General features: G+C 49.0%; 1 protein-coding gene and 2 non-coding genes across 3 annotated transcripts; 2 read left to right on the forward strand and 1 right to left on the reverse strand.

Moving 5' to 3' along the window:
• The first annotated feature begins 2,010 nt into the window (after positions 1-2,010).
• Positions 2,011-24,421, forward strand: LOC120381412 (zinc finger protein OZF-like). The gene is made up of 5 exons (XM_039499600.1): positions 2,011-2,021; positions 5,247-5,299; positions 19,789-20,471; positions 20,543-20,677; positions 24,086-24,421. The coding sequence occupies exons 1-5, from the start codon at positions 2,011-2,013 to the stop codon at positions 24,419-24,421; spliced, it is 1,218 nt and encodes a 405-aa protein (XP_039355534.1).
• An 8,562-nt stretch (positions 24,422-32,983) lies between these two features.
• TRNAT-UGU lies at positions 32,984-33,055 on the reverse strand. The gene has a single exon. It is a non-coding gene; the product is annotated as a tRNA-Thr (tRNA).
• A 23,916-nt stretch (positions 33,056-56,971) lies between these two features.
• TRNAG-UCC lies at positions 56,972-57,043 on the forward strand. Its single transcript has one exon. It is a non-coding gene; the product is annotated as a tRNA-Gly (tRNA).
• Positions 57,044-71,547: the final 14,504 nt, after the last annotated feature.

The raw sequence follows: 71,547 nt of genomic DNA on the forward strand, positions 1-71,547 counted from the left end.
ACTTGCAATCCCTCCCAGCTTGGTATCGTCCACAAACTTGATAAGTGTAACAGAGAGAGACTGCTGCTGGGAGGGTTTCACCATGTCTCAGAGGGTTACAGCCTGGTGGGAGGGGGCTAGGCCTGAACTGGGATAAGGTCACTCTGTGCTTCACAGTGTGGCAGAACCTGGAATGTCCATTAGCAGGGAACAATGCTGGGGGGAATCGACATATGGAAAGGACAGAAACGCTGTCTGAATTCTCTCACATTGCCCTTCTCGCCCTGGCAGGCTACAGAATAACGTCCACATTTCGCCCCAAATCATCCCCTCCTCCCAGCGGGAAGGAAATGGCTGCAGTGGAGCTGGCTCAGGTAAGGGATTCTCAGGGAGCTGGTGGTGGGTTCTGCTTGGAGGGAGAGGAGCAGTAAATGTATAGGAGGGTGGGAGGCAGGAACTATCTAGGGTGCGGAATGGGAGGGGAAAGGATGTGACAAACCTGCTGAGATTTGTGTACTCTAGGGTGTGATGGGTTGTCACCCCGGGGTGCAGTCTGGGGGGCTTCTGGGAACCGCTGCACCCTCTAACCCTCAAGCTGGCCCGGCCCTTCTGTCACGGAGTGTGGGGGAGTCCGGTCCTGCACCCCTCTGCCTGGGACTCTGTGACTCTCAGCCAGCCAGTAAAACAGAAGGTTTATTGGAAAACAGGAAGGCAGGTTACAGCAGAACTTGGAGGCACAGCCAGGACCCCTCAATCAAGCCCCTCTGGGGTCCAGGAAGCTTTGTCCCCTAAATTCCAACCACCCTGCCCAAAACCGAAACTAAACTCCCCTCCCTCCAGCTGGACCCTTCCTTTGTCCACCTTCCCAGGCAAAGGTGTTGACACCCCTGCCTGCTCCCTGGCTCAGGTTACAGGCTGAGCACTTGTCTCTCACCTAAAGTAATCCCCGGCTCTCCCATCCCCCACACAGACAGCCCCTACTCCATCACAGCTCTCCCCCTTTGAGACTGAACTGAGCGGGTCACTGCCCAGTGACCTGAGGAAGTTCAGGGCCCCCTCTCCGGGACAACACTTCCGCTATCAGGTTGGCACTTCCCTTCACATGGACCCACGTCCATGTCATAGTCCTGCAGGAGCAGGCTCCACCTCAGGAGCTTGGCGATGGCTCCTTTCATCTGGTGCAGCCAGGTCGGGGGAGAGTGGTCGGTGTACACGGTGAAGTGTCGCCCAAAGAGATAGGGCTCTAGTTTCTTAAGGGCCCACACCATGGCCAGGCATTCCTTCTCGATGGCCGCGTAGTTCTGCTCCCGGGGTAGCAACTTCTTGCTCAGGTACACGATAGGGTATCTCTCCCCCTTTTCATTCTCCTGCATTAACACCGCCCCCAGTCCCGTGTCTGAGGCGTCGGTGAACACCATAAAGGGTTTGTCAAAATCTGGGTTTGCCAGAACTGGGCCACTGAGCAGAGCCTCCTTCAGTGCCCGGAGAGCCTGCTGGCACTGCTCGGTCCAGACCACCTTGTCTGGCTTCCCCTTCTTGCACAGCTCAGTGATGGGGGCGGCTAAAGTGGGGCACGAACCTATGATAGTACCCCGCCATCCCGATAAAGGCCTGGACCTGCTTTTTGGTTTGGGGAGCGGGCCAGTCTCTGATTACTTCCACCTTGGCTGGTTCTGGCTTTAGGCAGCCGCTCCCACCTGATGGCCCAGGTAAGATACTTCAGCCATCCCCACCTTGCACTTCTCAGCCCTTACGGTTAACCCAGCCTCTCGGAGTCGGTCCAGCACTCGTCTAACCTGTGACACGTGGTTCTCCCAGGTCTGGCTGAAGACGCAGATGTCGTCAATATATGCCACGGCAAAACTCTCCATCCCCCTCAGCTGATCCACCAGGTGCTGGAAGGTAGCTGGCGCTCCCTTGAGGCCGAAGGGCAGGGTCAGAAACTCGTAGAGCCCCAGAGGGGTGATAAAGGCCGATTTCAGCCTGGCATCTGCGTCCAGCGGCACTTGCCAGTAGCCCTTTGTAAGATCCATGGCGGTGAGGTACTGAGCGCCTCCCAGCTTGACTAGGAGCTCGTCAGGCCTGGGCATGGGGTAGGCATCAGATATGGTGATGGCATTGAGTTTTCGATAGTCCGCACAGAACCGGATCGACCCATTCCTTTTTGGGGACCAGCACCGGCGAGGCCCAAGGGCTGGAAGACGGCTGGATCACCCCAAAGCCAGCATGTCCCTGACCTCTCTTTGTAGGTCCTGGGCAGTTTTCCCAGTGACCCGAAAGGGGAACATCTTATAGGGGATGTGACCCAGTCTCCACCCGTTGGACAGTTAAATTAGTGCGTCCAGGCTGGTTGGAAAACAGCTGTCGGTATAGATGCAGCACCCTCTGATCTCAGCATGCTGGGCCAGGGTCAGCTGATCAGAGAGGGAATTGCCTCCCGGTGGGGAACCAGCTTTTGTCCCAGGGAATAGATCCACTAAAGGGTCATCTCCCTGCTCCTCCCAATGTCCACACACGGCCAACACCACATTCCCCCTGTCATAGTATGGCTTCATCATATTCACATGGTACACCCAGCGGTGGTGCGCCCGGTTCAACAGCTCCACCACATAGTTTACCTCATTTAGTTGCTTGACAACCTTGAAGGGCCCTTCCCAGGCAGCCTGGAGTTTGTTTTTCCTCATGGGGATGAGAACCATCACTTGATCCCCAGTGGCGAAGGCACGGTCCCACGCCGTGCGATCATACCAGACCTTCTGCTTCCTCTGGGCTCTGGCCAGATTCTCCCTGGCCAGGCCCAGGAGCTCGGCCAGTCTTTCCCGGAAGGTCAGGACATACTCCACCACTGACTCTCCATCGGGGCGGCCTTCCTCCCATTCGTCTCTCATCAGGTCCAGGGGCCCCCTCACCCGCCTTCCATATAACAGTTTGAAAGGCGAGAACCCAGTAGATTCCTGGGGTACCTCCCTGTACGCGAACAGCAGGTGAGGTAAGTACTTGTCCCAGTCCTGTGGGTGCTGGTGCATAAAGGTTTTTAGCATCATCTTTAGCGTCCCATTGAACCTTTCCACCAGCCCGTTGGTCTGGGGGTGATACGCTGAGGCCCAGTTGTGCCGGACCCCACATTTCTCCCACAAGCACCGGAGCAGGGCTGACATGAAGTTGGACCCCTGGTCCGTTAAGATTTCCTTGGGGAACCCCACCCGGCTGAAAATGGTCAGCAGCGCATCTGTCACGGTGTCGGCTTTGATACAGGACAAGGCCACCGCCTCAGGATAGCGAGTGGCGAAGTCTACTACCACCAGAATGTATTTCTTCCCCGACCGGGTCGGCTTGCTGAGAGGTCCCACTATGTCCATGGCCACCTTCTGGAAAGGTTCTTCTATGAAGGGTAAAGGCCTCAAAGCTGCTTTCCCCTTGTCTCGGGCCTTCCCCACCCGCTGGCAGGGGTCACAGGATCGGCAGTACTGTCGGACATGGGTAAAGACCCCAGGCCAGTAAAAGTTCTGTCGCAGCCTCTGCCTGGTGCGTTGAATTCCCTGGTGCCCTGCGAGGGGGATGTCATGGGCCAGGTACAGCAGCTTGTGGCGAAACTTCTGGGGAACCACCAGCTGCCTCCTGATCCCCCATGACTCTACTTCCCCTGGGGGAGCCCATTCTCGGTACAGGAACCCCTTCTCCCACAGGAACCTCTCCTTGCACCCTCTCCTCATGGTCTGTACCGCACTGAGGTTAGCCCGTTCCCTGGGCTTCCGCAAGGAGGGATCCTTCTGCAACTCGGCCTGGAACTCAGCAGCTGGGACAGGGATGGGGACCTGTTCTCTCTCGCTGGCTGGGTCATGACCAGGGCACCCAGGGCGTTGCTGGGCCAGACCTCCAGGTCCCCCACCATTAACCCCTCCGTGGGCAAATATGGGTGTACCCACTTGGCCCCCCACTTCAGGTGTACCCTCGCCATGGGCACCTTGAATGGGGTCCCGCTCACACCCATCAGGTTCAAGTAGGTGTCGGGCACCATCCGATCTGAGGCCACCACCTCGGGCCGGGCCAGCGTCACCTCTGCGCCCGTGTCCCAGTACCCAGTGACCTTTCTCCCATCTGCCTCCAGGGAAACAAGGCACTCGCTCCGCAGGGACAGCCCTGCCCCCACCCTGTAAACCAAAAACTCGGAGCCTGGAGCATCCAGCCCCCCAGGAGGAGCTGACCTGGGGCCCTCCTCCCTCCTTCGCCGGTGGTATGCGGCCAGTCCCCCTTTCCTGGGAACGCTGCCCCTCGTCCAGCTGGGTCTCTACCAAGTTAATCCGGTGTGAGGTCTGTCTGCTCAGTCTGTCCTTGAGCCTGGGGCACTGGGATCGTATGTGGCCTCTCTGGCCGCATTGATAGCAGCTCATGTCCCGTTGGTCCCCTCGAACTGGTTGGTTGTCCCTAACGCTGGGCGTTCCCCTTGGGAGGGGGTTCTCCCGATTCCCCCTTTGGGAGGTCCCAGGATGACTCTCTCTCTGCATCGCAGCGGGCCTGTTCCTTTGGGACTCCTCCCTGCCACCCCCCAACCGGCTCTTCACAAAGTCATCGGCCAGCCACCCTGCATGTCGCGGGTTCTCCGGCTTTTGGTCCCTCAACCACAGCCTCAGGTCGGATGGGCACCGCTCATACAGTTGCTCCAGTACCAGCAGTTTAATCACGTCCCCCTTCGTCTGGGCCCCATCTGCCCACTTGCTGGCGTACCCCTCCATGCGGACGGCTAGTTGCAGATAGGAGACCTTAGGGGTTTGATACTGACTCCGGAACCTTTCCTGGTACATTTCAGGAGTCAGCCCAAACTCGCGCAGCAGGGCCTGCTTGAATAGTTCGTAGTTCCCTTTCTCCTCCTCTCCCAGCTGGCAGTACAGTGCCACGGCCTTGGGGTCCAGTAAGGGGGTGAGAACCCGGAGCCTGTCTGCAGGATCTACCTGGTGCAGCTCGCAGGCCATCTCAAAGGCATCCAGGAAGTCATCCATGTCCTCCCCCTCCTTACGCTGGACCAGGATGCATTTATCAAAGCTCTGCTCAGTCCTGGGCCCCCCCTCACTCACCACAGCCGGGGGCTCACTGCCCCTCAGCCTCACCAGTTCCAGCTCATGATGATGCTGTCTCTCTTTCTCCTCCCGGTCATGGTCTCTCTGTCTCTCCTCATGGTCTCGCTGTCTCGCTTTCTCCTCCAGGTCATGTTCTCTCTGTTTCTCATGATCCTCCAGCTGTCTCAGTTTTAGCTCCTTCTCCCATTCCAGCCGCTTCCGCTCCACGGATGCCGAACGTCTCCGGGACGATCCCCTGCTGGGGGGTGAGCTTCACCGGGAGGATCCCCTGCTGGCCGCGGGGGTCACAGTGCCCTGGGTATTCACTGGGATCCTCCCCGCCCTTCCCCTAGGCATAGGAAGGGGGGGTCTCGGGAAGCCCTCAGCTGCCAGCTGACCACTCCCAGCTGGGACAGACACTGGGGCCTGCGCTGCATCTGCCAGGCTGCTTCCCTCAGACACAGGGATCAGTTCATTCAAGCGGTCTCCCTCCTCTAGCTGGGCAATCAGCTGGTCTTTGGTGAGCCTCCCTCTGCGCAGCCCCCTCTGCTTCCACAGCTCCACCAGGTCACACTTAAGCTGCTTGGCATACATCTTCCTGCTCACCGCTCCCCACGGATTCCAGGGAGACCCCTAGTGCACCAGCCCTTCTTAAGGTCACCACCTTTCTGCCAGGGTCGATCCGCAGACTCCTCCGCCCCTGGGACCGCTCGCTGCAATCCCCCGGGGGACCCTGTTACTGCAAATTCCTTCTCTCTGGTCACACACTCCCAAGGGTTAATTACCCCTAAAATTGTCCCTTTCTTTTACTGCTCCCCAGTCACTTACTGCAGGAAGCGCCGTCCACGGGGTGCAGTAAATCCCACCGCTACCACCAGTTCTCACGGAGTGTGGGGGAGTCTGGTCCTGTACCCCTCTTCCTGGGACTCACAGTGACTCTCAGCCAGCCAGTAAAACAGAAGGTTTATTGGAAAACAGGAATGCAGGTTACAGCAGAGCTTGGAGGCACAGCCAGGACCCCTCAATCAAGCGCCTGTGGGGTCCAGGAAGCTTTGTCCCCTAAATTCCAACCACCCAGCCCAAAACCGAAACTAAACTCCCCTCCCTCCAGCCGGCCCCTTCCTTTGTCCACCTTCCTGGGCAAAGGTGCTGACACCCCTCCCTGCTCCCTGGCTCAGGTTACAGGCTGAGCACTTGTCTCTCACCTAAAGTAATCCCCGGCTCTCCCATCTCCCACACAGACAGCCCCTACTCCATCACACCTTCTCACACTGCTTTGCTGGAGATTCAGCCAGCCTCTCCAGGCCCTGTTATCACCCAACACGACAGCAGGTGGCGCCATACACCCAACTAAGCCACCTGAGTGCTTTACCTAAGCCACTCAAGGAGAGAGAGAAGACAACAGCCAATTTCCCAGCAATAAGTGTTAGCAAACAGATCAAAGCAGATGACTTAGCAAATAACCAAAAACTCAAAAAAGCCTGACATACTAGATGGATAGAATTTGAATTAGCAATTTCTCACCCTGACTGATGATAGAAGCAGTCCCCCAAGTTTCCATACACAAGCTAGAAATCCCTTTACCCTGGGACCAACACATCCCCCAGTTCAGTCTTTGTTCCTCAGGTGTTTCCAGGAGTTCTTTTGTGTGCGGAATGAGGCCAAGAGATGATGTCACACCCACCTTATGTAGCTTTTCCATATGGCGGGACCCCTTTGTTCCAAACTCAGTTCCCAGTCCAGTTTGTGGAAAAATACAGGTACCAAAATGGAGTTTAGTGTCATATGGTCTGGTCACATGCACTAGCATGTCCTGCTGAGTCATAGTAACCATGACTCATAGGCTGGCTGAAACATTCACAAGAAGGCTAATGTCGAAGAAAAACTTAGTTCTCGCTTTTTGTTTGGGTGCAGCAAAATTAAATACTTTATTATTTCTCCAGTAATTACAATGGAGGGAGAGAGTGCCATAGGACACAGGGTCCTGGACAGGTCTCTCAACTGGTAAACAATTACAGCAAGCCTTTATACCTTTTACAGACAATTTCTAGCAATAATACAGACAGTAAAAAGCAACAAATACATTTTGTTTATACATAAGCTTTTCTGCTATCTCACTAGAAAAACAAGACTGCAAGACTGCACATTGCAAGGTCGTAATAACTTTCACACAATTCACTCTGTCTTACATTATCTTGCTTCCTCACGTCACCAGGGTCACAGTTAACCTAACTCATGCTAACTAACATTCATTAAGATCTCTTCAAAACCTTGTTAATTATTTACTGGCTTCCACACTCCCCCCTTTTGTACTTCTAGTACAACAAACAATTTCAAATCTCAATTCGCATGAAACTATGGACTTCAGATTCTACAGCAAACATGTCAACCGTCATGGGACGTAATGACAATGCATGATTAGCATGAACATGAAAGGTATTGCTATTCTTACGTTATTTACAACAACAACAACAATAATATAATCCTAAATTAACTAACAACACTACAAACAATAACAATCCCATAGGAATAATATAATATAATGGGGCTGTTGTACAATTGCAAACACAAAGCACAAAACATCATACCTAGTACATAAAGTAAACACTCTATAAGCTGTATGAAAGGCATTCCTTCCAGCTTGATATATATTCTAAAGCATGGGAATTTGCCCTTGCAATTCAGAGATTCTTTGAACCTTTGGTAACAATGAAAGCAAATTTTAAAACCGATCAGGTATTATTCTAGTCCAATCAAAATATACCTAAAATCTAAGAGCTACTTGCAATATTCTATCTGCATTCTATCTGCAGGCCAGTAAATGATATAATTGCCTGCAGCAGTGGTAAGATCAATATGTATATCTTGTAAAGTGGTGGCATTAACGCACACACAGCTATCATTAGGTTGAAAAAAAATGGGTGTCCCGTCAGGGTAGTTCCTTGACCTCCACCCTCTCAACAAATATTGTCATAAACAGTGACAACTTCCCCTAGCTTCAGTTTATAGATACACTGAGCTGTGGTGGTTCTAACGGCCAAAATGTCCATTGACTCTCTATTCTTATCCAAAATGTCAGGTGTCATTCTAGGGGTACTGTCTAGAAATCAGTTGGAGATACCAGGTGGTCTAATTTCCCCAGATGTCTCGGTAAACAATTCAGTTCCACATGCATCCTCCCCATGGACCCAGCAGGATTCGGTATGTAGGAGCCCACACCCCTAACCGGTCCATATGCTTGGAAGGAGCACTGTGAATGTCCACACTTCCATCCAGAAAGTGTCCAAGTATGTCTTCATGACCACAGATCAGATGGTACTCCTGACGTGTCTGGAAGGGCAGTGGGCCAAGTCTAGTCCAGATCCCACTGCAATGCCTTCCCAGCCTCAGTGATATTCAATACCATCTCTGTCAGTAACTTCTGGGTCATAGAACTAAGGGTGGAAATGACATGTAACTCACCAATTCCAGCCTGTACTGAAGATAGCTGAGCTTCAAAAATAAGACTAGTGGCCTTTTCTAGTTGCCCCAATTTCTTATCATGTTCTTGGCCTGGAAGAGTAGTCCAAATGGCTACTACACTATTGGCTCCAGCCCACAGGGATCTGGTCAATTCCCGTTTTGTCCAGAGGAAATAACCCATGCCTTTTGTTGTGCTAATCTAATGGCAGCCCCTTGTGAGCAATCTGGGTATGTAGAAAACTGGATAAGGGCAATGTCAGTTAAAATCCAATAAGGGAGGGCAATACATACTGAAGGATTTATCCAGAACACAGGGCGCAGCCTGTAGAATAAACCCCAAAATCCAATTAATACCACAGTCCCAAGCATGGGTCCCACAAATTTCTTCCTGCCAGTATGTAATTCTTTGTTTCTTCACCAGGGTCAGTTCTCAATGTCCTTTTCAGTCAGGAATTCCTGGACTTTGGCAATGTCAGTGGAGTGAGTGCTTCTTCTCCTTTCCCAAAACAATCAAGGTTTAGCATCCTACAGGGGAGAGGTTGCCAGCACATATCACCCTGTAATAGCTGTGCTTTTTCTAGAAAAGTCTAAAGGCACAGTTGGTCTGTCAGTGGACAAGGGAGCTTTTTCCCTGCTGTCCAGAAGCACAGTAGAACTAGAAGAAAGAATAGGCTAATCATCAATAGGAAAATTCTTCTGATGTGGAGGGGTCTTTTTGCAGTGAGAATCCTGGGTCCAAGCAGTCAGTCTGTGGCACTTCACAGCGGTGTTGGTAGTCAGCAGGACTTGGAAAGGGCCTTTCCAGCATGGAGCCAAGGCAGTCTTTTGCTGATGGATCTTTATGTAGACCCAGGCTCCTGGTTCCAACGAGTGGCAAGGTTGCACAGGATCCTTTGGTAGTGCTTCCATCACCTGTGTATAAAAGACTTAACACATTTCATTAGTGCCTGACAATATTTAAGCATTATGTTATCCAGCAAATGAATGTCCATCTGAGCTGGGGTTAGTGGGGGTGCAGTTGGTAGTCAGCATTGGGTGTCCTGTCAAATTTCATGAGGGCTGAGTCCAGTCGTTCGATTGGGAATGGTTCTCATACACATCAGTGTCAAAGGAAGGGCATCTGGCCACTTTAAGTGTGTCTCAGCACAAATCCTGGCCAGTTTACTTTTTGTAAGTCCCGTTCCGGCGTTCCACTGTCCCAGCAGACTGTGGGTGGTGAGGGCAGTGAGTTGCACATAACTCCTTTACAATCTGTCCAGTAAAAATGAATTCCACGACCACTGTTGATACCCACAGGGATGGCAAAACGTGGCACAAAATCTTTAAGCAAAATGTCACAACAGTCCTGACACCTGCTTTCCTGCTGGGAAAAGCTTTAACCCAAGTGGTAAATACATCAACTAAAACAAATACATATCCATAACCACAACATGTAGACATCGAAATAAAATCAGTCTGAATATTTACAAAAGGTCCCCAAGGAGGAGAGTGGGCTGGCCGCTGCACACCAATCTCGTGTAACTGCAGCAAACATTCCCCCCCCCCCCTTCCCTTGGTAGGCAGCCAAGCGGTGTCCTTGACTGGGGCCAGCGCATGTTAGCCATTCTCTGGTTGTTTTTTCCATTTAACCTACAAAGGAAACTTTTACTCTTCAATTATACACCTTTTTCATACCATGAACACATAAACAGTACTGTTATACAGTACAGAAGTATTATCATTCAATGTATGCCACATATACCCTTTCACTAAAATAACCTTATTACAGAACTTTGGAAGAACAAGCCAGGACAAGCACACCCACTTTGAGAAGTTCACTTAATATAACTTCTAGTCCAATAGCTATCCACCATCCCCAGCCCTCTGGCTAAAAGTCTGAGGTAGCCAGAAGGATCCCTTGTACAATATGGGGAGTGGGTTAACTTTCCATGTCCTTGCTTCCAAAGACTGTCAGTATGCAAATTTTAACAACAAGTCTCAATTAAAAGATTTGGCCAATGTAGTTTCTTTCTCTTACCGAAGAAAATGTATTAGACTTTAGTATATCACATTTTCTGATGTAACTAAACACTTTGTATTCTAAGTTGAACAAAACAAGTATCTGCATTGCAATGCAACATTTTCGCTTGATGTCAAATCAGACCATCTCATGAAAATATTAAACACAACAATTCTGGCCACGAAAAAAAAACACAACAAGACAGAACGTAGAACACACAACATAATTTTTTACTGTGCCAGTAAATCAAGGTACGTTGAATGCTGTGCAGCTGGCATTAATGTTCTTTGATTATCTGAAAGACAAAAACAGAGGTCCACGCCTTCTGGGCAGTAAAATACTTAAAATATACAAATACTCTTGTTGATTCTAGGCAAAACAGAGGAATTACCCCATATTTTCTCGTATGTGCTTCTTAGACAGCTCTGGTTCAGCGGCCTCTACCTTATCAGTTAGTTAATTTGCATTAACCCAGATGCTCTCCGGCTTGCTTTTTTTTTCTTTTAACTCCTGCTTTTAAACACTGAAAGAAAACATCACCACTTATAGTGCCTGTAGGGCCTAATAAAATGTCATTACATAGCACTGTATACATTCTTCAACTGATTTAACAAAATTGTTCATAGCCAAATGAGTGCAATCTAATAATTTCTTTGCCTGAATTCATTCACAAACATGTCAAAGACACCAAAAAACTGTTCTCTTTAGCATTTTCACAAAGTTCAAGTGATGTGCCCCCCAGCAAACACAGAGTCAATTTTTCATTTTCCCTTAAAAATCAATTGCTTTTTCCTTCCAACAGCCACTTTACCAATGCAAATCACCATTCCAAATATCCTTCTGAGTATTTGAAATCCTCATGCTTATATTCACTTACTCCTTCTTTCCACTACACCCTCAAAAGTTTCCAACCTGTTTTCCAATCTCTCTGTCTGTTGCCTGCCCGTCTGGGCCCGATCCTTTTTTCCTCACTGAATCGTCCCGTCCATGGACACTAGCTTGTTCCACAACCAGGTCTTAGCTAGGAGGGTGGGCTACTCAACTAGCCCCCACCCTTCTGGTCTTGTCCCCAAAACATTTCTACTCACAAGACTACCTGAGTCCTCCCTAGTAAGGCTTGCCACCTGGGCAAAAATACATGGCCATTCACTTAACACATAATCCAAACCCCTTTGGGGGTCTACCCAGAGACCCACCCATTTGTCTGCTGACACTTAAACAGAAAAGAAAATTACACAGAAAGCAAAGAAAATTACAGTCTAAGCCAAATTTTTCTACTTCTATTATATTGTCCGCTACAGGGGCGGGACTGTAAAAATCTCAGGACAACCTCAGAGCTTCATCGCACACATGGCTTCCACCCTGAGGAATTACGAACGAGAAGTTCAGTTCCGCTCACACACCTAACGCCCAAATGAACAGAGCAGAAAAACAACAGTAACCGGTTAAACAAAACAGAGCCAAAGCTAAATAGTGCACCAAAACCAAATAGTGTTTCCTTATTCTATTAGAGCTCACCTATAATCATGCTATTCTTAACACAAAACACCAACAGTACCAAACAAAGCAAACATAAACTAACAAGGGTAAAACAGATAGATGGTGTAAATTCTGCAATTGCTCACCAAACTGTGACAAATTCCTGTTACTGATTTATCCCTCATGTCAGGTGATCAGACTGACAGAGCATATAATCAAATTTTAAAGCTTCATTAAAATAATAAAACAACAATGGAGAGTGTTGGGAATGCTCCCACATCACTCAGGAAAAATATGAATGCCCCAAGCCTTAAACCACTTTAATACTCACACATGTCTCACTGGGAAGTTAAGCTTTGCAAATATAATTCCAATTCTGTAACTCCTGCTGTTGGTTTGCCTCAGTTTCTATTTTCCACAAGCAGCTGGGGCTGAAAGCAGTTTTTCTTTGCACTTAGCATAGTCCGCACTAATTCATGACCTTGAAGACAAAACAACTTCTCCTTTATCTCAGGGCTAAGCCGAATTTCAAATTAACCCGTTCCTAGACAAATTGCTCACACTGTGACAGAGGTTTTTCTTTGTGATTAAAGCTCCACTGAGATATATGATCTTATCTAAATTGAAGGTACCTTCTAATGGGCATTGTTTAAATGAATTTTCACGCGTATACAGATTCCAATCATTTAAATACCTGCAGGTTTTAGGACCATAATGTACGTACATGTAATATGCTGGGGTACCCTTAGGGGGTGAGGTGGAATATTTAGACTGTCCCTTACCCATTTTCCACTTACACACACAGAGAGGGTGTCCTGTCCGTGCTAGCGGCTCAAAAACCAAGGAGATGATCAGACTGTCAGTAGCCCACACGGAAGGGAAAGGGGAGGGAAGATGGGTTCACACACCCCTAGACCCAGGCAGCTTCCTCGCCGGACTATGCCAGGCTGAGTCAGCCCACCGTGGGTCGGATCTCCTAAAGATCCACTAGTTACTGGGCTAGCCCGATAACAGCCACTCACACTGGTGTACACACACACACCAAGGCCTCTTTTTCTTCCTTTTTCTTTTTCTTTTTAACCCTTTTTCAACCATTTTATCTCTCTTTTTTTTTTTTTAAACCATGATGCATCTTTACCTGGTCCGGACCAATACCATGAGGCGGTATGACAACCCCTCTTGAGGCGGTAAAAACCCCTCAGCACCGGTGCATTCTAATGCATTTACCTATGCATTACCTTATGCATTACCTTATGCATTTCCTTGGCCAACTCAGCAGTTCCCAGTACTGCTATAAACTAACCTTATTGGGGCCTCTCCCCAATACCACTTTGCATCTGATCCTGCTGCACAGTCAATAAGTTCAGATGGCGTGAGCCCAACGGAGACAGACGTCCTCACGGAAAATCCTCCTCCGATACCCCAATAGAGATTTCAAAAGGTCTCATACCTCTCATGTGGCGCCATGGGGTTCGAAGGGGAATGATCCGTAGTAGTTGTCTGTGGGTCCGTGGGCGTTGCCATTCCGGACGAGCCCCCAAATTGTCGAAGAAAAACTTAGTTCTCGCTTTTTGTTTGGGTGCAGCAAAATTAAATACTTTATTATTTCTCCAGTAATTACAATGGAGGGAGAGAGTGCCATAGGACACAGGGTCCTGGACAGGTCTCTCAACTGGTAAACAATTACAGCAAGCCTTTATACCTTTTACAGACAATTTCTAGCAATAATACAGACAGTAAAAAGCAACAAATACATTTTGTTTATACATAAGCTTTTCTGCTATCTCACTAGAAAAACAAGACTGCAAGACTGCACATTGCAAGGTCGTAATAACTTTCACACAATTCACTCTGTCTTACATTATCTTGCTTCCTCACGTCACCAGGGTCACAGTTAACCTAACTCATGCTAACTAACATTCATTAAGATCTCTTCAAAACCTTGTTAATTATTTACTGGCTTCCACACTAAGCTCTTCCATGGTCCATTGTCTTTGTTGATGAGCCATGAACACTGTCTGGCTTCTTTGTTGTACCTGAAAGGCTCGTTGTGGCTGTTATCCAGAGTAAGTACATTTGAAATACAGATACAGAGTCAATATCCATAACTTCAGATACGAACATGATACATGCACACAAATAGGACAATCATATTCAGCAAATCATAACTTTTCCAATGACACTGAACATGATGCATCTTGCACAAAATGCATCATAATTATGTCCTAATCATTTGATAATCATACCACTATGCTGAATATGGGGGTGTAGTGTCAGATAGGGCCTAATTTCAAGGCAAAGGTGTTGGGAATGGAACTTCCCCTCTTTGTGGAACAGGAAATAACCCTCTAGCCAGGGCTGGGAAAACTTCCCAGACTCCTAGTGCTGAACCCTGAACCTACTGACACTTCATTAGTTACCACCAACCCCGATCTTTGTGGTAACTGCAAATGTTATCGGTGATGATTTTATATTCTCTTCCAGGTCATTGATAAGAATGTTAAATAACACAGGGCCAAGAACCAATCCTTGTGGGACTCCCTAGAAAGAAATCTACTCAAGCATGGTTCCCCATTTACAATCATAGTTTTTAATCTATTTAATGTATGTTGTGTTTATTTTGTATCTTTCTAGTTTTCTAGTCAAAATGTTGTGCTGAACCAAGTCATACGCCTTACAGAAGTCTAGGTATATTACATCAATACTATTAGTTGCAACCAAACTTTTTTTATCTCATGCAATAAGGATATCCAGTTAGTTTGATTGGATCTGTTGTCTCTGAACCTTTAATTGATACTAATTATATTACCCTCCTTTCATTCTTTATTAATTAAATCCATATTCGCTGCTCCATTATCTTGACCAGTATCAGACTAACACTCTTGTAATTAGCTGGGTCATCTCTTTTACCGATTTTAAATATTGGCACAGCATTAGCTTTAGGCTAGTCTTCTGGAATTTCCACAGTGTTCCAAGTCCTAATTAAAATCACCATTAACAGTCCTCCACACTCCTCCACCAGGTCTTTCAAAACTCTTGAATACAAGTTATCTGGACCTGCTTATTTAAACATGTCTAACTGTAATAGCTGCTGTTTAACATCCTCGTGAGTTATTGTTGGGATGGAAAGACTGTCAGCGTCAACATCTTATATGACTTACATCATCTGTTTCTCTCCAAATCCAGGAGAGAAATATTTATTGAACACTTTTACCTCTTCTGCATTATTTTTGATAATTCTGCCATTTCCGTCTAGTAATTTATCACTACCATTGTTAGGATTAATATACTTTTCAAAACTTCCTTCTTATTTTCATTGATTGGTCATTGATTTCTGATAGCTTCCCTTATCAATTTTCTACAATTCTGACCTTCTAACTCAGGGTGAGCAACCTTTCAGAAGTCTTCATTTATTCACTCTAATTTAAGGTTTTGAGTGGGCCAGTAATACATTTTAACATTTTTAGAAGATCTTTCTCTGTCTATAATATATATAACTAAACTATTGTTGTATGTAAAGTAAATAAGGCTTTTAAAATGTTTAAGAAACTTCATTTAAAATTAAATTAAAATGCAGAGCCCCCCGGACTGGTGGCCAGGACCCGGGCATTGTGAGTGCCACTGAAAATCAGCTTGCGTGCTGCCTTCAGCACCCGTGCCATAGGTTGCCTACCCCTGTTCTAACTAATATTCTTTACTACTGACTTCCCTTTTCTTCCTTATATTTTATTTGGAGAGTGTTTCCTACCAGGAGCCATTAGTAGGGTCCAGAGCCAGCCCCATCTCCTATATCAAACTCTGGCTAGTAGGTATGTGATAAATGTGATGACCCTGCCTCCATCTGTCAGCTGGGAGACGCAAAGGTTCTCTCATTCTACCCTCTGATGCTTCCTGGCTGCTCTAGGCAAGGTGAGGTGGGACTCTGTTAACATGTGCCTCCTGGAGCTTCCATTTACCTGGTGCTGCTGTTCCGTGAATAGTGGGATTGTGAGTGGGGCAGCAGGTACTGAGTGTTGGACTCTTGCTCTTTCAGGAGTTGGTGACTTTCGAGGAGGTGGCTGTGTATTTCACCAAGGGGAATGGGCTCTGCTGGACCCTGTTCAGAGAGCCCTCTACAGGATGTCATGCAGGAGAACTATGAGACGGTGACCTCGCTGGGTAAGGAGTCCTGTCTCCTGGGTTATTAGAAGCTGTGGGGTCTCTGAAGAACCTGAGTAGTAATAACTTTATACCTTTATTCATCATACAAGTTTTGACAAGTTTCCTTGCCCCCCCTTTTTTTGCCTTATCTCCCACCCACTAGTATCATTTTTGGACATGTGCCTTTTTGGTGCCATCAGACATTTTAAAATGGCATTGAATGTATCCTTATTGGCTACATTCATAACTGCATTAAAAAATGTAGCTTTCATGCCTTTTCTCATTTTAAGAGGAAAATATGCTGCCTGTAGAATTCTAAATTGAGTAAATAGGTGTGTGACCAATGCATGGCTTGTGTGACAGTCAGATGAGCTCCTCTTTTGATAGAAGAGAGTATAATGTTGTCATTCAGGAGCCCAAAGGTGAAAGGAGAACAGAGCCATGTGAGAGGAGGAGAAGAGGGGGAGTAGATAATTCTGTGGTGCCTGGACATGGGGAAGGTGTGTGCAGGGTTAGAGGTAAGATGGAGAAAGGAGAGATGAGGTTGTGAGAGACGAGGAGGGAACAGAAGATGCTCCCAAGGTGCCAGGAGGTGGTGCTGGCTGAAAGTAATGGGAAGAAGGGAGGAGTGTGGGGAGGGCACCCAGGAAGTGGGGTGGGTGCATCAGTGGGAGGAGGAGATGTTTGGGGATCTAGAGCTGTTGGGGATCCCAGACCTTTAACCCCAAATCCCTACCGAAGCCTTGTTGCTTTAGAGCCTCCACTCCAGTTTTATTTCTGTTCAGTTTCACTTTATTATACATTTTTTCCCCAAATATTAATATTTTAACTCTTGACCTCCCTCTCCCTCATTACCCCCTCCCCATATAACCTCCCCATCTCTATGCACAGCGACCCCGGCCACCGATCCTGAGTCCTTGCTGCATCCTCCCTCCCAGAGCAGGGCCCCTACCCAGGCACAAATGGGCACTTTGTCGATGATGTCACAGGGTGGTATAGTCTGTACAATTTTTACACCTATAAGATTACATATTCCGAAGCCCTTCACGCCAGTCGGGCTTATCTCTATATGCCGATACAGTCTGTTCCCCAGTGTTTCCTTCCCAGCTCTGATGCCGCAGAGCCTGGTCTGTGTCCCTGTTCCCGTTCTCCCCCTAATCAACATTCAACATTCATGGGGCCTCATCTGGAGCACTGTGTCCAGTTTTGGGCCCAGCACTATAAGAAGGATGTGGAAAAATTGGAAAGCATCCAGCGGGGGGCAACAAAAATGGTTAGGGGACTGGAACACATGACTTCTGAGGAGAGGCTGAGGGAACTGGGATTGTTTAGCCTGCAGAAGAGAAGAATGAGGGGGGATTTAATAGCAGCCTTCAACTACCTGAAGGGGGGTTCCAAAGAGGATGGATCTAGACTGTTCTCAGTGGTAGCAGATGACAGAATAAAGAGTAATGATTTCAAGTTGCAATGGGGGAGGTTTAGGTTGGATATTAGGAAACACTATTTCACTAGGAGAGTGGTGAAGCCCTGGGATGGGTTCCTTGGGGAGGTGGTGGAATCTCCTTCCTTAGAGGTTTTTAAGGTCAGGCTTGACAAAGCCTTGGCTGGGATGATTTAGTTGGGGATTGGTCCTGCTTTGAGCAGGGGTGGGGCTAGATGACCTCCTGAGGTCCCTTCCAACCCTGATATTCTATGATTCCAATTTCCTTCCCCCCTCCTGTTTGACCCCATTTATAGAGTAATATTCTCAGCTATACCTTAACCAATCATTGTGCTGAAATTTAACTAAACAATTCTAACATATTGTGACATAATTCTCTAACCCAGGCGTCGGCCCCTTTCAGAAGTGGTGTGCTGAGTCTTCATTTATTCACTCTAATTTAAGATTTCATGTGCCAATAATACATTTTAACGTTTTTAGAAAGTCTCTTTCTATAAGTCTATAATACATAATTAAACTATTGTATGTAAAGTCAGTAAGGTTTTAAAATGTTTAAGAAGCTTCATTTAAAATTAAATTAATATGCAGAGCCTTCTGGACCGGTGGCCAGGACATGGGCAGTGTGAGTGCCACTGAAAATCAACTCGTGTGCCGCCATAGGTTGCCTACTCCTGCTCTAACCAATTATAAACCACTACCCTAATTAACTTACACCTGGCAACATTAATTATACAGGAGAGAAACAATTAGAGAACCAGACTGATTAACAATGTAAAAGTGGTGGCCATAAAGATAAAGCAATACAGAAATGAGGTTTCACAACCACAACCATTGATAAGGGATTTCTTGCCAGACAGAATGCTATCAAATTAAGGTTTCTTTAACCATCTTAAGATCTGGACAGGATCGAGTTCCTAACAGCCCAATAGCACCTTATTTCAGTGTGACTGGTTTGGGATGTGAGGATATGACCCTTCGCTTCCCAGCTTATGGCTGCCCCTGCTGCTTAGCCAAAGGCCTTAGCCTAAGAACAAGGCCTCAGGCTATCCTAGTGAGAGAAGGCCCATTCACAGGCAGACTGTGATTTTGATTCTTTGTTTTCGTACTCCTGTAACTAGCTAAGTGATAAAAATACGCCTAAGTTCTTAAAATATAGGCTTTGCAGGCAGGCCTGAATATCGCCATTCTAACAGAGGGTTCTACCCCTTTCCCCGTGCTGTGTCTGTCTTGTCTATTTAGACGGTAAATTCTTCAGAGCATGGGCCATCTACTATTCTGCATTTGTACTGTGCCTAGCACAATGGAGACACACTGTTAGTTGGTCCTTAAGCACTAGGTAATGCGTATGATTAATAATAATAATAACTCTCCTGCCACTTGGAGCCAAGGAAGCTGGCCTTGGGATGTTACTGCTTAAAAATGATCTGAGCTTAAAACCATGGACTATTCTTTGTGACAAGTATCCCACAAATTCCACCGACCTCCCTTGTTTTCTTTGTCTGGCATAGGGTTTCTAAATTCCAAACCTGATGTGGTCTCCCAGCTGGAACGAGGGGAAGAGCCGTGGGTCCTGGACCTCCAGGGTTCTGAGAAAGAAGTGCTTCCAAGAGCTGCCTGCACAGGTGAGGACTTGGTTAAAGCAAGTCAAAACTGTCCGTGAATACAGAAAACATTCGGGATGCCCTACAAAGACCTTGTGAGCTCTCCAAGTTCAGGATTGTTCCCTGCAGATGTGGAATAATTAGGCAGATGTCACTCATGGCTTCCCACCTATCCTGACTAACAACTGGCAGCAGATCCCTACCTGATCCCACTTTCCCCTGCATGTTCTGGTAAAATGCAGACCAAAACTGATCCCTTCGTCTCTCCTCTGGGGAAAATCAGCTCCTGATAGGTTTGATCTCTCCTGCACATATTTTGGTTTGTTCATCCCTTTTAAAATTCCTGTCTTGAGATTTCCTTTCTCTCAGGCACAGGGAGTGACCTATGTCTGGATTCTCTCTGTCTCCCATCTGGCGATGGGATGGTGCGTGAGAATGAGGAGCAGAAACCGCAGCAGGAAGATGCTGAGCAAGGAGCACCACATGGGACGTTATCAGGAAGACCCAAAGGGAATGTTTCCAGGAGTTGTGCACTCCGAGAAACAGTAAAAGCCTCTGAGACTCAGCAGAGGCCAGAGGAGAACTTCAGTAGCCACTCAGACCTTATTACACATGAGAGAATCAACTTGGAAGAAACAAACTACACATGCCACGAGTGCGGGAAAAGCTTCACTCAGCGCTCAAACCTTATCAGACATCAGAGAATCCACACAAGAGAGACGCCCTACACGTGCGCTGAGTGCGGGAAAAGCTTCAGTCAGCGCTCAAACCTTATCACACATCAGAGAATCCACACAGGAGAGACGCCCTACACGTGCTCTGAGTGCGGGAAAAGCTTCAGTCAGCGCTCAAGCCTTATCACACATCAGAGAATCCACACAGGGGAGACGCCCTACACATGCGCTGAGTGCGGGAAAAGGTGCAGTCTGCGCTCAAACCTTATCAGACATCAGAGAATCCACACTGGGGAGATGCCATACACGTGCGCTGAGTGCGGGAAAAGCTTCAAGCTGCGCTCAATCCTTATCACACATCAGAGAATCCACACAGGGGAGACGCCCTACACATGCTTTGAGTGCGGGAAAAGCTTCAGTCAGCGCTCAAGCCTTATTATACATCAGAGAATCCACACAGGGGAGACGCCCTACACGTGCTCTGAGTGCGAGAAAAGCTTCAGCCAGCGCTCAAACCTTATCACACATCAGAGAATCCACACAGGAGAGCAGCCCTACATGTGCGCTGAGTGCGGGAAAAGCTTCAGTTGGCGCTCAAACCTTATCAAACATCAGAGAATCCACACAGCGGAGACGCCCTACGTGCGCTGAGTGCGGGAAAAGCTTCCGTCTGCGCTCAATCCTTATCACACATCAGAGAATCCACACAGGAGAAGCCCTACACATGCGCTGAGTGCGTGAAAAGCTTCAGCCAGCGCTCAAACCTTATCACACATCAGAGAATCCACACAGGAGAGACGCCCTACACGTGCGCTGAGTGCGTGAGAAGCTTCAGTCGGCGCTCAAACCTTATCACACATCAGAGAATCCACACATGAGAGATACCCTCCACATGCTCTGAGTGCGGGAAAAGTTTCATTGAGCACTCAGACTTTGTCAGACATCGTAGAATCCACAGTGGAGAGAGACCCTACACATGCTCTGCATTTGGGAAAAGCTTCAATCAGATGTCATTCCCTATTAGATATCAGAAAATCCAAATGGGAGAGAACTGTAAGAAATGCCTTTATTAGGGCTTCCTAAAGATTTGTTTTAAAAAAAAAATCACATTTGCTAATTCCAATATAGTGATCTTTGCACCATCTTCACCGTGGTCTCTCAGCTCTGCCAGATGAGTTGTCTGCTTCTGCCTTTTGCAGCTCACCCTTCTTTGGGGTCAGTCCTGTGATCTTTTCTTTCAGCTCCTTTCCTTTTGACTTGTAGGAGCGTGTGTCCCTCCAGCCAGGAATTTCATCAGCTCCAGGTGGGGGAGAGAGGGTTGATGCCAACAAGCTACCCTGAGGCAAAAGTTACCTGTGCCTTACATCCACTAGGACTGTACATGGAATTGGGTGCTCAAGTTAGTGATTTTGGTGTAAAAAGACAATTATAGTTGTAGAGCAGAAGCAGCCCAGGGAGTGAACCTAACAGACAATGATCAAGTGATCTCTCTCCTGCCATCCATCTCCACTCTCTGACAAACAGAGGCTAGGGACACCATTCCTTACCCATCCTGGCTAATAGCCATTAATGGACTTAACCTCCATGGATTTATCCAGTTCTCTTTTAAACCCTGTAATAGTCCTAGCCTTCACAACCTCTTCAGGCAAGGAGTTCCACAAGTTGACTGTGCGCTGTGTGAAGAAGAACTTCCTTTTATTTGTTTTAAACCAGCTGCCTATTAATTTCATTTGGTGGCCCCTAGTTCTTGTATTATGGGAGTAAGTAAATAACTTTTCCTTATCTACTTTCTCCACATCACTCATGATTTTATATACCTCTATCATATTCCCTCTTAGTCTCCTCTTTTCCAAGCTGAAAAGCCCTAGCCTCTTTAATCTCTCCTCATATGGGACCCGTTCCAAACCCCTAATCATTTTAATTGCCCTTCTCTGAACCTTTTCTAATGCCAGTATATCTTTTTTGAGATGAGACAACCACATCTGTACATAGTATTCAAGATGTGGGCATACCATGGAGTTATATAAGGGTAATAATATAGTCAGTCTTATTCTCTATCCCCTTTTTAATGATTCCTAACATCCTGTTTGCTTTTTTGACCACCTCTGCACACTGCGTGGGCATCTTCAGAGAACTATCCACCATGACTCCAAAATCTTTTTCCTGATTTGTTGTAGCTAAATCAGTCCCCATCATATTTTATGTATAATTGGAGTTATTTTTTCCAGTGTGCATTACTTTACATTTATCCACATTAAATTTCATTTGCCATTTTCTTGCCCAATCACTTAGTTTTGTGAGCTCTTTTTTAAGTTCTTCACAGTCTGCTTTGGTCTTAACTATCTTGAGCAGTTTAGAATCATCTGCAAACTTTGCCACCTCACTGTTTACCCCTTTCTCCAAATCATTTATGAATAAGATGAATAGGATTGGTCCTAGGACTGACCCTTGGGGAACACCACTAGTTACCCCTCTCCATTCTGAGAATTTACCATTAATTCCTACCCTTTGTTCCCTGTCTTCTAACCAGTTCTCAATCCTTGAAAGGACCTTCCCTTTTATCCCATGACAACTTAATTTATGTAAGAGCCTTTGGCGAGGGACCTTGTCAAAGGCTTTCTGGAAATCTAAGTACACTATGTCCACTGGATCCCCCTTGTCCACATGTTTGTTGACCTCCTCAAAGAACTCTAATAGATTAGTAAGACATGATTTCCCTTTACGGAAACCGTGTTGACTTTTGCCCAACAATTTATGTTCTTCTATGTGTCTGACAATTTTATTCTTTACTATTGTTTCAACTAATTTGCCCGGTACCGATGTTAGACTTACTGGTCTGTAATTGCTGGGATCACCTCTAGAGCCCTTTTTAAATATTGACGTTACATTAGCTAACTTCCAGTCATTGGGTACCGAAGCCAATTCAAAGGACAGGTTACAAACCATAGTTAATAGTTCCATAACTTCACATTTGAGTTCTTTCAGAACTCTTGGGTGAATGCCATCTGGTCCTGGTGACTTGTTAATGTTGAGTTTATCAATTAATTCCAAAACCTCCTCTAGTGACACTTCAGTCTATGACAGTTCCTCAGATTTGTCACCTACAATTTGGCAATGTTTATGCTCCTTTCTAGGATTTGACTTCCACTTTTTAAAGGAAGCCTTTTTGCCTCTCACTGCTTCTTTTACATGGTTGTTAAGCCCCGGTGGCTCTTTTTTAGTTCTTTTACTGTGTTTCTTAAATTGGGGTATACATTTAAGTTGGGCCTCTATTATGGTGTCGTTAAAGTGTCCATGCAGCTTACAGGAATTTCACTTTCTTCTCTGAGTGCTGTCCCTGTGGGTGCTCCACTCTAGGTGACGGTGCGTCCGGCGCTGTCGATCGGAGATTTTCGGTAGCAGTGCCTGGTTGGGGCGCATGCACCCAGATGGTATCTCCCGTCTAGTTGGAATCTTCCTGAGTGCGTGCGCCCCACACCCTCCTCAGTTCCTTCTCAACCGTCCTCGGCTGAAGACGGGACTCGGAGCAGTGCTGCCTTCTCTTCCCTGATCTCTGTAGGAAACATAGAAATAATTATTAATTATTTCTCAGTTGTTTCCCTTCCTTTAGTATAGTTACATAGTTAGTTACTTAGTTAAAAAAAGAAAAAAAGAAACCCTCAGGCTTGTCTCCGATTGAGACACTTTCCTCGCCCATCTCCAATTAACAATGCCAGGAGCTTCGGGTTTCAAAAGATGCATCTCCTGTCAGGACTCCATGCCACGATCAGATGGTCACTCCCAGTGTGTGAAGTGCCTCGGGGACACCCACATCCCCGCAAAGTGCCAACACTGTGCGAGCCTCAAATCAAGAGCTCGTCGTGACAGGGATCTGCGGCTCAAGATCATCATGATGGAGAAATCCCTGCAGCCTCTGTCGGAGAAGGGAAAAGTGGAACCCGCTCCCACACGCTCCCCAGCCAGATCAGAACCGGTGGGGAGCGTCGCTTCACCTCCCTGGAGCGGAGGCACGAAGCGCAGAAGTCTCACAAACGAGACTCTAACAAGGGTAAGGGGTCTCCGGCGAGATCCCTACCCCCTGTGCTGACAGCAGGAAAGACAGCTGCCTCAGCCTCTTCGAATGCCTCAGCTACTGCTCTGACAGAGCTGAAAGGCAGGGACCAGACTTCCCGCGCTGGGAAGGCACTTACCCATTTGGTCCCCTCAGCGCCGCAAACGGCTGCGGCACGGACACCTCGCTCCTCTGCGGCACCCAGGCACGCTGCAACACCGGCACCACGTGCCTCGGCACCAGCAACAGCAGCGGTGCCAACAGCGCATTCGGCACCGACACCAAGAACAGCCGTGCTGCTTTCAGCCTGGTCAATTTCAGCGCTGAAAGCAGCCGCGATCCCGCCAGCGCGCTCTGCCTCAGCAACAAAAATAGCCGCGGTTCCGACAGCTCGATCAGCCTCGGCACCGAGAACAGGGTCGGCACCCAGCCACTCTGCTACCCGTGCACTAGCAGCAGATCCCTGCAGGGGCGTCCAAGCACAATACAACAGGAGACTCTCTGTCACTCTCGCCTAGTGAACAGCTACAGCAGAGAGTAGACTTAGCTCAGCCTAGAGAGCAGGAACGACAGCTGCTCACTCAAAGTGACCTTTTAGTGCCACCTGAGCCTCACCCTCCACTCCTGGAAGCAGAGGACTCCTTCCTTGACCTGCCACTTTCTCCACCTGAAATGGCTTTCACCGACGGTGACCTTGAACTGCAACAGCAGGCAGAGTTCTCCTCCTGCTTCTCCTCCACAGGCACCTTTACCACCTCAGGTCACGGCTCAAGTTCAGCAGCCTCAGTTTCCCTATGCTGCCCCTCCGTGGGTGATGCCTGGGTTCTCCTACCCCATGCCTTGGCCGCAGTGGTACCCGTGGCAGAATCCTCCTATCAATCACCTTCCTTCGGTACCTCAGTCTCCTGCTCCATCCACTTCCAGGGTGCCTGAACCCCCTCCTGAACTGGGGAGCTATGCACCATATCCTGATTTGCCTAATCCTAACTCTCCATCAGCCTCAGATGAAGCCAGCCTCCTCCACCTCCACAGATCGTGGACGACTGCAAACAGTTCCAAGAACTTTTTCGGAGGGTTGCGATCAGCCAGGATATTCCCTTAGAAGAGGTTCAGGAGAAGCAACACAAACTCCTTAAAATCCTTCAACCGTCTGCACCCTCGAAAATCGCGCTCCCTATAAATGAAGCACTCATGGAGCCAGCTGACACTCTCTGGCAAACCCCAGCTTCTCTGGTACCAACTTGCAAGAAGGCTGAGCGTAAATATTACGTTCCTGCAAAGGACGCAGACTTCCTATTCTCTCATCCACCACCGAACTCCCTTGTCATCGATGCAGTGACACAGAGGACCAAACATTCACAATATCGACCCACCCCTCAAGACAAAGACCTTAGACGCCTTGATGTCCTGGGACGCAAGGTTTATACATCCTCTACACTACAGTTCAGGATTGCTAACTACTCTGCCCTCCTCGCCAGTTATGATTTCGATAATTACAATAAGCTTTTCGAATTTGCCTCCTACATACCAGAGGACAGAAGAGCAGACTTCAAATCAATCCTGTCTGAGGGACAATTAATCTCCAGAACAGCCCTACAGGCATCTTTAGACACGGCAGACACAGCAGCCCGTACTACTGCAACTGCTGTGGTTATGCGCAGAACCTCATGGCTCTCTGCGTCCGGCATTCCTAAAGAACTCCAGACTAAAGTGGAGGATCTCCCATTTGACAAGGACAAACTTTTCTCCCAAAAAACTGACGAACTCCTCCATACGATGAAGGATTCCAGAGCGACACTGCGCACCCTGGGCATTCAACCATCTCTTCCCAGGAGACAGCGATACCAACCCTACCAAAGAACACGTCAGTATTATCGCCCTCAATCCAGACCGTACGACACAACTCAGAATCGTAATAGACCTCCCAAACGCAGACAAAATCAAAACCAAGCCACCGCCTTCCGTCCACAGGGCAATAAACAACAGTTTTGAAGCTTTGGTCGAGGGTCTGCACGACCACCCCCTGATTCCACCACTTACTTTCCCATTTGGCCACCGCCTCCAGTATTTCCAACATGCCTGGCAGCGGATCACACAGGACCGCTGGGTCCTCGAAATAGTTCAGACCAGTTACTCCATTCCTTTTATTTCCTACCCTCCTACCCATCCCCCTTCCCCGTCCCTCTTCAGGGACCCCTCCCACGAGCAATTACTTCGCACAGAAGTGGCTCACCTTCTGCAATTAGGCGCAGTGGAGCCTGTGCCTCTGCAACACCAGGGGACAGGTTTCTACTCCCATTACTTTCTAACGCAGAAAAAGACCGGGGGATGGAGGCCTATATTAGACCTACGCCGACTGAACAAATTCGTGAGGACACAAAGATTCAAGATGGTCACACTGGGCACAATAATACCCGCATTGGATCATGGGGACTGGTTCACAGCCCTCGACCTACAAGACGCTTACTTCCACATATCAATTCATCCAGCTCACAGACGCTTCCTACGATTCACAATCGGTCACGATCACTTCCAATACCGAGTTCTTCCTTTCGGACTCTCCACGGCTCCAAGAGCTTTTTCCAAGACCTTAGCCGTCGTCGTGGCTCACCTCCGCAAACACGGAGTCACACTTTTCCCCTATCTAGACGATTGCCTCATCAAGGGTGACTCCTGTGGCGACACACTTCAAGCCACACGTCTCACCATCTCCCTCTTTCACAGCCTAGGTCTCCAAATAAACACCCAAAAATCCACCCTGATACCCACGCAACAGATAGAGTTCATTGGAGCTCATCTCGACTCAACCCAGAGCAGGGCCTCGCTCCCATACAACAGATTCCTCACTATCACACAGCTCATACGCACACTCTCTACTCGTCCCAGGACACAAGCAAGAATCTGCCTACAGCTCCTTGGTCACATGGCAGCTACCACCTTCGTGGTTCAACACGCCAGGCTACATATGAGATGCCTCCAGGGCTGGCTCAACTCCAATTTCAAACCCAGCAGACATCCCTTAGGGATGCTGCTAACTCCTCCTCCCAATGTTATAACTTCCCTACAGTGGTGGACAAGTCCAGAAAACCTCTGTGCCGGGGTTCCCTTCCAGCAACGATCCCCAACGCTCATGCTCACCACGGATGCTTCCCTGATAGGTTGGGGAGCGCATCTAGGAGAACACAGAGCACAAGGTCGATGGTCTCCATCAGAGACGCATCTACATATAAATCTCCTAGAACTCAGAGCAGTGAGGAAAGCATGCCTTCACTTTCTTCCCCTTATAAAGAACAGATATCTGCGAGTTTTAACAGACAACATAGCATGTATGTATTACATAAACAGACAGGGGGGTGCCAGATCACATTCCCTCTGCATGGAAGCCATTCGACTCTGGAATTGGTGCATACAACATCGAATACAGATCATCGCCTCCTATCTACCAGGCTGCCACAATACTACTGCCGATGCACTCAGCAGGCACTTCTCCACAGAACACGAGTGGGAACTGCACCCCACAGTACTCCAACACCTTTTCTCCCACTGGGGCACTCCATCAATAGATCTCTTCGCCACGACCCGAAATCGAAAATGCCCCCTGTTTTGCTCCAGGGCGGGACTCGGGACTGCATCCCTAGGGGATGCATTTCTCATTTCATGGAACAGTTACCTCCTGTACGCCTTCCCGCCTATCCCTCTGCTACACAGGGTTATTCGGAAGATCGCAGAAGACAAGGCCCAGGTCATCCTTATTGCCCCGGCTTGGCCAAGACAGACGTGGTACCCTTACCTTCTCCGCATGTCCTCCCGTCACCCATGGGCTCTCCCCAACAGGCCAGACCTCCTTTACCAGGACAACGGGCGGGTCCTTCATCCCCAACTCCAGAAGCTCCACCTCACGGCCTGGTTCCTTCATGGTTCCAAACCCATGAACTAGCTTGTTCTGAGCAAGTCCTACATGTCCTCCTGCACAGTAGGAGAGACTCCACCCGCAAAACCTACCTTCAGAAGTGGAAGCGCTTCGCTCTTTGGTGCTCTCATAAACATTTAGCACCCAACAATGTGACCCTTCCTAACATTCTAGATTACCTCCTCGAACTAAAACAGGACGGACTTTCGCTTAGCTCCATCAAAGTGCACGTGGCGGCGCTTACCACCTTCCACGAACTATTGGATGGGTACTCACTCTTTACACACCCCACCATTAAACGCTTTCTCTCTGGCCTGCAAAATCTCTACCCTGAAATTCACGCAACAGTGGCTACATGGAATCTTAACCTCATTCTTCATGCTCTCATGAAACCTCCATTTGAGCCCTTGGCTACCTCCTCTGATCTCCATATGTCCATGAAGGTGGCTTTCCTAGTTGCCATAACATCAGCAAGGAGAGTTGGAGAAATAAGTGCCTTGATGGCCCACCCTCCATACACAATCTTCTCCAAAGATAAAGTCACTTTGAGACCGCATCCTCAATTTCTTCCTAAGGTGGTATCGACCTTCCACCTCAACCAATCTATATATTTACCAACTTTCTACCCCAAACCTCACAAAACGCCACAGGACGCAACCCTGCATACTCTCGACATCAGGCGAGCAATTGCCTTTTATTTAGACAGGACTAAACCATTTCACAAGTCTCCACGACTCTTTCTTTCAATTGCCGAAAGATCAAAAGGCACGGCTATTTCTAAACAACGCCTATCCAAGTGGATCTCTGACTGCATCAGATCCTGTTACCGTGAGAAGAATCTTCAACCGCCTGAAGGCGTTAGAACTCATTCCACTAGGGCCATGTCGGCATCCATTGCCTTCCTACACAATGTTCCCATTCCTGATATCTGCAAAGCAGCTACATGGTCATCTGAACACACGTTTGCAAAACACTATGCTTTAACGCAAGACACCACGGCAGACACAATAGTAGGTCATACAGTACTATCTTCAGTACTCCCTGCCGTATCTCCAAAGTCCCACCAACCGTAGTGGGTACTGCTACACATTCACCTAGAGTGGAGCACCCACAGGGACAGCACTCGAATAAGAGAAAGTTACCCACCTTGCCGTAACTGTGGTTCTTCGTTTTGTGTGTCCGTGGGGGGGCTCCACTCCCCACCCTCCTCCCCTCTACTTTGGAGTACTGAGATGACTCTCCACGGTTGAGAAGGAACTGAGGAGGGTGTGGGGCGCACGCACTCAGGAAGATTCTAACTAGACGGGAGATACCATCTGGGTGCATGCGCCCCAACAGGCACTGCTACCGAAAATCTCCGATCGACAGCGCCGGACGCACCGTCACCTAGAGGGGAGCCCCCACAGGGACACACATCTCGAAGAACCTCAGTTACTGCAAGGTGAGTAACTTTCTCTTAGTCACTGTACCTTTTAATTTAACTAACCCTCATTTTTGTATAGTTCTCCTTTTTAAAATCAAATGCCACAGTGTTGGGCTGTTGAGATGTTCTTCCCACCACAGGGATGTTAAATGTTATTATATTATGCCGTTTATTTCGACCAACTGCAGTTATTCGGGAGAGTACAGACAGGCAGAGTTTCCTCCCGAGGTAGGTCTCGGTTAGATAAACAATTAAGGCAAGCATTTATACCTTTTGTGACATACAGTAAGGAGCAACAACTGCATTTTGTTTGTACATATTCCTTTCTGATAGCTTACTTCTCTCAGCAATTTCTGCTACAATCTGCATTCTATTCTTATCTAACACAAGGTCGAAAACCAGCATCTCTTACAGTTCTTTTCTGCTCGCCCACGCCCTGCTTGGAAGTCTCCCGTTATTAGCTGTTAGTTAGCCTGGTAAATATCAAGTCCCTGAGAAAACACAGTTATACGAAGCAAAACAAAATCACAAACAGAAATGTCATTGGAAATTCAAAAATTAAAAAGGAAAATGCAATTCCCATCACTTCATTGTATCTGGGCCATTCCTGTATCGAGAGTACCCGCTAAGGGCCCTGTGTGCTTAAGGGAAACCTGGAGGAACTCATAGCAGAGCCTGAACATGAAACTCAACTGCTCCCAGGTGCCGCAGTAAAACCCTTTCCCTGCTGTGATGTTGATGATTTTATGAAAATATGCTAATGAGTGTGAATATAATGTAACTGGAACATGCTTCATGCAAAAGGTCTCTTGTGCAGTATCATTACAAAGCTTATTATCTACTGTGTGTGTTGAGCCTATTTGTATGAACCGATCTTTCCTGTATCTGAAGCTAGAAATATGAACTATAACTCTGAGGTCCTGTTGTAATGATGCAAAGTGTGGGCCATTAATAGTGGTTTGGACTCTTGATGGCTCCCATTAACCAGGACAATTGACTGGAGATGGCTCTGTCCTGCACCATCTGTGAGTCAGGCCAGGAACAATGAAGGCTTGGGGTCTCACAGGGCATGTGACCATGTCACCTGGTACAGGAATCCATCTTAAACCTGGAGCTTTTCCCCAGGAGAGAGACAAAAGATTCCTGCCTTGTACCAAAGCTGTATAAGGGGATGGAACAGAAGAAAGGTGGCTGCAGTCATGAGAAATCCCCTACTACCACCTGAGCTGGAACAAGGACTATACCAGGTGAAAAGATTGGGCCCAGACAAGAAATAAGTCTAGTCTGCAAAAGAAGCTTATTGGAAGATCTCTGACGGTGAGATTTTATCTGTATTGAGTTTCATACTGTATTAGTCTTAGACTTGCATGTTTTTGTTTTATTTTGCTCTATGGAGAATACAAACGCCACAGAGAAGGAAAAGTTAATGCCTTAGAAAAATCTGTGTGTGTTAGAGTGTCTAGGAGCCACTCTCCTATAGCTTCTTTTGTCTGATTTCCTTTAGAAAATCTGAAGCAGGGAGCAGACCTGTCCTGGCCTCTTTCTCAGCAGCAAAGAAATCAATTTGTTCACTGGAAGGGCAATCTGCTGGAACTAATGGCAGCACAGGGGGGATGTTTCTAAAGTATGCACCCACCTCTACATTTTAGAACTTACTCTCCTTTTTCTAGTGTAGCACTTTGTATATGAACTGGCAAAACAAACTACACAGGTAAGAGAAACAAGGGCTTGAGAGAAAGCTTGAACTCATAACCCCAACAGATGGCCCCTCTGCACTAACCAGTTGCACCCCTGAAGATGTTTTTTAAACACATTTGGGAAGCAGGCAGTTATCAGTCTCTGTGGTTCACACCTTTGCCTGGTAATTGAAAGGCTGCTGGTTCAAACTTAACTCAAGATGCGGCTTTTCAGCGATGAGACTCCAGTACATTTTAACAGGAAGAAAATCTCCTCTATTCTGGCTTTGCCCCATTAGTCTCCTTCTGCCCATCTTCTCCCCCTCCCCCAGTCTCTTTCCTTCCCCACTGGGGCCATGCAGAGAGGAGCCCCAGTCAGTCTCTGTCACAGAGAGTCTGTATCCCATAAAGGGAGGGAGGTCTCTCTAAAACACTGATAATGGGGAGGAGAGTGGTGTGCGTGGTTAGGGGGAGACAGGATAGAGAACTAACAGTGGGGCACAGAGAGATTCCCCCAGATTGGGGAGATCCCCTGCTGCCCCCCATCAGCCAGCTGTGAGAAGAACAACTGTGGGGGTGGGGGGGTCTCCACATGCTGCCCCCGCCCCAACTGCCAACTCTGCCAACTGTGGCAATGGGAGCTGCGGGGGTGGAGTATGTGGGTAGCAGTGCGCAGAGACGCCCCCGGCCCTCCAGCTTAGGGGCTGCGGGTTGCTTTCGGGAGATGCCCGAGGTAAATTCTGCACCCCTCACCCTCTCCTGCAACCCCTGCCCCAGCCCAGACCCCACACCTGCACCCAAACTCCCTCCAAGAGCCTGCCCCCCACACTGCCTCCTGCACCCCAACCCCCTGACTGAGCCCAGACCCTGCACCCAAACTCTCCCAGAGCCCAACCCCTCTCCCTCCCACAACCAAACTCCTTCCCAGAGCCTTAGGCAGGTGTGTGTGGCAGGTGGGGCAGGACTTGGTCCCATTCTGGGCACCACCAAAAATTATACAAACCTGCCACCCCTGTCCAGCCCAATCTTCTGCTGATGCACCTCAGCCCACACCCATGCAGGGTTTGAAGCTTCCATTGCTTAAATTCCAGGACACGGAGGGATTTCAGCTCCCCTTTGCCCAGAGGGAACCTTCACCCCACTCCTAACCAGGTTCTTGTCCATGGGATCACTGTAGGGGGCTGGGTCCCTCGGTGTCTTTTCTCTGTCTAGGCCAGGCCGGGGTGCAATAACTGGGGGCATCTGAGCACCGAGGACCTTCTGTGGGGCTGCCATTCCCCTTCCCCTTCTGTGGTCCCATCTGCCATTGACTCCAGCCTTTTTTCTATCCATCGTCAGCACCATCTCAAGCCAGCAGCACTCGCCTCAAAAAGACAGAGTCCCGTGGCACCTTACAGACTAACAGACGTATTGGAGCATAAGCTTCCATGGGTGAATCCCACTTCGTCAGGTGAACGTAGTGGAAATTTGCAGGGGCAGGTATAAGTATGCAGGCAAGAACCAGTCTAGAGATAACAAGGTACTTCAATCAGGGAGGATGAGACCCTCTTCTAGCAGTTGAGGTGTGATCACCAAGGGAGGAGAAACTGCTTTTGTAGTTGGCTAGCCAGTCATAGAATTCCCACTCCATTCATCTGACGAAGTGGGGATTCACCCACGAAAGCTCATGCTCCAATACGTCTGTTAGTCTAGAAGGTGCCACAGGACTCTGTCGCCTTTTACAGAGCCAGACTAACACGGCTTCCCCTCTGATACTCAAAAAGACAGTGTCCCCTGCTGGGAGTAAATCATTGACCGCTCTCCTCCCTGAGCACTGACTGCCCCTCTGTTTCCTTGCCTCTCAGTCTGTGCAGATGGGACCTTTCCCTCCAGTGCTGGAGGATTCGCCCTTCTCATCTACCATTGTCCCAAGCAGCACAGCGGGTGGGAATCTTAAACGTACCAAGGTGACTTAGGAGCAGAAACACTCCCCTGCAGATCTTCCATGCAATTGTCACTTGCCCTTCACTGAGCAGGACTGAAACTGGTGCAGGGAGACTGGTGAGCCACATCCCCTCTGGGCATGAGGAAAGCAGCAGGGTGAAAAAATGATCATGAAGATGCTGGGGATTGAACCCAGGGCCTCATACATACAAAGTATGTGCTCAACCACTGAGCTACATCCCCTAGCAGGTTGTGTTTGCTATGGGTTACACTCAGAGCCCTCCTGTTTCCAGAGCATCCAGTGACCTATAAGCTTCACGAGAAGCCCATTCCCCTCTCTGAGGACTAATCCTGCTCTCCTGGAGGTGACTTATTCATAGGGGTCACTTTTCAGCAGGGCCAGATTCTATGTGTGGGGCAGAGAGAGTGGGTGCCCTGGTCTCAGGGTGCAGAGATACACTCAGCCATCTCCCCTGCATTGGGTTGGGGGTGCGGCAATCCCCTGCTGCAAGGTCATAGTGGGGGATGCTGTGAGCAGCTCAACACCTCACCCTAGTGGCAGAAGTGGTGTGGGGAGCTCCAGGTGTTTCTAGGATCTGCTATTTCCACCTGCCTGCAAACTCGGTTTCCCCAGCACATTCACTGCGGTGCAATTGGGTCACTGTTTCCATGGCTGAACAGCAAAGAATCACTCCCAGTTTCCCTTCTATTGGCAGCAGGATTAGCCTGTGTCGGTGGTTAATGAGGTGGATCTAGTTGTAGATTGTTATTCGTTCCCCACCTTGACAATTCATACAGTCCCTTTCCCAGGCAGATTCCCAGCACCTCAGTGATCCCGGTAGCAGGGTTGGGTCCTGAGATTTTCAGGGTTCTTTTCCCCTCCACCTGGAGTGAACTCAGCTTTTTCCCCATCCCAGACAATCCATGAAATAACAACAGGGGCATAAAGAAAGAGGGGAGGGAACATCTCACGGCCAGGGCTGGATGTGCCCAGAGCCCCCTGCTTGTCCATTGTTTCCATGGAATTTGGCCCCCTGCTTTGCACAAGGGACAGAGAAAGATCTTGCTGTTCCTGTGTCTGTGCAAAGAAAATTGTGCTTCTGTATGAAAGAGAGGCGGGAAATGGCCCCATGATGGGGCAATAGCCTCAGGATTAAGAGCAAAGGACAATGATGGGAAGGTTCACAATTGACTCAGTAGTTGCATACAAAGGTGCACGTTTGGCAGTTACACTGGGAAATTCTGGCTCCTTCTCAGGCTCAGGTTGGCCACCCCGGTCTAGATGTAGAAGTGACAACATTTAAACTTGAGAGAGGGGCCAATTTCCCCATCATTTCACACTTTTACACCCAAACACGATGACTTTCTGAATGAACCCTCCTCCTTCAGCCAGAAGATCTTGGGGTGGATGTAGGAGTCACTGGGTAAAATTCTCTGGACTCTGTTCTGAATCAGGTCAGAGCAGAGGTACCTAGTGATCTAGTCTGGCTGTAAAATCTATAGATCAACACCATTAATATGAAATTAATCCTCAGAAACGGCTGTTCCCCACCCAGACCCCAGCAAAGGGCTCTCCAGGGAAGGGGGCTGTTGAGGAAGGAAAGAAGAAAGATGTCCTTCTCCCTCTGGAGGAACTGGGCTCTGCGCTTTGGACAGAAAGGAGGGGAAGGAAATGGCCACACGATGGCAGCAGAACCTAAGAAATGAAACACAATAGGCTTATGTCCACACTGCAATGTAACACCCAGGGCTGCCCCATACCAGCTCAGGCTCCCAGGGCTTGGGCTGTGGGGTGGTAAATTTGCAGTGTAGACATCTCGGCTCAGGCTCAGTACCGGGCTCTGAGACCCCACAAGGCTGGGAGGGAGTTTAGCAAGTAAAAAAGGTAGAACGGCAGTGGAGTATTACCCTGGTCTCAATGGCATTTCTCCATCGGTCTGTCTGCTTTGGGGCAGGGACAATAACACGTCCTGCTGCTTTTGTTATTTCAAAGGGCGGTTTAGGATTTTCATTCTCACACATGGTTACACTCAACCCTCAGTGTAAACTAAATGAGCCGCCCATAGATTCTGGCAGCCACAATGAGGCATTTGGTGTGAGAGCTCAGACCTGCCCCTGTCCCAGAGGGTCGGGGTCATCTGTGAGGGGACTGGACCACTGACCTACCAGCTCCTAACTCCCAAACTTTCAGTAACTCTATCATCAGTGCCTGTGAGTGTAATTTAAACCATCAAAAGAGTCATAGTGGGCTAGACCATAGTCTGGACTTCGGGTCTGGAAAAGAGCTGGCACAATCCATAGACCAGGTTGTTATATAAAATGCACATGGATTTGAACCCTTCACATACAGTAATGGGAAAGTTCTTGGTTCAGGCTTGTAGCAATGATGGAATAAACTGCAGGTTCAAATCAAGTCTTTGGAGTACATCCTCGCTGGGATGGGCCATTCAGTCCTTTGTCTGTAGAGCTTCAGTTTGTAGAAAAGTCCTCCAGAGGTATGAAGCAGGATTGAAGACAAGATGGAGATGAGGCATCAGCCTTTATAGTCTCTTGCCATGTGGTCTTTGCTTTCTTTGTCCCAAGGACACTCTATCCAGCACGGGCATAGAAAACCTTAGCGTTCTCTCCATAGGCAGGTCCCTGCATACCTTGCTGAGTCACAAGGCGTATCTGCCTTCTCTCAGTGGGTTGATTGTGTAGCTGATGGTCCTTAATGGGCCATCAAGCAGGCTAGGCAGAACTGACACCAACTTATCTGGGGTGTTCCCCGGAAGCAGAGCACAAGTTTGAAATAATGACAGAACAGAGCCAATACTTATAACATCAACTACAAAAATGATACACATCTAGAGATGGCATCATTATAATCAGCCAATCAGAACCTCTCCATAGACCCCTTACACGACAACCTTTCTACAATATTGGCTTCAAATATAGAACAGCGGTCGCAACGGTGATCTATACAGTTACAGATTATGTCAATAACGTCACAGGAGGTGACACGGCATCAGTGAGACTGATACTGGAATACTGCCTCCAGTTTTGGTGTCCTCAGTTGAAAAACATGTTGTGAAACTGGAGCTGGGGCAGCAAAGAGCCACCAAATGTCCTGAAGGCTGGAGAAAAATGTCTTCTAGTGAGCTATTGAAAGAGCTCAACCTGTTTAGCTTATCAAAAGAAGGTTGAAAGGTGACTTCATTGAAGTGTTGAAGTGCCTTCAGGGAGAGAAAATATTGGCTATTAAGGGGCTCTTTAATCTAGCAGAGAAAGGCATAACAAGACCCCGTGGCTGGAAGGTGAAAAGAGACAAATTCATATTTCAACTAAGGCAAAAGTATTCAACAGCGAGGATGATTCACCACAGGAACAAGCTACCAAGGAAAGTGGTGGATTCTCCATCTCTTGATGTCATTTAATGAAGACTAGATGCCTTTCTGGAATGTGTTTGCCCCAAAAGTAGCTCTTGTGTCCTACAGGAGGCCTGTGACATGCAGGGGGTCAGATTAGATGCTCTAATGGTCTCTTCTGGCCATAAAGTCGAGTAATTTCTGAAAAACTGAGTGTAGCATTGGGAGCAGCATCTGATGTTTCCCTGTCTAGCCGGCTTGCTGCCTAGAACGAACGCTCCTTGAGTGGGGTGATCCCCAGGGAGTAGCTCAAACCTGCAAAGTGCCTGGCCAGGGGCAGGACATTGTCACAGCAAGGGAGGGGTGTGGCAGTGACATCACAAAGGCCTTTGGCAGGACCTCAGCCTATTGGTCAAAGGCGGTGGGGAGGTGGTGACCTCACAGAGAGATGCTGACATCAGCCAGGCAGGAGAGGGGCGAGCGGCCAGGGAAACCTCAGCGACCCCTGTGGCTTTGCTTCAGCAAGTCTCCTTCTCCAGGTCTCTCTCTGAGGACTGAGAGAGTATTCGGGTTCATGGACGTGAGCGCCAGGAGGAACCTCTTTCGAGTTTTCTCCTTCCCTTTCAGTGATTTTACTATTAAACAGCCGTCCCTGTTTAGAAGGTAAGAGCCTCCTGGAGGTTTGAAACCTGTTCAGTCTGATCCATGTGGTGACAGTTGAATTCTAGGCATGGAAAACATGAGCTTAAGGAAGCAGAATTTTATTGTGCACCTGGGATTTTGTCCCTCAGAATCACTGGAGACATTAGGGTTTGTCCTTTTTGTTTCACCTTTTCCTCCATCCATCCCTCCCTCCTTTCTCTTCTTCTCTTGCTTCTTTTGTCCTTTCTCCTGTTCCCCTCCCAACACCAGGGGGTGGATGGGTGGGTGGGTGTGGGTGTGGCAGGGAGTGCTCTGCAGCTCCCACTGTGGGAGATCCATCCAAAAATGTGGGGCTGAAATAGTGCTCAGGCAGTCAGGGCCAGATTAACCTTTTGTGGGCCTCAGCACCAAACATATTTGTAGGCCCCTATATAGTCACTGTGGGCTCTGAGTGTGGGCCTGGTGGGGCAGTGCCATTGGTGCCTTAGCATACCCGCTACTGAACCTCAGAGACATTTTTCATTTTGATCACACACCTCTCCGTGACTATATGCATTGCCCTACACAGCAACCTCAGCCCCCAGGTTTTCTTATTGAGCTGTACACCCATGTGGGTTTACCAGTGTCCACAGTGAGCAGAACTTTCATAGTGATCAAGGAAACTCCCCACAAATTTATCTCCTTCCTCATTCAGACCTTCTCTAGCCATGTCTCCAGTACCCCCCACGTCACCAGTCACCGCATGTGATCCTAGTCTCAGCTCAGAGTTCTAAAGCCAGCAGACACCTGATCAGTTCTGACAGATCCCCCCCTCAGCCCCCATCCTGCCATGTGAGCCAGCCACCTGCAAACACCATCTCCCCAAAGTCAGGACTTAGCCCTTGGGAATCTGAAGCCACCAGCCTCTCTCCCTCTGCTCCCATCTACATGCTAGTCTGCTACCTGGTCACCACCACCTCTCCCCATACTTGTTTCCTTTCCACTTTGGACATGCTCCCAACCAGCTGGAAGCTCCCTCTGCCAGCCTGACCTGCTCCCTCTTTCCCTGCTCCCCTTGACATTCCTGTCCTACTGGTGACCTCTGTTCCTTGAGGTGAACTCCAGTGTCTTTAGCTGCTCTAGCTTAATGGCCCCAGGAGTCACAGAGCCACCTGCAGCTTCTCTGGCTACAGCCATGGGGCCAGTTCCCAGAGGCCAGCCTTAGCCAGCTGCAGCTACTAGCCGTAGGAGGGGTGGCAATGCCAGGGCTGAGCCTGCTTGAACCTTGCAACGGCAGCACTAGGGATTCTAAATCCTCAGCCCTGGCCCTAGGCAGCTGCAGACTCTGGAGTTAGGCACTTCCCTCCTCTAGGCCATGGCTTTAAATACCTGCGATTCCCATCACCTGCAGCAGAGGCCACCAATTCCCATGCCCCCCTCAGCCAGCACCTAGTCGTGCAGAAAGTGCAGCCTGAGTGATTTTGGAGGCTGGGTGCCAGGAGGTTCCCGTCCCTGAGCAGCAGCTCTGCAACAAGCGCACATGCTTCCCAGTTAGGACATTAGCCGTTACTGACAAGGCTTGTCTGTGTTCTTTTTTTTATCTCAGTGTTAGGTGTGAGAAGTATAAATTGTTTAATAGGTTCCATTAGTAGGTTAATAAGATGTTTATGAAGTAAATCACTGGCTTTAAAATAAGATCCAATCTGGAGCATATGAACTATTGACCCCTGGACTCCAGCTCTGAGAGGGGACTTGTTTACCATCAGGGGACAGGCTCAAACCAGTCCAAACCGGTTTTTCCCGCCAAAACCAGCCCTCAGCGTTCCATCTCCTCAGCACTTTTCCCGCCACAGAAGTGATATAAGGACGTGCTCAGCGCCTGCGCGGGGCCGTCCCCCCCCAAGCGACGGCCCCTCCACGGTCGGGTCTTCCCAGCGCTCCCGAGCCGGAGAGTGACGAGCCCCCTGGGTCCCGCCGTGAGACTGAGGAACAGGAGGCCTGTCACCCCCATTCCTGCCGTCCTGCATCCCTGGTGTCCAGCCTCCCACGGAGCCCCCCGGGGAGTGAGAGACCCCGGGGGGGGCACTGGGGCTGGGCAGGAAAGTGACTCTGCCCCGGGGAACCTGGGAGAAGCCTCAGAGCTGCCTCATCCCCAGTGGGATTTGGGGGGCAGAGACTGGGGCCTGGCGGGGGGGATCCCCTGTGGAGTGGGGGGGATGGGGGGTGTCAGGCAGGGAGGGGAGAAGCCGGAGTTGCGGGGGGGGGAAGGTCAGTGGGATGCGGGGGTGTTGAACTGTCTCTGGGCAGCCAGGAAATTCCCGGGGGGGGGGAGCGGGCGGGCGGGCGAAGGGGGGAGGGGGGTTAATTGGATCCTGTCCCTGTTTGTGCCACTTGCCTCTCGCCCCCGATACAAATTCTCTCTAGTTCTGCCCCTTTTCTCTCTCAGTGTCTCACACAGGGCTATAAAATCTGGGGCGATTTCCCCCCTTTCCCCTCCAATGATCAGCTCTCCTGTCTCCCCCGATTTCCCCCGTTGTCCCCATGAGTCTCAAACGTCAGTTTAAAATCTTCTCTAGTGAGGGGCATTTTCCCACCCGTTTGATCTGCAGCGATTTGTCCTTGTGTAGGTGGGAAATTGTTGCCCTGAGTCATTCCCCAGCACATGGCTGCCCCTGGAGTGGGGGTGGGATGGCTCAGTGGTTGGAGCACTGGCCTGCTAAACCCAGGGCTGGGAGCTGACTCCTTGCGGGGGCCATTTGGGGATTTAGTTGGGGACTGGCTCTGCTTTGAGCAGGGGGTTGGGCTAGACACCTCCTGAGGTCCCTTCAAGCCCTGATCTTCTATGAGATGCCGGGTCTCTGCCAGGGCAGGGAAGGGAGGCGCACGTGTCCCCCATGGGGACTGCCCAGACCCCCGTTTCCCAATCCCAGTTGTTGACCCCTAACTACCAACACAGTTGCCCCAAACCATCAGTTGCCGGTCACCTGTCCATGCCCCACTGCTGCCCCCTTCCTTTATCCAGGGACCTTCCAGCTCCCCCTCCCTTGCCCTTTTAATCAGCTCCTCAAAGGGCTCCCTGCTGCCCATGGGAATGGTGGGGGTGGGGGAACCATCACTTTGTGTTTATGTATTGGACAGTCGTATAAAATCCAGTCCAACAGTCCTGCTTTTCCACTAGTTCGTTAACAGCAATATAAAATCCCCTCAGATCTTGGTGTTTTTCTCTCATGTTATCAAATACGCAGTTTGTGACACATTTGCTTTGCAAATCTCAAAGATTCATATAAAATACCCTAAACATTTGCCCCACTGCTCTCTAGTTGTCTATTTCTAACTGAATATGCCCTGAGATTTTTCCCTGTCTCTCTAATTATAAAATACTAAGAAAATCTCAGATTTACACCTTTTCTCAGATTCTTGAACCTGGATATAAAATGTTTGCAAATGTTGCCCATTTCCTCTTTATTCATTTATCAGATATTCATTGGAAATACTCAGATTTTTCCTCCTATCAACAACTGATATAAAATCCCTCTGATTTTCCACTTGTCTCGCTATAATTTGCAAAATGGATCCAATATCTCTCAAATTTCCACCCTTTCTCTTTCATTTCTGAATGTTGCTCTCAAAGCTCAGGTTTGCCTCTTTCTGTGTCATTATCAAATGTCAGTTAAAAATCCTCTCGGGTTTGGGGCTGTTCCCCATATTTCTAAATCCCAGCAACTTCTTCCTTTGAGGGAACCTGTTGCCCTGAGTTCTTCTCCATCCTGGATGTTGTAGGGGGTGAAATTGCCCAGAGATCATCCTTCCGGACTCCTTTGTGAATCATTTGTTCCCTCCTTTACCTCTGTTAAAATGTTTGCCAAAGAAAGAGACCAGCCACATATTTAATACCCATCAAGGCCAGAGGCCTCCCCGTGTTTGGGGATCGGAAGTTCCCAGCTGGTAACGGGAGAGTTGGCTGGACCCTTTTCTTTTCTCCAGCTGGCACGGGATGAGGAGGTCACTCTGAGTGCAGTGTGAGTTGAGAAGTATCCCAAACCCCATGGCAAATGGCCTCGGTGAGGGGTTGCTTCCCGCAGTGCTAAGATGCAGCCACCTCTGGGGTGGATCCATGGTGGCCATTATTTGCTAGTGACAGGCCATGGAAATTTCTTACCTATTTTGTCCCTCCAGGCCTTCCATACTCCTGTTCAAGAGACTTCCCCCAGGGCTCCCTCTGCCTGTGTGACTGGCCAGCAGGGGGCGGTGGTCACTTTCTATCCACTTCTCAGGCACTGTGAGGTAACAGTGTTGCTGGGTGGGGCTGGGGCTGTGGGGGGAGATAGCAGCTGAAGAGGGATTGTGGTGGGGGGAGGCCTCTGGGTGGCTGGGCAGGGGGTACCCTAGTGAGGTTGGTGGGTTCTGGAGATTTGAGGTTTCAGGGGGTGGCTGTGATGTGCCCAGCCCTGAGGCTGTGGGTCCTGGAGGTGGGTATTGCTGGGGGCCTGTTGGCTGCAGAACAGCCGGGGTGGGCGTCTCTTGGGGAGGCGGGACAGGGGGTTAGAGGGAGCCTGGTGCTGTGCCAGGGGCTCTGTCTGGGCTTCCCCCGCAGACTCCTGGGATCGCTGCCCTGCCCAATGCACAGAGTGTGTGTGGGAGAATCCCCGGTGCTAGGCCAGGGGGTGCCCCTGTAAAGCATCAGGGGAGCCCGCAGGGGGAGGAGGGGGTGCCAGGCAAAGGGCAGGGCAGATCCTGCTGGAGGGCGGGGGGATCCTAGGCAGGCAATGAGGGACTGAGTTCCCAGTGGGGGTCCCTTTTGGGGGGGTCTCTGGCTGTTGTGGTCTCTTGGTGGGGGGAACCCTTTGGGATTCCCTACCTGGCAGTGAAGGTCTGGTGGGGGTTCTCTGGCCGGTGGGGCTCTGAGGGGTATCTGAGGTCCCTGGCTAGGGACTCTGGGGGCTGGGTTCCAGGGAGTATCTTGGGGAGGGGGCTGGGGCTCTGGGGGCTGCTCCTGACCTCGCTTCTTCTCCCTAATTAGCTTATGCCAGAATCCTGGCTCCAAGCACTGCCCGACATTCCCCGGCCAGGCCCAGTCACTGTGATAACTTTCTAGCCACTAATCAAACACTGTGAGGTGAAATCATCGATTTTTGCTTTTCTCCCCTCTTGAAAACTGCAGGAACTTCCAGTTCCATTGCCCTAGATTGTCCAGTCCATTGTCCAGTCCTTGTCCTGGATCTGGGGGGTGAGGGAGGTGGGAAGGGGGTCAGCACTGCCGCACAATGGTCTCTTCCACAGCGTTCTGGACTCATTCTTTCTGAACTCTGGTTTCATTGAGACCATTGTTAATCCAGAGTCACTGTATGGAAAGACAAGGAGTGACTCTGGATCGACAGTGGGGCAAATGAGATCAGCAATTCTCCCTGTGAGGAGGGGCTCTCATTAGCTGCTCTCCCCAGAGAGCTAAAGGAGGGAAGCTGCTCAAACGCTCTGTCCCTCTCTGCTCAGGATACTGGGGTTCAGCTTCCTGGGTCAGACGCTGCAGCCTCCATTGTGATCGGGGAGACCAGGCTTAGCAGCTGCTGCTCCCCCAGCGGGGTTCTGTGCTGGGAAGTGACCTGAATTAAAGCTGCTTCTCTGCCTGGCCCAGGGGATGACTTTCTCCAGCTGGTCCTAGCCCCCTAGGGCAGCCCTGGGCCCTGTTAATACTAAATTCTGAGCCAAGTCTCCAGGTAACTGAAAGACCTCAGGGAAAGTGCTGGGGACTGGCAAGAAGGTGACTCTGCACAAACAGCCCCTCCCTATTTCTCCTCCCATTAGCAATTGCCAGGAGAAAATCCAGCACTGGGAGAGCAAAGCCCCCAGGAATGGGACTTTCCCAGCCAGAGGGGCAGGGAGAGAGGATAGGGGAAGGAGAGACTGAAAGGGGCAGTGGGAGAAATGAGGGGGGAGAGATTTCCATCCAGACACATGTATTGCTGCATCCCTGGGCAGAACCACTTTCCAGTGAACAAAACAAGGATCAGACAGAGGAAAATCCCGTTCCTGACTCCATATTCCCCCTGCTGGGGTGTGGCTGCCGTGGGGTCAGTGTCTGAGGGAATCCCCAACAGTGACTCCTTTGGTTCTGCTCTTTTCTAGCCTTGTGTTCATAGACTTTGTTATGGGGTGAGGGGAGGGAGAAGGGAGATTAAAAATGTCTCTCTGGGCTTAGCCTGGCAGGAGGGGCCAGGTCTACATTGTAATAAACAGACTGAGCATTTCCCACCATGGCAGGATCTAGGGTGTCTGTCTGCAGGGAAAGGGCCTGGGGGAATTCTGATGTGAAATTAACTAAAATCGGTTCTGAGATGCCCACAACTACCCTTCTCCCCCAGACAAGCTGCAGAATGACGTCCATGTTTTCCTCCAGCTCATCCCAGCCTGGCGTGGGACAGGGAAGAGAAATGGCTGCAGTGGAGCCAACTCAGGTAGAGATTATTGGGGGGTTGCTGGTGGGTTCCTGCTGGAGGAGAGGGAGAGCCAATACACCGGAGATGGGAAGGTTTGCACAGTCTGGTTTGGAGGTTGGAGCGGGGCAGGAAATGCACAGGGTGGAGAAAGGAGGAGGCCAGGGTGTGGCAAACCTGCTGGGAGTTATTTAATAAGTGGCCTAGATTCTAGGAACAGACCCAGAAGGTTCGGAGGTGGAAATGCCCTAATTTGTGAAGAAAGAAAATAGCCCACCTACATGGAGCTAGTCAAACTGACCAGACTCCCAGTGCTGGAGCCTGAGCTCACTAACCAGCGGCTGCTGTGAGATATGAAGGGGGCACCCATGAGTCAGGCTTATTGGAGCTGCCTCTCCCTTCATATCCCGCTTCTCACAAGGAGGAGGCTACTGGGCTTCCTACCAGGGAGCTCTCCCTGGACCCTGCTAGGGGCTCCATCTCCTGTATCAGTCGGTGGCCAGTAGGTGTGTGATGGATCTGCTGGGAGAGACAAGAGGCTCTCTCTTCATCCCCTCACCCTGGTATTTGCTGGATACTCTGAGCGGGGTGGGGGTTGGACTCTGTTGAGTGGGATCCACCTAGAGCTTCCATTTGATTGGCTCCTCTCTGCCACAAATAGTGGGGCTGTGAGTGGGGAAAGAGGTCCTGAGTGTTGGACTCTTGCTCTTTCAGGGGCCGGTGACCTTCGAGGAGGTGGCTGTGCATTTCACCAGGGAAGAGTGGGCTCTGCTGGACCCCACTCAGAGAGCCCTGTACTGGGATGTCATGCAGGAGAACTATGAGACTGTGACCTCGCTGGGTAAGGGTTCCTGTCCCCTCGGATCTTGGAAGGGGAAAATGAAGAGAAAAGGTTCACGCCAGCCCCATGATGCCACCTCTACTCTGTCCTTTTTCAGCATCACCCCAATATGCCAGTGACACACGCACACTACCAGAGACCCTCCCCTGCTGCAGAACACTTTGGGAACAGAGCACAGGAGCCGTATCGCACAGTGTCAAATAGCTCCTGTTTGCTCAAGTGAAACTGGGGGTTAGGTCTGGCATAACTGTTCCATACCCCTAATAATTTTTGTTGCCCTTTTCTGAACCTTTTCCAATTCCAATATATCTTTTTTTGAGATGGGGCGACAACATCTTCATGCAGTATTCAAGATGTGGGTCTATCATGGATTTATTTGCTGTTTTTACAAATATGATATATGATATATTCTGTCGTATCTATCCCTTTCTTAACTATTTCCAACATTGCTTGCATCATATTTTGCAATATATTCCAAATAAGGTAATTAACGTGCAACATATGTGTCGTTGTTTGGGGTTTTAAGCTTTAAAAGGCTTGTGTGATTTTTAGCTCAGGGGACAGTATTCCAATAGCTGTCGCCCCCTGCGCACTTTTAACTAAGAAAAGAGCCTCAGGCTGAGCTGATTCAAAATCAATCGTGTGGTTGTTTTCCACAAAAGCTTCAAGCGGTCCCTGTGATGGAATGTAAATGTCTTCTTCACACCTTCCCCCTACAGGAGAATGGCTGTTTGACCAGCTGTTTGCCTTGCTGTCTCTGAGGAACTGGTGTTCCCCAGAATTGTAACATTTTCAGTAATCTCATACTGTAAAATCTCATAACTTTACATACAGTGTTACTACACATTTTAACAGGAGGATAATATTCAGTAGATTATGCGTTTTCAAATGATACCTCACAGGCCATACTGTGTACAAAATTGATCATAATTTTCTAGAAGAGTGAACACGGGGTATAGACTGACACAGTGTCTGTGTGTGTGTTTCCAGCAGATATGTGGGTATTTCAATCCCTTATAAGCATAGTGTTCGGCATCTTCAAGGCCCTGAGGAACTGGTCCTGGGAATTCACTGGTTTACCAAGTGTGACACTGTATGGAATTGTGAGACACTTTGGTATTAATAATAAAATAATAATATAATCTGATAAAATTGCAATGAATCATGCTAGATATGCCATGTAAGGTGTCAGTAAAAATGTTATGATTTGCCAAGTACGATAATACTATTTCTATGTTTGTATCACCTTTGTATTGTGAGTTATAGATATGTAGGGTATATCTGTATTTCCAGACTTGTGCAGTGTTTCTGGGTGACACCCCCAGACATATTGGGATCAACACTGCCTAGCCTGTTTGATGGCCCATTGAGGGTCATCAGCTGTACAATGAGCCCATGGAAAGGACCAAGGGGATACACCTATTGAGTCAGCAAGACATGCCGGGGTATGCCTGTCTACTGAGAACTCCAAGGCTTTTCCATGCCATGTGCTGTGAATCTTGTGTTTGGAACACAGGAAGTACAGGCCACATGGCAAAAGGAATATAAAGGGCAACTGCATCATCTCCATTTTGTCTTCAATCCCCCTTCCTGCCTCTGGAGCAACTTCTCTACAAACTGAACCCTGGAACAAAGGACTGAATGACCCATACAAACTGTGGATGTGTTCCTGACGGACTTTCAAGCCAGCAACTCACCAATACTGCTAAGAACCTGATATATCCATTTTGGAATGTATCTGACTGCTTTCCCATTTAACTTCTTTCTGTCTTTCTTTCGTTTAAACCTTTAGTTTAGATGCTAAAGGATTGTCTGGAAGGATGGAATTTTGGGTAATATCCAAACCTATACTGACCTGGTGATGTGGCTGACCCTTTGGGGTCAGAGGAACACTTTGTTTATGTGAGCAGAGTTTTTAAATAACCTCTCACTGTACTGGACCTAGTTGCTGATTAGGAGCCAGAGAACTGGGATGGAATAAAGGGGTCGTGTGATTTCTTTTTTCAGCTTCTCGATAACCCGTGTGGGGGATCAGAAGCACAGTTGGTGACTGGTCGGTGAGTTTAACTTCAGTGTTAACCAGCAGTTTTGGGAGCATCTGCTCTCCCTTTTTCAGCCTGCCCTGATCTTGGCATTTTCAGTGAGAACTGCCCCTGGCCCACCAGGTCACACTAAGCACTGAAGTTAAATGAATAGAATGTTTTTTTTATGACCAAGTCTTATGAAATCAACTGAACTCCTTTGTTTTCTTTCATCTGAGCAGGGTTTCTAGTTTTCCAGCGTGATGTGATCTCCCAGCTGGAACAAGGGGAAGACCCATGGGTCCCAGACCTCCAGGGTTCAGAGGAAAGAGAGATCCTGAGATCTCCCTGCACAGGTGAGGAAACATTAAACCACCTCAGAATCTGTAAGTGCCTGAAGGAAACATCTGGAATGCCCAACAAAGCCCTTGGGGAGGTCTCTCAGTTCATTATTGTCCCTTGCAGGGGTCATATCCTCAGGGTAAATATAGCTCATGGCTTCCTATAGATCCTAGCAGACACCAGGCAGTAGCTTCCTCCCTTCCCCCTGCGTATTTGGATGGGATGTGAAGGCTGAATTCATCCCCCTCCTCTCTCCTATTTGGGGGAAGAGTTTGGGGGAGTTCAGCTCCTGATTTTTATTTGACCTGTCTTCAGCACTTGTTTTTGTTTGGTCTTCCCCTTTCCATCCCTGTTTGAGGTTTCTGTCTCTGTCACAGCAGGTGATGCAATGGCATGTGAGAAAGAGGAGCAGAATTCTCAGCCTGAAAATGTTGAGCCAGTGGGTAAAAACAGAGCATTATCGCAAAGATCGAAAAGCAATGTGTCCAGGAGTCATGAGCAGGGAAAATCTTGGGAGATTCAGCACAGACCAAAAACAGATCAAGGAAACCAGCCAGGGAAGAAAGTGGATAAATTTATTTCCTGTTGGGGAACTCGGAAGGTCCTCATGGAAACCACAACACAGCAGGATATCCTCAGGCGAAAGAGAAAAAATACATGCAGTGAGTGTGGAAAAACCTTCTCTCACAGCTCAGCCCTTTCTGTACATCAGAGAATCCACACAGGGGACAGGCCCTATGAATGCAGTGAGTGTGGGAAAACCTTCAATCGCAGTTCGCACCTTATTAGGCATCAAACAATCCACAGAGGAGAGAGGCTCTATGAATGCCGTGAGTGTGGGAAATGCTTCATTAGCAGCTCAAACCTTTCTCAACATCAGAGAATCCACACAGGGGAGAGGCCCTTTGAATGCCGTGAGTGTGGGAAAACCTTCAGTCGCAGTTCGCACCTTATTAGGCATCAAACAATCCACAGAGGAGAGAGGCCCTATGAATGCCGTGAGTGTGGGAAATGCTTCACTAGCAGCTCAAACCTTTCTCAACATCAGAGAATCCACACAGGGGACAGGCCCTATGAATGCCGTGAGTGTAGGAAAACCTTCTCTCACAGCTCATCCCTTTCTGTACATCAGAGAATCCACACAGGGGAGAGGCCTTATGAATGCAGTGAGTGTGGGAAAAGCTTCACTAGCAGCTCACACCTTTCTCAACATCAGAGAATCCACACAGGGGAAAGGCCCTATGAATGCAGTGAGTGTGGGAAAAGCTTCACTAGCAGCTCACACCTTTCTAAACATCAGAGAATACACACAGGGGAAAGGCCCTATGAATGCCGTGAGTGTAGGAAAACCTTCTCTCACAGCTCAGCCCTTTCTTTACATCAGAGAATCCACACAGGGGACAGGCCCTATGAATGCACTGAGTGTGGGAAAACCTTCAATCGCAGTTCGCACCTTATTAGGCATCAAACAATCCACAGAGGAGAGAGGCTCTATGAATGCCGTGAGTGTGGGAAAACCTTCACTCTCAGATCAGGGCTTTCTAAACATCAGAGAATCCACACACGGGGAAAGGCCCTATGAATGCAGAGAATGTGGGAAAACCTTCTCTTGACACTCACCCCATATTAGCCATCAGAGAATCTGCAAGGGCAGTGCACACCATAAAACCTCTAGGGCTATCAATTTTTTTTCTTTAATACTTTTCCTGATTCCCACATAGTAACTTTTTAAATCTGTTTGAACTGTTTGCAGCTCTGTTATCCCTCAGCTTGGCCAGATGAGTGGCCCATTTATGCGTTTTGTAGTTCGCCCTCTTTTGAGATGGACCTATTTGTCCTTTCTATTGTCCCACAAGTAACTGGAGTGTGCCCTTCCTATGAGGAACCAGGGAGCATCACATTTATACCATTTCTCCTATTGCAAAGTTATTGTTAGAGTCACCAGTGATACAGATTGTATCCTTGTCAGTTCTCACGTTGATCTGGGTTGTGCTGAAGAGCAGTTATGTTGGGAATTTTTCAAATTATATGTAAATGAAGAGGAGCAGGGGCAGGAAAAAAGTATAATTTCAGCTTCTGTGACACTGGAAGGAGATGGGGTGACTCAGAGATTCCCTCCTTCCCCTTCACTGCAGAACTGTTACCTTTTGCCTGAGCCAGGTAGAGTTTATCTTCGTCACATTCTATCCATCCACTTCTCAAAGTGTCATGTGATGAAGCATTCTCCGTTGTCTGTGCTTGAAGATGATGTTTTGACTTCTTTAATCCTATATCAGAGTTGCTATGACTGGAGATGAAAGTGTCAAAGACCTGGGAGGGGAATTCAAATGGATCCCAAATACAGTGTGATCATTTAGAGTTTAAATTCCAGGTTCCATCTATTGTAAAGCCACTTCTGGCAAGAGGGCTGTTTTTCCCTCATTATGGGCATGCTGGGATACTAAAAAAATTGTAAATAACATAACTGACTATTGAGATAGGGATGAGTGAAGCAGGTTTGAATGGATCAGAGGACAATGTGGTGGGAAAATCTCTTGTCCCGACTCTGAATAATCAGATGTAACCTGCTCTGGAATTTCACTTGACACTTTCTTTGTCATGTATTGTCTCTCTGTGATGCGGGTCTCTATCTTTCCTGAAGGCTGTTTGGTCACCCAATTGGATATTAGTTCAGTTTGATAGGATGTAGCTCAGATTTATTGAAGAATTTAAGACAATGACCCTTTGCTAAGGTCCTCATTTATGATTTCAGCTTTGCTTTTTCCCCATCCCTCCATGATGACATGGAGAAAGCTGAAGTGCAGTTCTGTCAACAGGAGAGAACTCTCTAATTTACTGGACAGGCTAACAAAGAAACAGCAGTGATTTAAAATCTCCACTCAGAAATGGTGAACAACAGCAGAACCCCAAGTAACTGAAGGAAGTGCATCTGATCACAGTGTATTTCAGTTGTTTAAGGCAATATTGTCTCCAATTATTTGTGAAGAGAATTCCATGGTAAGTGGTTTTGAACTAGGCAAAATGCCCGTGTGTCTGGTTCCCAGACCATTTGTAACCCAGGCCCTACAGAAGATCTCTCCTAGCTAATCCTATGCTATGGGAAATGCAGCCCTTCATGACACAGATGTTGAGGAAATAGAAGTGGAGTTTTTGGTTGAATTTATCCTTTTGTAGGTGCTAAAGATGTGTATAAAATGAAACCAGTGTTGAAAATGTAATAGCTTCAGCAAAATAGCCATGTTTGAATAGAATCTCCAGCTCTGGTAACTAACGAAGATTCTGATCAAGGCCTGTATCCAGTCCCTTCCCTGGACCTGTGCCACCGAATTAAAGAAAAGCTGGGCATGTTTCAGGAAGCCACTCCTCATTAACATTGCTGAGATTTTAAGTGGTTTTGTAAAGTATTCTTCTTCAGAGAAGAGTAAATCTACCCTATCCAAAACCAAGGATTTGGAAAGAGCTGAGGTTGAAAGATTCCACACCCAGTTCTTGGTTTCCACCCCAGTAAAGGAAGCTATGGTGACCCAAGGAAAACTGTTTGTACAACTCCACTTCCTAGTTCAGTGTCACTGATTACACTTCCAAAGTATGCCAGGGTTAGATTGAGAACATGCATCCAAACAGTGAAGGACGACAAGAGAGAGTGCTTCATAGGACAGTCCTTCCCTGTGGATCCCAAACTGGCTGCCTGATTGGGTAACAAGGACTTTCAGGCTGTAGAAATGATGGTAACCAATGAGGCAACGCATTTGTCAGCCTCCAATTTCAGACTTCCAGATACACGCATGTTGAGTCCTGATTCTATGGTTTTGTGTCTGACGCTGTGGCTACACAATTAAGCTGATGTTGGCACAGCTGCACCAATGTAGCTGTGCTGCTCTAGCACTGCTATAACAGATGCTCTAAGCCAATGAGAGAGATTTCTCCTATCGGACTTGATTAGTCCAGCCCCCGCAAGCGGCGGTGGCTATGTTGGCAGGAGAAGCTCTCCTGCTCATGTAGCACTATCTACACAGGGGGTTAGGGCTGTGTAACTACGTTGCTCAGCTGTGTGGATTTTTCACACCCCTAAGCAATATAGTTATCCCGATAAATGTCTTTAGTGTAGACCAGAGAGGTTTCTCTTTTGTTTTATGCATTTACCTTACTTCTCTACCTCCTCCTACTTTGAAAGATTAAAAAGTGTGAAAAGAGAGGTATTTTTCTCCATGATGCAAACATTCCGACATAGAAGACTCCTTCTACCAACACATATGGCAGAAGATCCTGAGATATATGAACTCACAGAAGTGGTTGGGACAAACCACAATAAGAACAAGGGTTCAGTTATTGACAATGGGGATTAAAAGCAAACTAAGGGCTTGGCTACACTTGTGAGTTGCAGCGCTGGTGGAGGCTTTCCAGCACTGCAATTAGTAACTGTCCACACCTGCAAGGCACATCCAGCGCTGCAACTCCCTGGCTGCAGTGCTGGCTGAACACCTGGTCTGCTTGGGGTATAACGAGTGCAACACTGGTGATCCAGCGCTGCTCATCAAGTGTGGACACACACCAGCGCTGTTGTTGGCCTCCAGGGTATTAGGAGATATCCCAGAATGCTTTAAAGTAAATTACTCTTTTGTTTTGTTATGCAGCCTCTCTTTGTTTTGTTGTGAACTCGGGAGCTGCTTATCTAAACAAACACAGCTCCTGTTTGCTGTGATCAATCTGTAAGTGACTGTGAACAATCAAATGAGAGAACCCCCTGCCTACCTCATTCACAGGGGTTGAGTGTTTGATGAGAGAAACGGGGGGGGGGGGGGGGAAGTCCGTGGTACTTAACTGGTCTGCAGGCTGCTTGCAGAGTAAGGGGTTTGGAAAATGTTCTGATTTTCAGGGCAGGGAGCTAATACACAGTGTCAGCTCAAAAAATCCACACACTCTCTCTCTCCCTCCCTCCCCCGCTCCCTGTCACACTACACCCCACCCCCCTCTTTTGAAAAGCAGGTTGCTGGCACTTGAATGCTGGGATAGCTGCCCATAATCCATCACTCCCAACAGTGCTGCAAATGTGGCCACACTGCAGCGCTGGTAGCTGTGAGTGTGGCCACACACCAGCGCTGTTCCTACACAGCTGCACAACCAGCACTGTAACTCCCAGCGCTGCAACTCACAAGTGTAGCCAAGCCCTAACATATATGAAAAGAATTTGTGATCTTTGAATATGTTGTTGTTACCAATTAAAATGAAATTATAGGTGAAGTTATTGGTTAAAGAGTAAGAGACTGTGTGATAATGTGAATTATTTTGGAAAACTGAAAGTTGTCTTGTTTTTGTGTTTTTTTTAGTCGTACAGGAAATGATGGCTAATCTTGAAAAGTTAATTAGATTTAATTTACCCTGGTTCCTCAACTGTTGCTACAGCTCTAGTACCCATCAATCCAAAGACTGAGAGAAAGGGAGAGTTCCAACCATTGTCCTTTTAGTATCTTATTGTTCCTCTCTCTGTTTTTTGTGCTGGCCTTTCTCTTCTATCATTTTCTGCCTTTGTTTAGTGGTAACAGTTGGTTTCCATCACTCATGTTTTTGTTTAAATCTCTATCCGTTGTGAAATAAATTTTTTGCTTGTTCGATAACTGTACTCAGATGCTGTGTGAGATACAGTAGCAATGGTCCACAGTAAAACTAGTAACCTGGGATACTTGGGGAAGAGAGGATCTGGGATTTCACCGAGTATCTGGTGATCCGGGCTGGACCCCAGAGGGGGACACATTGAAGGAACTCAAGGGTTAAGGTGGCTGCTGTAGCTCAGAGGAGGGTCCTTGAGTTCCAGCAGGCTGGTGAGTTTGGTCACTAACATCCAGCTGCCAAATGCAAAACTCCCTCTTCCTTGTGGTAGGTGGCAACAAGGAGACTCACAGCCCTCAGCACCCTGAGAAGGGTCATAATGTGTCTCTGTGTTGATCCACCTGTCAAATTCACACAGGGAAAGCTCCCGATAGCACAAAACTCTGCCCTATGAAATCATGGAACATGTGCTCTTTGCTCTGTGAAAGCATGTAAAGAATCCAAGCGCTGGAGGACAGGGTTTGGGTGCAGAGCGACCTAGACAAATTGGAGGATTGGGCCAAAAGAAATCTGAGGAGGTTCAACAAGGAGAAGTGCAGAGTCCTGCACTTAGGATGGAAGAATCCTATGCACTGCCACAGCCTGGGGACTGACTGAGTGAGGGGGGTTTGATAGCAGCCTTCAACTACCTGAAAGAGCAGCAGTGTGGGCTTTCTCCTTGCCACTTTTGCTGGGCTGGGCAGGCAGCCTGGAGGCCTTTCTAGAAGAGAATTGGGAACTGAGTTAGAAAAACCAATGTGAAAACCAGAACCTCAGGTTTAGACTCATTTATTTATAATATTAAATCTTCAATTCTAGTGTCACAGTCAATACAATTGCTTCAGCCTGATAGTTGCCCAAAGGGAAACTTAACGTCTCTCCAAGGGGAGTGGAGAGAAAACACATTTCAGAGTCCAAGAGAGACAAGGCAGGTGAGGGTAAGAGCTTGCAGAGGACCAACCTCTGTTGGTGAAAGAGACAAGCTGTGGAGCTAACCCAGCACCCTTCTTCAGTTCTGTGTAGCCTGGAAGGTCGTCTCTTCCATAACCAGCAGTTAGAACATAAGAACAGCCACACTGAGTCAGACCAGTTCATCTAGCCCACTCTCCCGAAAGTGGCCAATGCCCGGCGCCCCAGGGGACCCCTGGAACCAACATGGATACAAAACCACCACAAACAAGGTTAAAAGTCAATGCACATGGAGAAGGATCTTGTGTTTCATTCCTTATGGCCTAGTCCCATCATGTGGCCATTTCCTTTTCTTCCTTTCTGTTAAAAGCTTTGGTGTTTTGCACAGAAACATTATTTCCCCAGGAGAGACCCAGGAGTGTGGGCTGCATTCCTGTACCAAACAGTCACTGGAAGGGGGCAGACAAAGGCCTTTAGGATGAGGCGTCCGTCACTGTCAAAAGATCATCTCCCTCCGGCAGGTCACTGGCAGCCTGAATTTGTTCCTTATCCTCCCAGAGTCTGGGGGCTGGAATCAGCTCTACCCAGCCCCTCCGTGTGTAGCAGGAACAAACACAAACCTGGTCTTTAAAACAAGCTGTCCCCTTCCTTCTCAGGGAAGATTTTTCTGTGATTGAAGTTGAGCTTCAGTTCCCCTCTCCTGGGGCGGGGCTGGTGTGGGGCCAGCTCCCAGTGAGATCTGTTTTCACCTTTGCTCCCTTTCAGTCACTCTGGGATGGTAACTCTGCTCCCAGCTGTCAGGCAGCTTCCAGCCCATCCACCCTGCTCACTACCTCCATGGTCATGTGTCACCCCCTTTGCCAGCGCACAGAGCCTGCAGGAAAGCTACTCCTGCCAGATGCATTGGTGGTATAATGGTGTTGTGTAGGTGTCTTCCAAGCAGTTGATCTGGATTTGATTCCCAGCCAATGCAGTAATGGCTTTTCTCTTCTGTTGTTTCCTCATCTGGAAGTGGTTTAATTTCACTCACGTTGTGTTACAATCACATTATCTATAGAATGAGACAATAAATGTGTCGAAGTCCAGCAGGTCATACAGGATGGAGGCACACAAGGGGCTGGAATGTGTCATCTGAGAAAGACAGAACCCTTGGAAACCTGCATCTCCAATCCCCTGGCCTTGCGTGTTATGATTCCAGCTGTGTGAGCTGTTTGTAGGATGTTCCGGCACGATGGGGAAATGAAGTTTTGAGTCAGTTTTTGCTCCTGCAGATTCCTTTGCTGTTATAATTATAATGACATGAACAAAAGGGAGGCAAAAGAAACATAAACCCCAAATTGCAATACATGTGGGGAAAGAGACGATCATGGTTAAGCCAAACACATCAAAATAAAAATTAATACTAAAAAAGGGGAGAGGGAAGAGATCAGGTATGTGGAGATCTCCTTGATATTTCAATTTACATTGTTAGAATCAAAGTTCAGACTTGACACTGGAAAACCCGCAACTACCTGTCTCTCTGAACACCTGTGATGAGCAAGATGGAGTTGGGACACCTGTTCTGCTTCAATCATTTATTGTCTCTCTGTTCTCTCCTTCTTCTTCCCCCAATTTCTCATCTCCAATGTCTCTGCCTTTCTCCTCTTGCTCCCTCTCCCCTGCCCTTTCCAGGAACTCTCAGTCTACAGCATTTAGGACAAGCCAGAGCTCCCATGTTCTGCACATGAGCCTGTGTCAGAGGACATGTGACCCCGGTCAGAACCAGTCACCAGATCAATATGACCCTTTATGGGCGACTTCTCTGCCTGCTCTGCAATTTACATCTCCCCTCTATCCCCCCCTCCCCGCACACAGGGTGGGGTACAGCTCTGACTGAGAGGCCTAACAGGAGAAATTTCAGCCCAAAGACAAATTTGTGTGAAATGTTGAGAAATGAAGAGCCCCCCAAATCCCCAGAACTCTAGTGTCACCCCGATGGCACCAGCACAGGAACCCAGTGAGATGGGGTTACAGAATACAAGGGGGAGGCAGCAGGGAGAGAGGTGACAGGGAATCTCTCTTTTTTTCTTTCTCTCGTCACTTTCTGTTCTTCTCTTTCCTTCCAGGATCTGCAGTCACAGCAGGGAAGGGTTTGTCTCCGTGTCTGTCATGGAGGTGGTGGAAGTGATGGATTCTGTGACTTCCTGCAACCTCCGTGACTTCTGCAGTGGGCACAGTGGCTGACTCCAGGGCCACTCAATCAACTGGCTCCAGGGACCGCCCAAGCAGCGGCCAATGCGGCTGGCCCGGGGACCACTTGACCAGTGGTCCCGAGGGCAGCAGGAGCAGCCACAGCTTGGTGGCCTCTGGCAGCACTTTTGGGGTGGCCAGAGCAGCAGCTGGCCCCCTGGGGCTCCCCCCTGCCCTAGCAGCAGCTGGAGTGGCAGCGACTCTCAGGGCTTCTCCCCTGGTAGCTGGTGCTCATTATCCATCAATTAAATCAAAACACTTCCCCCTGCAAGTGGATTTAGCCCGGGACCCTCAGAGTCAGCAGCTGTTACGCCCCCACTGAGCTCTCTGGTCAGGTGTCCTAGTGCCGGGAGCCTCCGATGTAGATCCTAAAATAGCGTTTTTGCACCAGGGGGGCTGAAATTTTGGACCAGACATTGTAGCTCCACTGTTATTTTACTGAATTGCTTCAAAACAGCAAGTGTAGAAAGTCTCCTAAGTGCCAGGCTCTCTGCCATGGAAACAGCTGCCCCTGCTCTCCAGGAGTCTGTGCGTTCCACCCAGCAACGTACACACCTGCTCTGCACTGAAGGGGGGTCAGACAGTGATGGTAATGCAAATCTTCAGACTATTAACCAAGGTCCCTTTCTTTAACCCAGGACATGCCAGTCACCTGTTAGCCGTGGTGTTATCTTCATCTTCAAATACCTCTCAGGACATTGAACAGAGGAAGTGAAACCCCCTCCCCCGAATGGCTCCCTGTTGAGGCGTTGTACCGGACCTGCCCCTGGAAACTGTCTGGTTTTATACTCTTAGAGCTTTTTCTCTTCAAACCCCTTATCCCAATCTCTGGGCCAACCTCCGCATTTCAGAGTTTAGAATTTACTCTCATCACCCTCCTATGGCACTTTCCATGTGACTGAGACAAAGCAAGTAGGGGAAGCTCAGTGGCTAATGAAAACCAATGCTCTGGGTGAGGCTTGAACTCACACCCACAGCTGTATTTCCCCCTGCATGAGCCACTATAGGTGCTTCTTAGACAAACTTGGGCTGTTGGTGGTTATGTGGGTCTGTGCTTCACCACTTTGGCTGCTCTGTGAAAAGCTGATGGTTCAAACAGAAGCTGGTGGGTTTTTGTTTTGTTTTAAGCAATTAGAGTCTAGTACATTTTAACAGGCAGAAAATGTCCTATTCTGGTCTAGCCCCATTTGACTCCTTCTGTCCATCTTCTTCCTTCGCCCTCAGTGTCTTTCCTTCCCCATTGGGGACATACAGAGATGAACCCCAGTCAATCTGTGTCACAGAGAGTCTGTATCTCCTAAGGAATGTGGGTGAAGGATTCCAGCTGAATTAACTCCGCTCACCTGGGTTAGAAACATTTGTTTCTTTCGAGCACATAGTGGGAAATGGGACATTAATTCAGACCCAGGAGGCAAGGCAGAGAGGCTTCATGCTCTTGATCTCCAGGAAGGGAGAGAGGATCCCCAGGAAGGAACAGAGCTTCCTTTAGATTCAAGCTGGGTCTCCTGGAAGTTGGAAAAGACCCTTGGTCACTGAGGATCTCATGGGATCGTGCTGCTCCAGAGGCTCGAGAGTCCTGGGTGCAGGGAGGGTGTCACTGCACAGTCTGAAATGGAAGGGAGGACCCTGGAAGGGAAGGGGAGGAACAGAAAATGGAGAGGAATGAAACAGAATAAACGCCTCTTCTGTCTCCCATCCCCAACCCAGCAAGAACTGTTATCCGTGGGGAAACTCCCCACAATGAATGGCAGAGACCACAGAGACATTTGCCTCATGCTGAGAAGTAAGGTGACCAATCACCAAGTGTGAAAAATCAGAGACTTTCACCAGATGCATTGGTGGTATAGTGGTGAGCATAGCTGCCTTCCAAGCAGTTGACCTGGGTTCAATTCCCAGCCAATGATATGATGGTTCCTCCACTGGGAATTGGTTTAATTTCAGTCACGTTGTAACAGTTTATCAATGGAATGAGAGAATCAGTGTCCCAAATCCCAACAGGTCATTAAACACCCAGTGGAGGAAGAAAGGGGTGGGACTATATAATGAGCAGTTGGAGTCATCCTGGTATTACAATGCTTGGTTTATTTTTTTTTTAAATTCCTTTACTTCCCTCTCCCTTTTAGACTCAGAGCCTTTAAGGTCAGAAGGGACCAGTGTGATCATCTAGTCTGACCTGCTGCACCTTGCAGGCCAAAAGACCCCACCCACCCACTCCTGGAATAGACCCGGGAGGGGAGGCAGCTCTGTGCACTGCCCCTACCCCAGGCAGCACATGGAGGCCCTCTGCTCCCCTCCCCCCACAACGGGTGTGCAGAGATGTGCCAGCAGCACTAAGGTGGCTCCCTGCCCACTCTACCTCCGTCCCTCCGTGCCGCTCCCAGAAGTGGCTGGCATGTCCCAGCATCCCCTGGGGTGGGGAGAGTGTCTCCACGTGCTGCCCCTGCCCCGAGCACCAACTCTGCAGCTCCCATTGGCCAGGAACTGTAGCCAATGGCAGCTCTGGGGGCAGCGCCTGCAGACAGCAGCACATGGAGATCCCCTGGCCCCACTCATCTAGGAGCTGCTGCCAGAGGGTTGTGTGTACCGGTCACTTTGGGAGCTGCACCACCCCTCCTGCACCCCACCCCCACCCCCAGCGCAGAGCCCGCACCCAAATTTCCTCCCAGTGCTTTGCTTGTCTTCCTTTCACCAGAACCATCCTTCTTCTCCTGGGCTGCAAGTAGCCATCCCTGGGAAGCCAAGAGGCAGGCACAGGATTCTGCAAGGTACGTGTCCCACAGCACCGCGATGGATGGTGCGATGAAGGTAAGTCTTCCTGAGGCACAATGAACTGCAATGCAGCGAACCACTGGCCAGGCGGTCCGGGCGAAGGGCATTCACTGGAGGTACAAGCTTGTGAGTGACTCCTGAGCACAGGGCCCCTTCCCCTTTTAAGGACCTGCTCCTCATGGCCTGTGACTAGAGATGACTTGGCTGCATCTGGTGGGTCACATTCCACCTTGGGCAATGTCCATGCTCTGGGTGTGTGATCGCTGCCTAATGAGAGTCCCAGACACCTTGTCTATCTAGCAGCTCTTCTGCTCTTCCAGCTGTTCAACCAGCCCCTTCATCCCACAAGCATTGCAGGAGGGAGGGGGAGGGGGGAAGCCACTTCACAGGCATTCAGAGAGGGAGAGGAGACAAAAATGGGAATGGGGAAAGTATAACAGACCTATTGAGCAATAGAAATCACTGCTGCTCCTACAACAGCAGGGACAGGCCACTAGGAGTTGGGAAAAATTAAGCCATCATGTTTCTGCCTGGTTTTGAACCAGGGACCTTTTGCGTGTTAGGCAAACATGATAACCACTACACTCCAGAAACTCTGTTGCAGGGCTCTGCCCTTCCCTTCATAAGAAAAGAAGAATGGCCAGACCAAAGGTCCATCCAACCCCATATCCTATCTGCCAACAGTGGCCAATGCCAGGTGCCCCAGAGGGACTGAACCTAACAGGCAATGATCAAGTGATCTCTCTCCTGCCATCCATCTCCACCCTCTGACAAACAGAGGCTAGGGATACCATTCCTTACCCAGGCTGCCTAATAGCCATTAATGGACTTCACCTCCATGAATTTATCTGCAAAAATAATGAGGAGTACTTGTGGCACCTTAGAGACTAACAAACTTATGTGAGCATAAGCTTTCGTGGGCTAAAATCCACTTAATCAGATGCATACAGTGGAAAATACAGCAGGAAGATATATATATATATACAGAAAACATGAAAAAATGGGTGTTGCCATCTGCACTATAATGAGAGTGAGCAGTTAAGGTGAGCTATTATCAGCAGGAGAAAAAAACCTGTAGTGACAATCAGGATGGCCCATTTCCCACAGTTGACAAGAAGGTGTGAGTAACAGTAGGGGGACAAATAAACATGGGGAAATAGTTTTACTTTGTGTAATGACCCACCCACTCCCAGTCTTTATTCAAGCCTAATTTAATGGTGTCCAGTTTGCAAATTAATTCCAATTCAGAATCTCTCGTGGGAGTCTGTTGTTGAAGGTTTTTTGTTGTAATATTACGACTTTTAGGTCTGTAATCGAGTGACCAGGGAGATTGAAGTGTTCTCTGGCTGTGTTTGAATGTTATAATTCTTGATGTCTGATTTGTGTCCATTTATTCTTTTATGTAGAGACTCTCTGGTTTGGCCAATGTACATGGCAGAGAGGCATTGCTGGCACATGATGGCACATATCACATTGGTAGATGTGCAGGTGAATGAGCCCCTGATGGCATGGCTGATGTGATTAGGTCCTATGATGGTGTCCCCTGAACAGATATGGTGACAGAGTTGGCAATGGGTTCTTTTGCAAGGATAGGTTCCTGGGTTAGTGTTTTTGTTGTGTGGTTGCTGATAAGTATTTGCTTCAGGTTGGGGGGCTGTCAGTAAGCAAGGACTGACCTGTCTCCCAAGATCTGTGAGAGTGAGGGATTGTCCTTCAGGATGGGTTGTAGATCCTTGATGATGCACTGGAGAGGTTTTAGTTGGGGGCTGAAGGTGACGGCTAGTGGGGTTCTGTTACTTCCTTTGTTGGGCCTGTCCTGTAGTAGGTGACTTCTGGGTACTCTTCTGGCTCTGTCAATCTGCTTCTTCACTTCAGCAGGTGGGTACTGTAGTTGTAAGAATGCTTGATAGAGATCTTGTAGGTGTTTGTCTCTGTCTGAGGGGTTGGAGCAAATGCGGTTGTATCTTAGAGCTTGGCTGTAGACAATGGATTGTGTGATGTGGTCTGGGTGAAAGCTGGAGACATGTAGGTAAGTACAGCGGTCAGTATGTTTCCGGTATAGGGTGGTGTTTATGTGACCATCGATTAGGACAGTAGTGTCCAGGAAGTGGATCTCTTGTGTGGACTGATCCAGGCAGAGGTTGTAGGTGGGATGGAAATTGTTGAAATCATGGTGGAATTCCTCAAGGGTTTTCTTTTCCATGGGACCAGATGATGAAGATGTCATCAGTGTAGCACAAGTAGAGTAGGGGCATTAGGGGACGAGAGCTGAGGAAGCGTTGTTCTAAGTCAGCCATAAAAACGTTGGCACACTGTGGGGCCATGTGAGTACCCATAGCAGTGCCGCTGACTTGAAGGTAAACATTGTCCCCAAATGTGAAATAGTTATGGGTGAGGACAAAGTCACAAAGTTCAGCCTCCAGGTTTGCTGTGACATTATCGGGGATACTGTTCCTGACGGCTTGTAGTCCATCTTTGTGTGGAATGATGATGGAGCGTCTACATAGCCAGACAATCCTGCTGTCAGGGTGCCAATGCCTGAGATGATGGGGCGTCCAGGATTTCCAGGTTTATGGATCTTGGGTAGCAGATACAATAACCCTGGTTGGGGTTCTAGACTGTCTTATTGCCAAGGGACGGAGAAACTCAGCCAGCCGCAGGGGGTGCAGAACACCATCCTAGTGTTGGGGTGACAGCGCCTCCGGGATCCTGACACCCCTATTGGTTCCACTGCTGGTTGTTTTCCTTTTCCGGTGGGACTTTGGGCAAGTTGCTCCCCCCTCTAGGGCTCCGTCCCCAGCAGGCAAATGGGGATTTCGTACCTTCCCGCTATTGGAAAGTGCTGGGAGAATCCCCCAGCCAAAGCTGCTCTGACAGAGCTAAGCAGCATCTGACCATTCAAGGTCGGAGCACACTGCCCAGGAGGAGGAGTGTTTGGCTCTGGGGTTTCACTTCAGCCCAGTCTAGAGAGAGGGGCCCAGCCATGGGGTTTGGCTCAAGAAGACCAAGTCTCCAATTCGTTAAGGGCGTTTTGAATTCCAGTCCTGAGCTCCAAAGTGCTTGGTGTCATTCGCACATTTTAGAAGCAGGCTCTCCACTCCATTTTCCAAATCATTCATGAAACTATTGAATAGTACCGGACCCCGGACTGATCCCTGCCGGACCCACTAGCTGCCCCCTCTCCGTTGGGCAGCCAAACCTGGAGATGGGCCCTTGGAGTCTGGGCTTTCAACCAGCTCTGCACCCTCATGACAGTGATTGCATCTAGACCGCATTTCCCTGGTTTGCTTGTGAGAATGTCCTGCGGGACTGTGTCAAAAGTCTTAGTAACCCCGAGATAGATCCCATCTACTGTTTACCCACCTCCACTAGGCCCGGAACCCTGCCAAAGAAGGAAAGAGGCTGGGTTTGGGATGATTTGTTCTTGACAAATCCATGCTCACTCGTCCTAAGAATCAAATTATCCTGTAGGTGCTGCTGACAAACTGATTGGTTAAGAATGTATTCCAGTATCTCTCCAGCTATGGAAGTGAGGCTAGCTAGTCTGCAAGTCCCAGGGGTCTCTTTGTTCCCCTTTGAAAGATAGGTCCTGTCTTGTTCATGGAAGGGAAGGGATGTTCTTTTTCAGGGATCTCAGACAAGAATTGGGGCACAACACCTGGTTTGTTAAGGCCACAAAAATGGAGGCAGGAACCTCTTCTCTCCTGCTGGCAAAGAACCCCAGGTACCGAAAAGACAGAGACTCAAATCCCTGAATGGGCTTTAGAAAAGGCAGTGGTTAAAAAGCTTGGCCCCGACCATTTCTTGTTTTCGCAGACTAGACATTTTAGCAAACTTTAGAATTCCTTGGTGCTAAACACCGTGAAACTCCCCTTTCTCCTTCACAGAGGGCTTTAACGCCCCTTATCTCACTCAGGCTCACGACTGCCCAGAGCTCGAGAACTATCCCTGTTCCCATTGGACAGATGGGGAGGAGCCTGAGGTCCAGAGAAGGGAAATGACCTACCCAAGGGCCTACACAGCAAGGCAGTGGCAGAGCCAGAAAGAGAAGCCACCAGTTCCGACTCCTGTTCTAACAGACAAAAAAAAACTCCAGAGGCAGGGATAGAGCCCAGGAATTGAAATGGTGGGGAAATTTCATCTAAACCATTTCTGTCAGAAAATCCCATTCAGACTAAACCAGTTTGTTTCTCAAAATCATAACAAGTGGGATGAAAGTTCTTTGCAAAAAGATTTTGTTCAAAACAAAAGCATCTCCTGTTTGTCACAGTGCGTTAAATTGTCTCGTCGCACACAAAGAGGAGACACTTCGATCTCAAACATTAGATAAGATGCTTCAATCTGAGTTAAGTCATTGCTGCTCTTAACAATTTAAAAATAAAAAATACAAATAAAATAGACTGTTTCAGCTATTCTATTATGTCATAATCTGCTCTGAGTAAACGTGATAGGACACCTCATATTATGCACTACTCCTAGTGACACTCTCCAATGGATCCCCATCCTTCACCCACCGTGAGGTAGGTAGGAGCAGATCATCATTATCCCTACTTGAAAGAGGGAGAAGCTAAGGCTGAAAAAAGGAGAATTGACTTGTCTTAGGTCACACGCCCAGGCAGGGGCAGAGTTGGGAATAGGACCCAGGAGCCCTGATTTTCAAACTAACCATCGGCTCTTGAATTTCAGACATTGAATGACCTGAATAAAATGCTCTCAGATGAGCTCCAGACCAACAACGGTGCACAGGAATTATTCAGCAAGTATTTGAGGAGAACTGCAAGGTTAGAGAGAATCGTGAACTGCTCAGAGACCATTAATGTAGAGAAGCAGCAAAATTCGTCAAACACAGAACTGGTTCTGACTTATTTCCTTGGTCTTAAAAGAGACCAACAAGGACCTGAGTCTCCTTCCTGTCAATTACCACCTGCTCAGCCAATCAGGGTAGAGACTGAGGACGGGAGGCTGAGGGTTCTCACCAGAGAGCCCAAAGGATGGCCCAGGTCACTGGTGGGGATCAAATAAAATTCAGAATAAAATTCGGCCTCCTTAAGCTTGTGTTTTCCATGCCTAGAATTCAACTCTCACCAGATGGATCAGACTGAACAGGTTTCAAACCTCTAGGAGGCTCTTACCTTCTAAACAGGGACAGCTGTTTTCTAGTAAAATCACTGAAAGGGAAGGAGAAAACTCGAAAGAGGTTCCTCCTGGCACTCACGTCCGTGAACCCGAATACTCCCTCAGTCCTCAAAGAGAGACCTGGAGAAGGAGACTTGCTGCAGCAAAGCCACAGGGGTCTCTGAGGTTTCCCTGGCCCCTCGGCCCTGTCCTGCCTCGCTGATGTCAGCATCTCTCTGTGAGGTCACCACCTCCCCACCACCTTGGACCAATAGGCTGAGGTCCTGCAAAAGGCCTTTGTGATGTCACTGCCACACCCCTCCCTTGCTGGGCTAATGTCCTGCCCCTGGCCAGGCACTTTGCAGGTTTGAGCTACTCCCTGGGGATCACCCCACTCAAGGAGCGTTCGTTCTAGGCAGCAAGCCGGCTAGACAGGGAAACATCAGACGCTGCTCCCAATGCTACACTCAGTTTTTCAGAAATGAGTCGACTTTACGGCCAGAAGAGACCATTAGAGCATCTAATCTGACCCCCTGCATATCACAGGCCTCCTGTATGACACAATAGCAGGTGAGGGTGGGGGCTGAGGAAGCGAGCAGGCAGGCAGTGGCGGGGGGGGCAGGTGAGCCGGCGGCTGGCCCCAGCTCACCTCCACTCCGCCTCCTCCCCTGAATGCCCCGCCTCGCTTTCCCCCTCCCCCTGCTAATCAGCTGTTCGCGCAGGAAGCCTTGGAGGGAAATGAAGCCGTGTGGCGGCTTCGCGCTCAGGCCCAGCAAGGTGGAGACGGAGACGAGGTGAGCTGGGGCAGGGGGGCCGCCCGCACCGCAGCAGGTAACCCGGGGGGGGGGGGCACTGAGGAACCGCTCCCCACCCCAGCTCACCTACCTCCCCTCTGCCTCCCTGGGCCTGAGCACGAAGCCATTTGCTTCTCAGCCTTCCCGCGCGAACCGTCAGGGGCAGGGGTTCCAGGGGCCATCAGGGGACAGGGAGAAGGAGTGGTTGGATGGGGCAAGGGTCCCAGGGGGGCCATCAGGAATGAGAGGAGGGGTTGGATGGGGTGGCAGGGGGCAGTCAGGGGACAGGGAAGGAGGGTAGATGGGGTAGGGGTCCCGGAGGGTGTCAAGGAACATGGGGGTTGGATGGGGCAGGAGTCCCAGGGGCAGGGTGGGCCACAACCCCCATGTAGGGTGAGGAGGGAACTGGTTGTTAAGATTTTGGCAGCTCATCACTGGCCAGGGGTGGGAGGCTGAGGAGGCGTGCAGTGGTGGGGGGTGAGTATGCGAGCCGGGAGGGGGAACGGAGGTGAGCGGGGGTCTGAGGAGGCAAGCGGGCGGGCATTGGCGGGGGGGCAGGTGAGCTGGCGGTGGGGGAGGAGAGGTGAGGAGGCGAGTGGGCGGGCAGGCAGGTGAGCCATGGGGGGCTGAGGCGAGTGAGCCGGCAGCAGGGGAGGGGGGTTGAGGTGAGCGGGCGGGGGGGCTGAAGAGGTGAATGGTGAGTCAGTGGCTGACCTGTTCTACTGATCTGGTCTGGCTCCCAGCCCCTCTCCAAGGGTTGCAGCTGTCTGGAGGTGCTGCCTTCCTCAGTCCCACCTCATTCACTCCACAGGGCGACGGATTACCAAGGGGCGGGGGGAGATCTTATTCTATCTCTAACAAAAAGACATTTTCCTTTTACCTTAATTATACTACCTTAGGGGCCCCCTATGACATATTAGCAAGGTTCATTACCGCTGTTTTGGCAGGGCGGTGCTGGGGAAGGAGGGTTTGTTTCCACGGGGCAGGCGGCACTTTGGGGGGGATTGTTTCGGAGTGCCTGGGCAGTGCTGGGGGAGTTGTGTTTCGGAGGGGCTGGGCAGTGCTGGGGGGCGTTCAGTGGGATTTTCAGCCCTCAGCTGTTTTCTTTGGAGTAATATTGCCCTTGCCGCTTTACGAGTTGTGCAGGCCTGGACTAAACCACAGCCTCGGGACTCAGCATTCAAGTATCCTGCAGTCTGAGCTTCGCATCTGATACATTCCCTCGTTGGCTACCATTGTTTGCCCAGCATGGAAGTGCTTCTTGTCCAACAAGGCAGCCAGATTGGGACCCGTAGGTGCGGAATGGCTCTGAAGGAATCAGCTGTTTCTCTCTGTGCTTCATGAGACTTTGGATCCAAATGGTAAAAGACAGTTGTGCCCAATTTAATCATGGGGTCCTTCAGGAGTGTGACCAATGCCACTTAACTAGGGAGCAGGGTTCTAAAAATAGTTTACCTGGGCCACAGCTTCCATCTCGGGGGTGACAATCAACCACTAGTACCTGCAATTTCTACCTGAGCTCTTGTGAAATCTTTGACCTTCCTTGGAGTAATTTTATACTTCTCTGGCGTAGAATTCTTCACCAACCGCACAACAGATCAGTAGCGATAGTGAGGTATAACTCCCCCTACTATGCCTTTTTATTTCTTTAATCTGCTGGCACAGATTTAAATTAGGGACTAAATTCAGGTGCGGCTTAGAATCCCTGTAAGACAACAAATGTCAGGTCTCTATTAAAAATAGGTATCTTTCTGCAGCTATATCACATTCAACATGGATTTCATTTTCTACACATTTGCAGCATCTCCCAGGGGTGAGCTGAAGAGAAATGTCACTTCCATTTTTCCCATCTCTACCTCGATAGGGATTGTATTTCCCAAATAATAGGCAACATGCAGCTGATTAGGAAGGAGATCTCTTCAGGAGCGACCTCCTGCAGGGCCTGGGCCACAATGGCTTTGGTAGCCAAATGCATAGGCACTTTGCTTAGTTATAAGTTATTTATGAGTGAATCTTCTTCCCAGCCCTTTAGAAAAAATATAGACCTAAGAAGCTGAACAAAAGGGAGATTGGGATGGTGATGAGGAATCAGGGTAAATCAGAGGGATTCCCTATGTTCTTCTGCTGTTATAGAGGAGAAATGACATTTTCCCCTATCCCTGCGCTGTTCCCGCACTTTGTTATAGTTCAATATATTTTAAGTGAGGAAAATGGTAGCAAAAATATCTGCTCCCCAGCACAACCTGAAGCAACATCAGAGCAACTGGGAATGAAACAATTGGTTCCTAAAGGGGGAACTTGATGACTAACAATTGCTGTGAAATGGGGGAACAGTATAACCGTGATGCTCAGGGTTTGTTTAGACTAGGAAAAGTGATGGAGTTTAGGTCAGGTCAAGGGGGAAGCTAATGGCAACCCCTGCACCTGGGCTGCATCTGCTCTACAACTAAAATTTCCTTTTTACCCCAAGATCACTAACTTGAGCAGCCAACGCCATGTACAGCCCTAGTGGATGGAAGGCTCGGGTAGTTTTTGCCTCAGTGTAGCTTGTTGGGTGTGACGATACGGTCCTGGCGGGACCCAACTGAGAGTGCCAGTTCAGGACCAATTGCTTAAACAGGGCAGTTACAGCCCTAGGCTGGGGTTTTTCCACCTGTAAGGCAAACCAAACCAGCCAGACAAAGAGGAGTTTGGTTTCACACCACTGGCTAACCACAAGTCACACAAGCAATTTCCTTAGATACTCCACAAAAAGAACAGGAGTACTTGTGGCACCTTAGAGACTAACAAATTTATTTTAGCGTGAGCTACAGCTCATTTCTTTGGATGCATAGAATGGAACACACAGACAGGAGATATTTATACATACAGAGAACATGAAAAGGTGGAAGTATGCATACCAACCGGAAAAGTCTAATCAATTGAGATGAGCTATCATCAGCAGGAGGAAAAAACTTTTTGAAGTGGTAATTAAGATGATCCATAGGAGGTGTGAGGAGAACTTAACATAGGGAACTAGATTCAATTAGTGTAATGACCCAACCATTCCCAGTCTCTGTTTAGGCCAGAGATAATTGTATCTAATTTGCATATTAATTCCAGTTCAGCAGTTTCTCTTTGGAGTCTGTTTTTTGAAGTTTTTTGTTGCAAAATTGCCACCTTCAAGTCTGTCACTGAGTGGTTAGAGAGGTTGAAGTGTTCTCCCACTGGTTTTTGAATGTTATGATTCCTCATGTCAGATGTGTGTCCATTTATTCTTTTGCGTAGAGACTGTCCAGTTTGGCCAATGTACATGGCAGAGGGGCATTGCTGGCACATGATGGCATATATCACATTGGTAGATGTGCAGGTGAACGAGCCCCTGATGGCATGTCTGATGTGATTAGGTCCTATGATGGTGTCACTTGAATAGATGTGGACAGAGCTGGCATCGGGCTTTGTTGCAAGGATAGGTTCCTGGGTTAGTGTTTATGTTGTATGGTGTGCGGTTGCTGGTGAGTATTTGCTTCAGGTTGGGAGGCTGTCTGTAAGCGAGGACTGGCCTGTCTCCCAAGATCTGTGAGAATGAGGGATCATCTTTAAGGATAGGTTGTAGATCTTTGATGATGCGCTGGAGAGGTTTTAGTTGGGGGCTGTAGGTGATGGCTAGTGGCGTTCTGTTATTTTCTTCGTTAGGCCTGTCCTGTAGTAGGTGGCTTCTGGGTACTCTTCTGGCTCTGTCAATCTGTTTTTTCACTTCAGCAGATGGGTATTGTAGTTTTAAGAATGCTTGATAGAGATCTTGTAGGTGTTTATCTCTGTCTGAGGGATTGGAGCAAATACGGTTGTATCTTAGTGCTTGGCTGTAGACAATGGATCGTGTGGTGTGTCCGGGATGGAAGCTGGAGGCATGTAGGTAAGTATAGCGGTCAGCGGGTTTCCGGTATAGGGTGGTGTTTATGTGACCATCGCTTATTAGCACAGTAGTGTCTAGGAAATGGACCGCTTGTGTGGATTGGTCTAGGCTGAGGTTGATGGTGGGATGGAAATTGTTAAGATCACGGTGGAATTCCTCGAGGGCTTCTTTTCCATGAGTCCAGATGATGATGTCATCAGTGTAGCACAAGTAGAATAGGGGCGTTAGGGAACGAGAGCTAAGGAAGCGTTGTTCTAAGTCAGCCATAAAGATGTTGGCATATTGAGGGGCCATGCGGGTACCCATAGCAGTGCCACTGACTTGAAGTATCAGAGGGGTAGCCGTGTTAGTCTGGATCTGTAAAAGCAACAAAGAATCCTGTGGCACCTTATAGACTAACAGACGTTTTGCAGCATGAGCTTTCGTGGGTGAATACCCACTTCTTCGGATGCAAGACTTGAAGGTAAACATTGTCCCCAAATGTGAAATAGTTGTGGGTGAAGACAAAGTCACAAAGTTCAGCCACCAGGTTTGCCGTGATATTATCGGAGATACTGTTCCTGACGGCCTGTAGTCCATCTTTGTGTGGAATGTTGGTGTAGAGGGCTTCCACATCCATAGTGGCCAGAATGGTGCTTTCTGGAAGATCACCAAGGGATTATAGTTTCTTCAGGAAGTCAGTGGTGTCTCGAAGATAGTTGGGAGTGCTGGTAGCATAGGGCCTGAGGAGAGAGTCCACATAGCCAGACAATCCTGCTGTTAAGGTGCCAATGTTTGAGATGATGGGGTGTCCAGGATTTCCAGGTTTATGGATCTTGGGTAGCAAATAGAATACACCTACTCTGAAACTTAGACACTCCAGTCTACCAGTATCACCACTAGGGCCACTTGTCCTGCGGATGAATGGTTATGAAAACCAAAACCCCAATAAAAGAAAACGGTTCTCTCGATCCCAAGGAATCAAGCCCCAGACCCAGGTCAATATACAAATCAGATCTTACCCACAAATCATGCTGTTGCCAATCCTTTAGAATCTAAAATCTAAAGGTTTATTCATAAAGGGGAAAAGGTAGAGATGAGAGCTAGAATTGGTTAAATGGAATCAATTACATACAGTAATGGCAAAGTTCTTAGTTCAGGCTTGTAGCAGTGATGGCATAAACTGCAGGTTCAAATCAAGTCTCTGGAACATCCCCAGCTGGGATGGGTCATCAGTCCCTTGTGTAGAGCTTCAGTTTGTAGCAAAGTCCCTCTAGAGGTAAGAAGCAGGATTGAAGACAAGATGGAGATGAGGCATTAGCCTTATATAGGCTTTTCCAGGTGTAAGAACCTCTTTGTTCCTTACTGTGGAAAATTACAGCAAAATGGAGTCTGGAGTCACATGAGCCAGTCCCTGCACTTTGCTGAGTCACAAGGCGTGTCTGCCTTCTCTCAATGGGTCAATTGTGTAGCTGATGGTCCTTAATGGGACATCACACAGGCTAGGCAAAGCTAACACCAACTTGTCTAGAATGTTTCCAAAAACACAGCACAAATTTGAAATACAGACAGTATAGATTCAATATTCATAACTTCAACTACAAAAGGATACATGCATACAGACAGCATAATCATAACCAGCAACCCATAACCTGGTCTTAGACACCTTATATGACCCCTTTTTACATAAGATTTGGTGCCACTACAGGACCTTGGTTGCAAACCATATTCTATATAGTCCCAGTTTATATCAACATCACAGGGAATGACACAGGACAGCAAATTCCCACCTACCCAAGGACAAATTGCTGCAGATAAAACGGGTTGGGTTCACATCCCAAAGCTGAGGAGAATTGAAGAATTATGGACAAAATAGGGAAAAATAAGAGACTAGAGAGTCAATAATTTTAGGGAAAATGAGGGAATCTCCTTGGATTTTCTAGCCACATGTGGGGAGGGGAGAGAGAAGGGGAAGAACTAGAGAGAATTGTTCTCAGGTTTTGAGATGGAAAGAAATGGCACAAACAGGAAAAGGATGCAAGTGGCTCACCCCCGTGACCATAGGCGTGCACAGCACATTTCATTAGGGTGTGCACCCAGGGAGCCCCGCCCTAGCCCCACCCCATCCACTGCCTCCCCCTTCCTGCCCCCCTCAGAACCCCCAACCCCCCCGCTCCTTGTCCCCGGACTGCCCCCTCCTGGGACCCTGCCCCTAACTGCCCTCCAGGACCCAACCCCCTATCTAAGCCTCCCTGTTCCTTGTCCCCTGACTTCCCCTCCTGAGACCCCCACTATAACTGACTCCTAGGACCCTACCTGTCCCCTGACCCTTATCTACACCTCCACCCCAGACAGAACCCTGGGACTCCCACGCCCCATCCAACCGCTCCCCACCCCTGACAGGACCCCGACAACTCCCAACCCATCCAACTCCCTCTGCTCCCTGCCTGCCCCGCCCCGCTCCGCCCCACCCGCCAACCCTCAACCCAACCAACCCCTGCTCCTTGTCCCCTGACCGCCCCTCCAGAGGCCCCCACCCTCTAATCTCCCCAACTATCCAACCCCCCTCCCCACCTCCTGGCACCTCTGTCTAGTGGCTGCTCCCACCCACACCCTCAAAGGCTGTGGCTACACTTAGCGCTTCAAAGCACTGCCGCGGCAGCGCTTTGAAGCGCTAACTGTAGTCAAAGCGCCAGCGCTGGGAGAGAGCTCTCCCAGCGCTGTCCGTACTCCACCTCCCTGTGGGGAATAACGGACAGCTCCCAGCGCTGGGGCTTTGACCACACTGGCGCTTTGCAGCGCTGGAGAGGGTGTGTTTTCACACCTTGCTGCAGCGCTGCAAATTTTTAAGTGTAGCCAAGCCCTAAAGTGGCGGAGGAGGTTCCCTCTCCTTCCGTGGGAAGGTTGCCTTGTGGTTAAGGCACAGGACTCAGGCTCAGGTGTTTTGGGTTTGAGTCTCTGCTCTGCCACAGACTCCCTGCTTAGCCTTGGGAAAGTCACTTCACCTCCTTGTGCCCTAGATCCCACCTGCCCAATGGGGCCAACACTGACCCTGCCTCCTGGGCTAAATCCATCCATGGCTGGGTGATGGGGGGGGGGGGGATGAAGATACCAACATGGGGAGATTTGGGCTGAATTTCTCCACAGCCGGAGAGTGAGAGCCAGCTCCACAGGGGGGATGGGAGCGAGAGGGGCTCAGGCCAGCTCCACACAGAGGGGGGTCAGGGCTTCAGCCCTGCAACTTTTGCCACTAAGGTGGCTGGGGCTCCCGAGCCGGGGACTTCAGCCCCACATTTTCTGCCAGAGCCCGGGGTTCTCCTGCCTGCCCCAAGTTGGCTCCTCCCCCCCCCAGTGCAGCTCCTGCCCAGCAAACAGCTGATCGCAGCTGCGCCCAGGCCACCCCCAGGGAAAAGCTCAGCGGAGGAGGCACCACAAGCTGCCGGCAGCGGGTCATTCCCGGGGGGGCCGAGCACCCGCCTGCAGCAGCCACAGCCTCCCCCCGCCCCGGAGCCCCCACGGGAGGGGGGGAGCAGCCTCCCCAGCCGGGGCTCAGGGCATTGGGGTGCCGGGGCTCCCTGGTGCACGCCTGGGCCCGGGACACTCACACACACACTCTGCCCCGGGGCTCCCCTGGTGCCCAGAGACCGATCAACCCCCCGCCTGCCCCCCCGCCCTTCCCCGCCTGCAGCTCCGGCCTCTCCCCTCCCGCCCCGCCCCGCCTAGGGTGACCAGACAGCAAATGTGAAAAATCGGGATGGGGGTGGGGGGTAATAGGAGCCTATATAAGAAAAAAACCCAAAAATCGGGACTGTCCCTATAATATCGGGACATCTGGTCACCCTAGCCCCGCCTCGCC

This window comes from Mauremys reevesii, linkage group 14, assembly GCF_016161935.1.
Source record: "Mauremys reevesii isolate NIE-2019 linkage group 14, ASM1616193v1, whole genome shotgun sequence".
In the NCBI taxonomy this organism is placed as follows: domain Eukaryota; kingdom Metazoa; phylum Chordata; order Testudines; family Geoemydidae; genus Mauremys; species Mauremys reevesii.

What these genes read in the sequence shown, in the direction of transcription:
- LOC120381412 (XM_039499600.1), top strand. An exon ending in GGACGATCCCCTGCTGGGGG is followed by an intron (nt 5,300 to 19,788) that starts GTGAGCTTCACC and finishes TCAACTTGGAAG; the next exon opens with AAACAAACTACACATGCCAC. An exon ending in GCTTCAGTCGGCGCTCAAAC is followed by an intron (nt 20,678 to 24,085) that starts CTTATCACACAT and finishes TGCGGCACCCAG; the next exon opens with GCACGCTGCAACACCGGCAC.